The sequence below is a fragment of the Lacerta agilis genome, chromosome 14 (genome assembly GCF_009819535.1).
Source record: "Lacerta agilis isolate rLacAgi1 chromosome 14, rLacAgi1.pri, whole genome shotgun sequence".
Lineage (NCBI taxonomy): Eukaryota > Metazoa > Chordata > Lepidosauria > Squamata > Lacertidae > Lacerta > Lacerta agilis.
Window position 1 is genome coordinate 40,666,486 of NC_046325.1, and position 52,049 is coordinate 40,718,534.

Sequence of the window (52,049 nt, forward strand, 5' to 3'; positions counted from 1 at the left end):
CCTTAGCTACACATCAGGAAGAACTTTCTGACAGGAAGAGCTTTTTTGACAGTGGAATGAAAGGTGGTGGACTCTCCTTCCTGGGTGGTTTTTAAGCAGAAGTTGGATGGCCATCTGTCAGGGATGCTTTTAGTTGAGATTCCTGCATCGTAGGGGGCTGGACTAGATGACTCTTGGGGGCCCCTTCTTCCAACTCTACAATTCTATGATTCTGTGCCCTGTTATTCTCTGTACTGATGTGCCTGCTCCGATAACATCTTGTGCATCTGACAAGTAGTTTCCAGGCCGCAGCAGTTCGTGCTCGCAATAAAAGTTGCCAAAGGCTGTTGTTTCCGCTGTCGCAAAGCTACCCCTCTGCCATTTTGCGCTGGTGTTTACCACACTTGTGTGTCGCTCCGGGGAAGATAAAAGCCTTCGTTGCAAGGGGCAAAGTTGGGGTCAAGAACTGACTGTCGACTTGGCAACAAGCCCACTGAGCAGAGGAAATGCCTGGCTTTTAAGTCATCCTTCCCAACACACAACACGGCGAAACCTGGCAGCTTCCTTCTCATCAGTTTGAGCTTCCCAAGTCAGCTTTGCTCTCGCTGCAAACAGATTCTGCAAGCTTTGAGAATCTGTGGGAATTATAGTTTAGCCAGGCGCTGGCATGCCACGCCCTTCTATCAAGATAGAATAATTAATATGGCATGCCACACTAATTAATCAACCTACAGAGCCTCAATTGGCACGCCATATGGCTCTATGGGCATTGTGGGCACCAAGTTGGGAAACACATGTTTAGGCAGAGCAGGAGAACAAAGGAATAGGTGGAAAAGTACTGGGGGATCATGAGGTGTTCGGCGGGAGGGGGTGAGTAAGTGAGAGGAGAGCACGTACACAATGACGATGTCATATGGGTGTAGCCAAAGGAGCAACTTCCATATTTGGTATTAGAAGGCACACCTTTCCTTATTTGGTCTTTGGAGTTCTCTCTGTATGTTAATGTTTAACCTAGCTGTGAGTTTTCAATAAAAGGAGCCCCCGAGAATGCCTCGTGGTGGCCTTCCCTTCACATCATCCTGTTCATCGCGTCAGCTAATTTCCCACAATCAACAATATCTAATATTAGTTTTAATATCTAATATTTCATAACAACACGAATCCTAAACTGCAGTTCTTCCTCCCCCCACCCCCCTACCCCGCATACTCAGGCTGCCTACACACTCTCTTTGCAACCAGAGCCCACCACAACTTCGGCCACAATCCATATCTATCCTGCATCTTTCCTATCGCGTCTTGTGAAAGATTGCATTTTGAGGCATCCTCCCCTTCCAGATCTGGGAACTGACTTGAGAAAAAGAATGACCTACACAGAACATACGTAAGGAGTAATGTTGGTGCATAAGGAAAAAGGAAAAAATAAAAAATAAAATTCAAAATCTGAGCAATACAGTACTTGTGTTAGGCCAACCAGAATGTCACAAAACACTCTTCAGATTCTCCAAAACAATTAACCAGCACTGGGGTACCCTTTTTTGGGAATATATTTTTATTTATTTAAAAAATTCAAACATTTTCACAATAATCTTGCTATCAGATAGCAACATTGTTTCATAAATTGACTTCCCACCCCCACCCCCACTTCCGCAGTGGTTTTGCTCAAACTGCATTATGTCTTTTATCTATTACACAAAGCTTCTCTGTTACAATCATCATTGTAATTCTGTTGCTTTTATCTCAAATCCTGCCCGCTATTTCATTCAACTGTAATTTTGTTTTTAAAAAAAATTAATTGGCTTTACACCAAAGTTACACACTGTAAACGTAACATTTTCACACATTAAGAAAAGGGTTCTTTCGAACCTTGAGTCCACCTTCCCTCCCTCCATGGGTTCCAATTCTAAATTTTATTCCTGCACCTTTTACTTTAATCTATCTGTTATATAATCATAGTATCCGAAATCCATCTTACAAGTGTCATTGTATTCCTGCCAATGGTTTCAGCTGTTTACAGTGATCTCTCAGATGTGTTAGAAAGTTAGTCCAGTCTTTTAAAAATACTTGGTCTTCCTGATTTCTGATCTTTCCCGTCAGTCTTGCCGTTTCTGCATATTCCATCAGCTTGGTCTGCCACTCTTCTCTGGTACTTACTCTTCTTCCCATCTCCGTAGTATTTTGTAAAATATTTTTCGCTCCATAAGACGCACTTTTTTCCTCCTAAAAAGTAAGGGGAAATATCTGTGTGTCTTATGGAGCAAATGGTGGTCTCTGGAGCTGAATTGCCCAGGGGCCAAAAGAGGATCATGTTTTTTAATTTACAAAGAGAAAAGGGGGTGTTGAAAGGACCCCGCTCAGCAGCTGATCAGCAAGAGATCGGGAGAGAGGTAAGAGTCCCCGGCTCCCTTTCAGCCCTGCCCTCCATTGTTGAATGTGCTGCAGAGGGAGGTTGTTTGTTTCCCCAGCTAAATGTGACTGGCTGATTAGATTATCTGTCTGGAAACTGTAGAAAAGGCTCCCTTTCCTTTAGAAGCTGCAGAAATGTGAGTTGAACCCCATAAAAACAGAGCTTTTCTTCTTTGCTTTTCCCCCTTTGCAAAAGGAGCTTTTCCCTTTGCAAAAAAAGCTGCAAAACTTTTAGCTGATCCTCAAAAAAACAGGGCTTTTAGAGGAGGAAAACCAGAAAAATATTTATTATTCCAAAAAAAAAACGAAACCTTCATCTGGTTGTAAATATTCAGATTATACCAGCAAGAGTGAGTCTTTCTGTAAAAAAAGAAAAAGATTTAAATCAAGTCTTACTGACTAGTGATTTAAATTGTGATTTACATCGATTTGCTTTAAATCAAATCCACCCTGGTTGCCTGCATAATCAATGGCACATTTAGTATGTCTTTTTTTTTTCTCCCTGCCATGGAGAACAACAGCATTGCCTTTTCATTTCTCCAGCGCCGGGCGAGTTCCGGTTCTGCGCTTTTATCTGGAGGAGCGATGGAAGCAAAGTGTCTTGCTGGAAGTCAGAGGCTGCTAGAAGAAATTCCAAGATTTTGGCCGTTTGCCAGAGGAGGGCCTCAGAGCCGCTGCTTCTGCTGTTTCAGGGGCGTTTCCTCATGAGCTTAGAGGCCTGGGGATCCGTATGACTGTGAAATAAGGGGAACATACATCCAAAGGGTGGGGATGCTCTGAAAAAAAAAAAAACCCAATTTGCTGGCCCATCCAGTTCAGCGTGAAAGCCAAGAATGTGCAGTCGCAAGGAGTTTTGAAGCAGGAAGGGAGCGGTGGTATTCTGTCTGGAGAACGAGGCTGCAAGCCTAAACCGGCTTACCTAGGAGTAAGCCCCGCTGAATTCAATAGGGCTTACTTCTCTGAGTAGACATGGGGCAGGATTGCGCTGTAAGTAGACCGAGAAGTGGAACTTCCGCAAGAAAAGGTGGCAGACCGCTTGCAAACAGCGGCATCTAACCCCAAAGCCCTTCTTTCCGACCCCACACATGTGAGGAAGGATGCTTGTTACTGCTCTTAGCAGTTAAGGGGAGGTGGGGCGGTCCACAAGGCTCGCTCACCCACCCCGGGCACCCAAGCATCTTGCCTTGCTGCTGTTCTTTGGTCACAGAAATGTCCACCTGCCATTCTCACAGCTGTTCCAGGAAACGCCATACCCTCCAACATTTCTCTGATGACAATAAGGTCAAGGTAAAGGGACCCCTGACTGTTAGGTCCAGTCGCGGACGACTCTGGGGTTGCGGCGCTCATCTCGCTTTACTGGCCGACGGAGCCGGCGTACAGCTTCCGGGTCATGTGGCCAGCATGACAAAGCCGCTTCTGGCGAACCAGAGCAGCGCACGGAAACGCCGTTTACCTTCCTGCTGGAGCGGTACCTATCTATCTACTTGCACTTTGACGTGCTTTCGAACTGCTAGGTGGGCAGGAGAAGGAACTGAAGAACGGGAGCTCACTCCATCGTGGGGATTCGAACCGCCAACCTTCCGATTGGCAAGCCCTAGGCTCTGTGGTTTTTGTTTTTGTTGTTATTTGTGTATTTGTTTTTTCTTTGTTTTAAAAAATCTAATAAATATATTATATATAAAAAAGAAAATATTCCCCAACATGTGCACAGATGCTCCGTAAAGGCAGCACAGACAACAGTGCCAGCTTCTTTCCACCTCCAGATATGATGGTGCAATGTTTTCTACCCAAAATATTGAGTTCTGTGTTAATCCTTAAAAAAAGTAAAAGGCAACACTTGGGTTACAAGACTGGTGTATAACAGCAGCATCGGGCCGCAGCATTGGCTAAGGAAGTGACTAATCAACTGAGAAAATCCAGAAACTCAGTGCTTGCAGATTAATTTTATACACCGTGAAATTGTCTGATTACATATGTAAACAGCCGCTCAGATACAGACTCCTCTTAGCAACTCGTGGTTCTCTATGGGTGGACCTATTAGGAAAATCGGCGTCATGTGTATGACTAGCAAACTGATCCGTATCGCAAAGCTCAGGAGTCTTTAAGTGCAGAGATTGCCTGGCATTTAAATCTGTACTTAGGAGGTCAAACTTGGTTCTAAAGTATAGGTCAATGTGTGAACGGACTAAACTTTTTTAATTGTTGTCTTTTAAAATAAACGTGGGTTGGTTTCTTCCAAATGAAGGGCTGTGATTCAATGCAGATCAGCTACTGTGCAATTTTAAATCCGAATTAAGTATCCCATCCAAAATAAGTGTAACTTTTTTTTACAAACAGTATTTTTAAAAAAAGGAATATTAAGCCTGCAGAGAGGGAGAGAGAGAGCAGCTCCTTGTATCAACAGCTCAAGAGACACCCAGCTGGAATCTAGACACATATAAAAAAACACTGAGAAAATGCTTTTTTTAAAAAAACGTTTTGAAAAATATATTGAATTTGTTAAAGGAGTGGAATGTGAATAGACAAAGGACGATGGCAATAAATTATCTCCACGCACCAGGTCTGGGAACAGATTGCTGTAAGAGTTGCACTCGTGAAATTGATATTTATATGCTTGGGAAGCAACAATGGTGCTGGTTGCAAGGAAACAAGAAAGGCCAGCTATGAAAATGGATTAAAATTAATAGAAGGATGAGAAGGTGATTAAAGAAGAAGAATGAAGTGGTGACATATGTTTGTAACAGGAGCAAGAAACCTAATTATCTTTTTTTAAAAAATGTATTAAATTTAAATAATTTGGATTGATTTGTTAAAGTTTGGAAAAAGAATAAAAATTAATATATAAAAAAAAGAAAAATATATTGAATTTGCCATAAGCTCACCATCGCCATCTAGTGTCACATTTGTATAACGCACTTAAAACGTTATATTTGCAGCTGTGTAGCTGAGTCCCCACTGAGAGGGAAAATATCTCGCAGGAGCAGCATCCAGTAGCACAGAGCTGGGAAGCAGGAGGTACAAAAGATCATGCCCTGCTATGGGGAATGGCAAGGAACCGGCTCCCTTGCGCATGCCTGGCCAGCAATGCTCTAGAAGAAGAAGAAGAAGAAGAAGAAGAAGAAGAAGAAGAAGAAGAAGGCATGATCTGGCAATGTAGGAGCTAAGTAGCTGCTCATTCAAGCCTGATTCTGCCAAAGGTTTTCTCTCTCCTGCCCTTTGCTGACAGCCGGATCTCAAGGATCTCACTTTATAAGGGAACATTCAGCACCCTAGGAATGCAATGCCTTGCATTTTTTTGAGTATGTTAAATTACTAGCCCTTATGGCTGCAGGGTGGGTGGGGTGGGGGGAGCATCTGGGCAATGTCTTGTGAAAATGCTTCAAGGTGGGAAGGAAGCAATGGAAATGGCTTCAAGTGGTCTTTGGAGCAGGGGCAGAAAAAGAATAAATTATGGAAGAGTTTGGATTTGATATCCTGCTTTATCACTCCCCGGAGGAGTCTCAAAGCGGCTAACATTCTCCTTTCCCTTCCTCCCCGCACAACAAACACTCTTGTGAGGTGAGTGGGGCTGAGAGACTTCAGAGAACTGTGACTAGACCAAGGTCACCCAGCAGCTGCATGTGGAGGAGCAGAGACGCGAACCCGGTTCACCAGATTACGAGTCTACCGCTCTTAACCACTACACCACACTGGGTCTCAAAAGAAGCTGGATACGCACCAGATTACAGTGGTACCTTGGTTCTCAAATGCCTTGGTACTCAAACAACTTGGAACCCAAACACTGCAAACCCGAAAGTAAGTGTTCCGGTTTGCGAACTTTTTTCGGAAGCGCTCCATTTTGAGTGTTACGGTGAGGTCTGTCTGTTTTTTGCTATTTATTTTGTCTTTTTGTTTTTGCAGCTCTTTTTGTTTTGTTTTTTTGTGACTGTTTGGAACCCAGTTCAGCTACTGATGGATTGACTGGGTGACTGCAGTACATTGTTTATTGATTTCATTTTATGGATCGGTGGTCTCGTTAGATAGTAAAATTCATGTTAAATTGCTGCTTTAGGGGTTGTTTTTAAAAGTCCAGAACAGATTAATCCATTTTGCATTACTTTCTATGGGAAAGCGCGCCTTGGTTTTGGAACGCTTTGGTTTTGGAACGGACTTCCGGAATGGATTAAGTTTGAGAACCAAGGTACCACTGTATTAACATGCATATGGGTCACACAAATCTGATTCCACACCCCCCCCAAATGTTTTTGTGCACATGAGTGCTTTCAGTTGAACTCTCCCATCATGGCACATCCACACTAAACATTGAAAGAAAGCACATTTGATAAACATTTAAAGTACCCACCAAGATTCCTGGAAACTATAGTTTACCTCTCACCGAAGTATTTGTTGTTGTTTAGTCCGACTCTTCATGACACCATGGACCAGGATCCCGCAGTTTGGTCAGACTCATGTTGGTAGCTTAGAGAACACTGTCCAACCATCTCGTCCTCTGTCGTCCCCTTCTCCTTGTGCCCTCCATCTTTCCCAACATCAGGGTCTTTTCTAGGGAGTCTTCTCTTCTCATGAGGTGGCCAATGTATTGGAGCCTCAGCTTCAGGATCTGTCCTTCCAGTGAGCACTCAGGGCTTCATTTCCTTCAGAATGGATACGGTAGGTTTGATCTTCTTGCAGTCCATGGGACTCTCAAGAGTCTCCTCCAGCACCATAATTCAAAAGCATCAATTCTTTGGCAATCACCGAAGTATAATACCCAGTTAACATACTACAGTTCCCAGGATTCTTTGGTGCTGGGGAAACATGTTTTAAGGGTGCTTTATAGTGTGTACTGAGCCTACATTTGTGTCGACAATAAAGGTGTTTCCTTTGCCTTGAGGAATTCTGGGCACTCCCAGAGTTAAGAATTCCCAGCAATCCTTAAACTACTAGGGCCAGAATTCTTATTTTTTAGAATTTTATTTGCAATACACATATTACATACATACAAAAAAGAAAACAATTGTACAACGGGGGTTGGGGGTGGGGAAACAAGTTACATTGGCTTAACCTACGACAAGACTAACCGAAGAGTGAAAAATAAAAAGGAAATGAGAAGAAAGAAAAAGAACAAAAAATTAAAAAGAGGAAAGGAAAAAAGAGAAAATAGAAAAGGAAAAGGAACCCTGTCTCATGAACTCATCTTTTTTAAGAAATACAAGCCAACCTTATTCCTAATATAAACCCCTATCTGGCCCATATCTCTGGGTTTATGTTAGAGCTATGGGATATAATTCTTTGAAGGGAAAGGATGAGCTTGAAAGGGGAAGTGTGCACATAGCCACGGTCTCATCCTGGGGGCAGCTGAGGTCAGATTGAATGAGGGGGTGGGAGAGGGACCCCTACCTAGCAACATCCAGCGACAAAGGAACACCTGAGGCAAAGTTGACGCTTTGATCAAACAGCATCAGGAACAGAGCGAGTTCTGAAAGGGGAAAAGACATGTGTCGCCAGCTAGGCATCCCGGCAGGGCACCATGACCGTACAGTGGAGCAGCAGGTGTGCTGTCAAGGTAGAACATTTCCGTGTTTGTTGCGCCATTGCTTATGCATCACCGGGGACGGGGTGTGTGTGTGTGTGTGTGTGTGGAATAGGCAATGCATCGTGGAGGGGGGAAAGGACATGGTTTGCTTTTTTTTAAAATTGCATATCCTAATTTCTATGTATGGATGCCAGTTTAGAGAGAACTATTGTTTATTATTTCGGGGTTGTTCTTGTTCTTATTTTTATTAAGTATTCTGAGTTTTTATATTTTATTTTGACGTTGTGAACCACCCTGAGAGCTTGTGTAGGGCAGCATACAAATTTAATGAACAACAACAACAATAACCAATAACAAATTTAAACAACAACAACTAAGCCGTATGAAGAATGGTTGAAGGAGCTGGGTATGCTTAGCATGGAAAAGAGGACACTTAGAGGAGATATGAGGGACCCAGGTGGTGCTGTGGGTTAAGCCACAGAGCCTAGGGCTTGCTGATCAGAAGGTTGGCGGTTCGAATCCCTGCCACGGGGTGAGCTCCCGTTGCTCGGTCCCAGCTCCTGCCCACCTAGCAGTTCGAAAGCACGTCAAAGTGCAAGTAGATAAATAGGGACCGCTCCGGCGGGAAGGTAAACGGCGTTTCCGTGCGCTGCTCTGGTTCGCCAGAAGCGGCTTTGTCATGCTGGCCACATGACCTGGAAGCTTTTTGCGGACAAACGCCGGCTCCCTCAGCCTATAGAGCAAGATGAGCGCCGCAACCCCAGAGTCGGACACGACTGGACCTGATGGTCAGGGGTTCCTTTACCTTTAGAGGAGATATGATAGCCCTCTTAAATATCTAAAGGGCTGTCCCATGGAAGAGGGTGCCAGCTTGTTTTCTACTGCTCTGGAGGGCAGGACTCGAACCAAGGGCTTCAAGCTCCAAGAAAGGAGATTCCGACTAAACATCAGGAAGAACTTTCTGGCAGTAAGAGCAGTTAGACGGTGGAACGGACTCCCTCGGGAGGTGGTGGACTCTCCTTCCTTGGAGGTTTTTAAGCAGAGCTTGGCTGGCCATCTGTCATGGATGCTTTAGCTGAGATTCCTGCATTGCAGGGGGTTGGATTGGATGACCCCCAAGGGTCCCTCCCAACTCTACAGTTTTATGGTTCTGTGATTCTATTGCAAATTTAAATGGTTACCTGTGTGCCTAACTATCTGCTGTCCAGGTGCTACGTCTCGATGGGCAGATTCAAGGCCCACCTGCCCTCATCTCATAGGGTGCTTTCTCTTTAAGCCAGACAGCCCTTCAGTGAGTGGAGCATCTCTTAATTCTCTCTCCCCCCCCCCCCCAATGCATGACTGTAGGAAAAACCCCAAAAAGCTTTTTCAGAGGAATTTAATAAATTTGAACTTAAGGCTTAATGAGAAATTTGAAGCAGCAAGAGAGGAAATTGAGGGCAGCCGGGGGGGGGGTTGGGTTGTTGTTGTTTTTTAAACCACTAATAAAGGGGGGAATATACGACAATGCTCTGGGAAATAAATATTAATTAATTCCACAAGGTATACCGTAAATTAAGGTAAGGAGTTGAAAAATAAGCAGAACTAGAACGAAATGTTTTGAAATGTTTTCCTTTTTGCATTAAGGTTCCCCCCCCCCTTTTATTTTCTCAATTGTGCCATCTTATATCTCAATATCTATATATGGCACTATGTTATGAATTGCAGTTATTCCCCAACCGGTAATTAAAAACAACACACTATATAATTTGCATGGAAGAAGCAGCGGCTCTGGGCTCAAACTCGGATCTGGAGAAAAACGCAGCTTCGCCCTCTTGTGGCTGCAGCTGGGAACTGTTTTCTCCCAGCTTCTGGGATGGCCTGCCCTCTTCTGGTGAAACAGGGAACTTTTCGAAATGACTCGAAGAAAGTGATTACTGTATTAAATTCAGCCTCAACAAGGAAGTGACTAAACATTGCCAGCCTGAAAAACAAATAAATGAAAAGGACCAGCTCCTGAAACAGCCCAGTGGATTTCTTTGCTGCTGAACACAGAGAGCTACTTAGCCTACTCAATTTCAGCTAGCTCATATTCGTATATCATCCAAGGTCCAAAACCGGTTTGAAGTTCACATTGTGATAATTGTTTCATAATATTTGAGCTGGCAATGCATCGCGAATCGCAATGTGTGTTAGCAGTGCCGGATTTAGGTATAAGCTAAACAAGCTATAGCTTAGGGCCCCACTCTCTTGGGGCCCCCCAAAAAAATTAAAGGAAAAAAAAAACCTGGATGTACATTTCCAAAATATAAGATAAGTTGAATAATTACTTTGACAAAATTCTTATTTTGTTACGTGCAAATGGCTTTAGATACCTATTGGGTCCCTAAATCACCATATAGCATATATTCAACACAAAAAAACCAGCGACAATTTGTTGTTGACAAAGGACAGCTGGACATATAAAGGAGCCCATTACCTTCAGGAGCTGAGGGCCTCATCAAACCTAAATCCAGCCCTGGGTGTAAAGGCTAGGTGATATCTGGTTTTCAACATTGCGATAACTCCCCAGCTAAGCACTGCAATGTTTATCAGCAGCTAAACCTCACAATATCACCTGTTAAACCAGGGGTCAGCAAACTTTTTCAGCAGGGGGCCGGTCCACTGTCCCTCAGCCCTTGTGGTGGGCCGGACTATTTTTTTGGGGGGGGAAATAATGAACGAAATCCTATGCCCCACAATTAACCCAGAGATGCATTTTAAATAAAAGGACACATTCAACTCATGTAAAAACAAGCTGATTCCCATACCGTCCGCAGGCCGGATTTAGAAAGCGATTGGGCCGGATTCGGCCTCCGGGCTTTAGGTTGCCTACCCATGTGCTAAACACTGCAATGTTGTCACCAGCTGAACATTGCAATCTACTACAATGTCTGAAATAAGGACGGAACTACTGCATACAGAGGCGAACAGGACAATGTCCTGATGACTACTAGTATACTTAGAGGTCTAAAATGGTTACATGACAACATTATCAATCATCACACATTCAGTTTCATCAGCAGGCAAGCCAAAATGCATCCCAACATGGACTTTTGGTTTTGGGCTTGGCTACCTGATGTGGTATTCATGGCAATCCAAAGTACGGCGATGAGTCATTGTGAAAACAAATAATCTGGGATTTCCAGACTGCCAGCAGGAATAGTGGAGGCAGAAGCAGCAGTGGCAGAAACAGCTTGCCATGACCACAGTACGTGTCGGCAGTAGCGGCAACAACCGCAACAACCCGCAAGGACTTGCGGTGGCGGCTCAATCAGTGGTAGCCTGCGAATCTTTGTGGCGGTGACAGGAGGGGGGCAGCAGTAGCAGCGGCAGCCTGCTAGGCGTCGTGGCGGCGGAAAAGCCAATGGCGACTTGCGAAGCCTCGCAGTGGCAACGGGAGCTGGCGGCAGTAGCAGTGGCAGCCTGTGAGGCCTTGTGGCAGTGATAGAGAGTGATGACAGTAAAAGCAGCGACCTGCAAGGACTCACAGCAGTGGCAGGAGGTGGTGGCAGTAGCGGTGGCAGCCCGTGAGCCCTTGTGGCTGCAGTGAGAGGTGGTGGCAGTAATGGCGGCAGCCTGCAAGGTCCCGCGGCAATGAGTAACGGCAGCAGTGGCAGAGTGCATGGCTTTGCAGCAGCGACGGGAGGTGGCGGCAGTAGCAGTTGTGGCTTGTGAGGCCTCACGGCAGTAACAAAAAGTGGCGGCAGTAACGGCAGCAGCCTGCAAGGGGTGAGGGAGTGAAAGCAGTGGCGGTGGACTACGAGGCCTTGTGGCCGTGACAGGGAGTCACGGCAGTAATGGCACCCTGCAAGGCCTCACGGCGGTGACAGGAAGTGGCATCAGTATGGTGGCAGCCTGCAAGGCCTTGCCGCGACCACAAAACAGTGGTGGCCTGCGAGGCCTTGCAGCGGTGATAGAGACTGATGACAGTAGCGGCGGTCGACTGCAAGGACTCACAGCAGTGACAGGAGGTGACGGCAGTAGCGGTGGCGGCTGCTAGACCTCATGGCAGTGACAGAAAGTGGTGGCAGTAATGGCAGCGGCCTGCGAGGCCTTGTGGTAGCAATGAGAAGTGGCAGCAGTAATGGCATTGGCCTGAGAGGCCTAGCAGTGACGACAGGATTTGGCAGCAGAAGCGGTGGTGGCCTGTGAGTCCTTGCGGCAGGGGCCTGCGGGGACTCGCGGCACTGGCAGGAGGTGACGGCAGTAGAGGCGTCCTACGAGGCCTTGACTGCGAGGGTCATCTAGTCCAACCCCCTGAAATGCAGATTTTTTTTGTGCCCAACATGGGGTTCTAACCCATGACCCTGAGATTAAGAACTGCATGTTCTAATGTCCGAGTTATGCAACATGCCCACGTTTAGACACATACACTTTACGCATGGTTAGAGGCACTCTAGCCAAAGCTACAAATACATCTGTAGAATATTTCTGTGGACGGTGACTATTGTCTGTCCTTATGTGTATGTGCTACAACATGCAATTCGGATTTTCTATCTGGGGCACAGCTGTAGTTTCAGTGAGCAAATCTGCACATCCTTATCTCACTTAGCACTGGTGATAAATTTTGCAGCGGCTATTTGCATGGGGACCAGCGCCAGTAGATGGGTCTGCTTCCAGTTGGGAAAAACGCTAACATTTATTCATGAAAGATTAACCTGCTTGGAGAAATAAGAAACTAGACCCGACTGCTCCTCCATTAATAAATGTCCCAATGAGACGCTGCCAACAACATTTTAATCTCCTCTCTCTCTCTCTCTCTCTCTCTCTCTCTCTCTCTCTCTCTCTTATATTTTGACCCATTCTTGACAAATTAAAATTTCCCATTACAGTAAATCTTTGTGGAGTTCCCTTCTCTTTGGCTCCATGACTCAGGCTGCCGGATATTAGCTGAGAGTTAACCGTATTAGCTGCGTTTCAATAAATAAATAACTCGGCTAATTGAAATGGCGAGATGTCACTGATAGACATTTTTAGGACACTTGAGTGGCAAGGCTGACACAATGCATCCCATTTGGCATGGAGCGGCAGCTTCCAGAGGAGAGAGAAACTGAGAGAAACTGAGATCTGGCTTTAAGTGGAAACGTGTCTAAGGCTGACACAGGTGTCTCGATCTCCTGCCTGGAGTTCTGCGCAGGTTGTGAGGACCTCTGGCCACCAGGAGTAGAAATGCATTAAGCCTACCCTCATTGCTCTGAGTTCCCAAGGCTTTGCCATTGCATCTGAGTTACGAACCTAGCCCCTCTCATCTTGTAAATTGGCTGTTAAATGCTTGTACCACTATGGGTACAAGCATTTAACAGTGACTTAGAAAAGATTCACTCTAGTTTCTTGAGACGTATCCTTGGACTCCCAAATGTTATTAAATATGAAACAATGTGTGCAGAATTAGGCATACACACAATGGAATACTGGGCCTGGACCACCGCTATAAAATACTGGCTGCGCTGCCATTTCCGCTGTCCACCATCAAGCTTGCTCTCTGACCTCCTGAAGGACTCCTATAAATCTAGATGGTACCAACTCCTAGAAAATAAAATCAGATCGATAGGCATCGAGCTGGAGCCCTTGTACAATTCAAGTGAGCAACACATCTTTCACAATGTCCAAATTAGACTAAAGGATGTTGAGAGACAAAATATTGTGGCAGCAGTAAATAAAATTTGCTCTCCCATATTTCTATGATTTAAATATCCTAGATAACAGGGTCCAACTATGTTACTAAACTAATAATACCAGCCCAACGTAGGGCATTTATGTTGACCCGACTGAATATCTTTCCCTCGGCATTTGTCAGGGGTAGATATCAGAATATTCCCAGAAACAAGAGATACTGCAGATTTTCCCTGAATGTCCTGGACACTGTAGAGCATATTCTCTTTTATTGTCCACTACACAGTACGCTGCGTGAACGCGTGTTGTCCCACCTTTTGGACGGTTTGAAACCCAGCAGGGTGGAAGTGTTGGATTCTGTCTCTCTGACATTGACCAAGGGGTGACTGCGGGGGTAGCCGAGTTTTTGGCAGCAGTGCTTCAAGGAGCACTTTAACAGGACGAAATTCTAGATTTTACTAATACACACATACGATCAGCCTATGAGTTTAATTGTTGTTTCTTTGTGTATATATATTTTAAAGTTCCTGTATGTGATTCTTTCTCTCGTGATTTTACATGTAAATGCCTAATAAAGGTTTGATAAGTAAGTAAATTGGCTGTGCCTTCTTCAGAGCAGATATTCTGCCTTCCTAGCTGCAGAGGTGAAGGGCTGTGGGGAAGAATCTTCAGTAAATACTCAAAAACACATTTGTTATAATTGCTACCACCCAGAGGCAAAAGCTCATAGTTTAATAAATATAATAAATAATAATAAAATATATCTGTGGCCTGTTATACAGTACTGAGTTGGGCGGGTTTCAGTTTGTTATTATGACATGTATTTTGTGTTTTCATATTGTAAACCATCCTGTGATCTTTGGTTGGATATGCATACCCTCCAACCTTTCTCAGGTGAAAAGGGACGTCCTATTTAATAATAATAATAATAATAATAATAATAATAATAATAATAATAATAATAATAATAATTTATATCCTGCCCATCTGACTGGGTTGCTACAGCCACCCTGGGCAGCTTCCAACCTATATAAAAACATAATAAAACATCAAACATTTAATAACTTCCCTAAACATTTAATAACTTCTTCCAAATGTTGCATAATTACTTATCTCCTTGGGTCGCATAATATTTCCAACATTTCTCTGATGAAAACAGTGACGTTCTAAGGAAAAGCAGGACATTCCGGGATCAAATCAGAAACCGGGACGGCTTCTGTAAATCTGGGACTGTCCCTGGAATATAGGGACCCTGACCTGTTTTCCAGGCTGTGAAATGGCAATAAACAGTAGCACCCCAGCACAAGGCTGTTGGGAGGGTGAAAACAACAGCAGGCGAGAGATGGGAGCAAACCAGCAGTAAATCACACCAAGCGAGTTGGAGTTAACCCTTTATTAGCAAAAATGGGGATCTCCACAGGAGTGTCAGGCCAAATGAGCACAGCAGCAACTCATCTATGGCAGGTCTTGCCTGCATGAAGGAGTTGCAGAGGCTGAAGGTCCCTGACTCCATATCAAATCCAAACTCCTCCTCCTGCTCCTCCGCTGCTTCTTCTTCTTCTTCTTCTTCTTCTTCTTCTTCCTTCTTCTTCTTCTTCCCACAGCTGCCGAGGTTCCCTCCTCTCCAGGGTTTATCGCAAGCAATCGGAGACTGTGCCTGCATGAAGCCAACCTCTCCTCTGCCCTTTTCATGCCTCTTCTGGTCCGGGAGACCAGGGGAGACGGGAGCTTGTCGCAGTAGGAGATGGAGACCCCCATGATTCTTCACTAGCCTGACTTCTCAATGCCTCTCGGCCTCTCCTCCTTCCGCTTCTGCCTCTGATTCTCAACTGCTCTCTGCCGCAGACTCTCCCAGCTCACTCAGCCCTGTTACCCCTTCAGATTCCGACACCTCCTCCTCCCTCTCTTCTCCCTCGGACCACAACTCCCCAGGATCTCAGCCTTCTTCTTTTGGGGGTTTCCCTTGGGGGTCCCACCGTTCCCCTGCGTCCAACCAGTCTGTAGCAGCGAGGCATGCTGGGAATTAAAAAGTGTTGGAGAAACATAAACTCTATGCATGGCGACAGGAACACTCCTGCCATTCCCCCCCCCCCATCGTTCCTTCTCCATGTATCCCAGTAGGAATAGCTCTTTGGCACTTGGTGTGTTTTTTTATAAGCAGTTATTTGCGACCATAATGCATCCGGCTGCACTTAAAGTGCTTTTAAAGAGGGTGATTAGCAGCAACCTCTGCACTTCCTTAATGATCATCATTACAAAGCACTGAAAGAAGGCCAGTTCTGGCAGACATCTGGGCTTGACTCTGCTGGGACATGGCCCCTTTTTTAACTTCTATGGGGCAGGTTAAGTTGAGAAGTCAAAGCTGTTCCCAGGGTGTGGCCACCGCTGTCACATGCTGGCAGCTTCCAGGAGCCGCAGGTGAGACCTGAGTACAGGGCAGGGACCAAAGGTGGACAAACCACCCCAGAAGGAGCAGGATGTGTCCCCCACCAAGGGACTACCCCTCCCCTAGCACCCCACCCCAGGAACCTGAGTACTACCAAGATATCAGTAGCCATTTTTAAAGATCTCTCCTCCTGCTAGCTGTTTCCCCCACCTTTCTGACAGACTCCCCAACCCAACCAATGCTAGAACAGTTACTCATTCAGAGATGCACCACGCTGTTTCTTCTGAGGGCTGGCGATTCTGCACTGCGTTCTTTGACCATCCCCAGCATCATGTAAAATTCTTTGACCATCCCCAGCGATGCAGTAAAATTACCCACCTCCTCCTGGAAGGAGAGGAAGAGGCACAATCGGAGCAGCGACTCATGCAGAGACACAGCGTGCAGCCTCCTTTGAGACACAGGTGTCCTCGGCAGCCTACCATTACCATTTGAAGCAGAACGATTGGAGAGCTTCGGCATCATCATGTTTCCTTTACCTATAATGTATTGTTTTTTCTCACCGACAGCAGTCTTGAGTGCTAATGGCAGCAAAAAAGGGGTTGTGAATTTTCAGATAATGCTCTAAATTAATGCCAGTCAGAAAAAAAAAGGTAACATTTTCTGCGGGGGCCGACTCGGCCTGCCGAGCGAGCACAATATATAGGATAATTAAATATTTTTAGGCTCGCCCAGCTCTCATGATTAGTTGCGTTAATTACAACCGTTTCCTCCCCCTCCTCCTTCGCTCAATGCTTGAGGGAAAGAGCGGCGCCCCCCGGTGGCCGAAGGAGGAAACAAGCGCAGGAGAAGCGATGACGCCGCCGACCGGGAGACAAGCGCGCGTGCTGCTCTTTTCTTTCTGCAAATGTTTTGAGAATTTCTCTTTCTCTCTCTGCATCACTACGGCATCTCTGTCTTGGGAGTGGCATCTCCCCCTTCCCTTTTTTTTTATTAAAAAAAACACTCCACCTCCACCCAAATTCGGTGCTAGGGAAAAGGGGGGGGGATCTAATTTATCTCTTAATTTCTCATTTCAGGGGGGGAAAGGAAGCACGTTGAGAGAGAGCACTTATTCCGGGAGGGGGGAGCAGTAAAACAACAGGATTTTTATTTTTTTAAGTGGGGTCGTCTAGCAATAAATCCCCACAAATGCTGGGGAGGAAGTAAACTGGTCTGCGTTTGCCCGTCAAAAGCAGTTGCATTTTTTTCTTTCCCCCACGTGGTGGCCCCGAACAGGGAGCTAGTGGGGGGCAAAAAGACAGAAGGAAAGGATCCTGCAAGTTTCCCCCTTTCTTCTTTCCATGATCAAGCAAGGGGCTTTTTAAAAAGAAGGGGGCATGGCGATTTTTTTGGGGGGGGGGCGCACGGTTCTCCACCTTGGACGGAAGCCTCTGGGCTGTCGAAGAAGCCTCATATCCGAGATGCATCAAGGCGGATGGAGCGGAGTGGGGGGCGGGGGGGGCGCGCGGAGAGATAGGAGCAACTCCTAGGGGGCCACCCCCCATAAAATATTTGAGGGCTCGCCTCCCCCCATTGATGGACATTGCCATTCAAATAGTGCGTTTTGTGATCAATGACTTGGGGTCCGTCCGCCACCCCCAATATTTTATTCCAAGTTGGCATCCCGGGGGGTGGGAGAGAGCTATCCCCGCTTCCCCGGTTGCGCATCAGCAAAAAGGGACCCTCCGGACGCGCCGGCGGGGCTGGTCTGGTCTGGGGGACGCCTGCTCCAGGGCGCCGCCTGCTGGCGACGGGAGGGTAGGAGCGCCGCGAGGGGACCGCCGGCGAGACGGGGGCTCCGGAGGGCGGAGCAGGGGGTGCGGCATCGGGAGCCGGGAAGCCGCGGCAGGCGAGAGAGAGCCTGTCTGCCAGCGCAGAGAGGCGGGCGAGCGGAGACAGCGGCGGCGATGTCGCTCCTGCTCTTTTCCCAGCGCGGGGACTGAGCGGCGGCCCGCGCCGTCTTGCCTGCCTGCCTTGGAGGGCGCCATGGAGAGCCAGCTGGCGCGCTGCAAGATCGTGGTGGTGGGCGACAGCCAGTGCGGCAAGACGGCGCTGCTGCACGTCTTCGCCAAGGACACCTACCCCGAGGTACGCGGGGGGGGGGGGAGCCGCCCGCAGAGGGACCCCCATCCGACGGGGCGGGGAAGCGGGGGTGAAACCGGGAGGGGAAGAGGCCGGCTGCGCGGGCGGGCGGGGACCCCCGACGGTCGCGGTGGGTGGGTATTGTGGGTGGGGGGCTCGGGAGCTGCAGCCGGAGAGCGGCGTCCAGGCAAACCGAGCAGGGCTGCCGGTTGGCCAGCGGGGTCTCCGGTTCCTCCGAGGGGGCGGCCGGCTTCTAAGGACGTCGAAGGGCCGCAGCTCGGCGGGGTTAGCGCCCGCCTTTGCGCTTCTGGGAGGTCCCAGGTGTCGATCCCCGACGGCAGCATCGTCCCGGGAGGGCTGAGAGCCCGTGTTTTTAGACGGCGCCCACTCGGTATGATGTTCCCTCGGATGTGGCCGGAGACTGAGGAATTTGGGGGGGTCTTAGGAAGGGATACTGCTCGTGTCACCTGTTGGGAGAGCCAGGGGCCAGGTGGGAGCAGGGAGAGGCAAAACACACAGAAGACAGAACTGAAATACTCTGGAAGTGGAGGGTCAAAATGCAAGGGTTTGTGTGTGTCATGTGGGGTGTAAAATAGGTTTTTGGGGGGCTGAAGGGACCTAGAGGGGACTCTCCGCACAGGGGTGCGGTTCAAGGCGCTTCCCCGGTTCTGCCATAATCGATTCCTTCATCTTGCAAGGTGCCACAAAATCCTCTTTTTCGGTTAGACTGACTTAGCAGGTTAGGTCAGAAAGAGAGTTAGGGTGTCTGGGTGGGGGGACAATTTTGAGAGGGGTGAAGGAGATGGAGGAGGCTCAAGTGAGGAGCCTGGTTCAGGGCAGGCAAAGCTGGGAGGGAGATTTAGGGTTCTGTGGGGAAACTATGGAACTGAGAAACCGCTGGAACATCAGGCAGGAATGCGAGAAACCCAGAACAACCTGCCTTCCTGCCTATGTGGGGTAGCTGGATTTAGGGCAGAGCATCTGGTTCCCTCTAGCTGAGGGCAATAATAACAATAACAATAACAATAACAATAACAATAATAATACGGTTAGCTACTAAGAAGCTATGTAAGAAAGCAACTCTACCAAAAGGAATTATTGTGAAAATAAGAAATATTCTTTTTTGGGGGGACCAAATTTTGTCCTTGCACAAAGTCGGCCTCTGCTGGGACTGAGGGTTGCAGAATGAGTCCTGAGATACAACTTCATCTAAGCACCCAGGGAGAACCTCTCTTTTGTTTTTACTGGAACATAGCCAGGATCCCACACGAACCACAAATTAGGACGAAAGGATTTCCAGGCAGAGGCGTGCCCCATAAATGTTTGCTTTCAGAAACGGATCATTGCTTTTGGGGTTGTGGGGTCCGGCCGCGAGATCTGGTTTGGGGGGTGTGTGTGCTTGGAGTAGGGGGGCAAATGTTTCTCCCAGTCGGCAGCATGGCCCCCCCGATTCTGTGGTTTCATGCGTTCTGTTGTCTCCGCTGCCCCTCCCTTTGCAGAACTATGTCCCCACTGTGTTCGAGAACTACACGGCCAGTTTTGAGATCGAAAAGCAGCGCATCGAACTCAACATGTGGGACACATCAGGTGAGTGAGGAGCAGGAGGGAGGGATTTGAAACTTGGTCTGGGTTGAAACTTGGGTGGGGGCAGGGAGTGCTCTGGAACTGATAACGGGGGTGAATTTTGCCTGACCCAGTTGAGGGTTTTTGCGTCATATTCCTGTTTACCCAAATTAATGTGCCCTCTGAGTGATTCCAGGAGTTTTAGCACCACTGCCGTCCAAGGGACAGTTGATTTGTTTCCTTTTTCCCCCTGGACCATTCTTAACCTTGCTTGGAAGAGCTTTCTTTCCTGGCTGCAGCTCTGCATGTGTTCGGGTGGATACTTTCCTTCCTTACAGTTTTAACTTGGAGCACGATTTAAACCAGTGTTTCTCAAATTTAGGTCTCCAGCTGTTTTTGGGACTACAACTCCCATTATCCTTGCTAGCTAGGGATGATGGGAGTTGTAGTCCAAAAACAGCTGGAGTCCCAAAGTTTGGGAAGCGCCGAGTTAAACTTTAAATTTCTCGCACTGACTTCCACAAAGGATGATCAGATTCCCTTTTTCTCTTGGCTCTAGAAATTGCCGTCAACACCTGCACAGTGTTTTCCAGCATTCTCCTCGCATCCGTGCTTGGGATTATTATAATTTTACCCCAAGGCTCAAGCCTTTGCTGTTCCCTGGAAAACCCTTTCCCTTAATCTCAAATGCGGTAAGGGGAAAATCTCTCTTTCGTATGACTTCATATGTTTTGGCTAAGCACTGGTACTTGGTTCCTGGTGCTGAGCTCTAGTAAAACCTAGTTACAAATCAAGCCCCTTTGTGTGGGGGGGACGGGACGGAGCTGTTGTGATGGTGGTAAGAGAAAGACTCTTTGTATATGCTCAGAGTTTGCTTCTCCCAGAGCTGCGCATCAGCATTACAAGGAGGTTCTGCTGCTGAGACCTGCTTCAAAATCCATCTCGGATATCCCTTATATAACGCCCCCCCCCCCCACTATAACACCGCTCATAAACCTCTCTGGGTATTGTGGGGCTGGCCTGCTTTACCTATCTTTTTATAAAGGTTATGGGGGGTGGTGGAAATCATGATGTTGGAGCTTTCCAATTTCATTTCAGGACCCCTCCCTGCCTCTTCCCTCCCCCCCCCCCACCTCCAGTAATTAAACTGCTGCCTTCCCATCCACTCTGTGGCCTCTTTATTTTTCGGTGTCCTGTTTCCTGGTAGCACCTGCCTAGGAGTACCTGTGAGAAGGTACAGAATGAATTCTGAGATTCAGGGGTGAGGCCAAGAATGAATGAGGCACGAAAAGCTCCGGATCCGAGGGCAGGCCTCGCCCCTGGAAGGAATGTAAGGGGAGAAGGGCCCGTTTTTGTACTTTCTTTGCCTGCGAAGAGGGAACGTTCAGTTCTTGCCAGCATTTTAGAAGCAGCTGGATCCTGGAAGCAATTCTGGGGGTTGTCTGGCTCAGCCTGGCTGCGTTTTATTCCTTTTGCCTTTTATTTGTAAACCCCCCCCCCCCGCAAAAAACCCCTTTCTTTGTGGTTGTCCATATGCCAGAGAAAGGGGGATGCTGTGAGGAGGAGGAGGAGGAGGAGGAGATGCAATGCTATGACCATGATGTGTAGGAGAAAAGTCCCCATTTTTTATTTTTCATTTTGTTTTGATGCAGAGAAGGATCATCCAAACTACCGGGGCTTCTTCTTTCCTCTGCCTCGGTTCCAGCTCTTGCATTTATTAACTTCGCAGCCTCGCGATTGGCACGGTCAGAGCCTTCCCTTGGCACGGCACCTCTCGCCTGCTTTTGTTGAGTTGCGTAAAGGGCTCTCCTGTGTGCAGTGCAGCTGTGGCGAAATTGCCGGTGGCTCCTCGGGAGGCTGCAGAAAGGCTCTTCTGTCTGGGTAGAGAAAAGAGCGTCTCTTCCTTGGGCTGTGGGAGGAGGAAGCGAGCAAACAATCCTCCTGCTGTGGGAGGCCGGAGCGCGGCGCACAGAACGATCACAAAGCTAACGGATGCGCAGATACGCAGGCATTTGTTTGGAGCTGGCAAACGCTCCGTGGCTAACAGGCGAGCGAGCTGCAGCCGCAGACTCTGCAGTCTGGCCAAGTGAGGAGAGTCGCAGAAATGCTTCGTAATGGATCAGCTAGGCTCGTGGCAAATTGGCGGAGGGTTGGTCCTATTAAGCCATATGTGCTAATGACCAAAAACTGCACTTGGAGACGAGAGGCTGATTCTTTTGGCCAGATGTTACGGATGGTGTCCACCATCAGCTTGGAAAGGGGTGGGCAGCCTGTGGCACGCCGGACATCAATAGATTCCCAACTCCTAGCCAGTAGGCTGGGATGTTGCTCATAGCAACATGTGGCTGGCCCCAGGTTCCCCATCCAGGATCGAAAGGGCTTCTTAATGTCACAGGAGGGGGTGGCGCTGTGGTCCAAAACACTGAACCTCTTGGACTCGCTGATCAGAAGGTCAGCAGTTCGAATCCCCGCAACGGAGTGAGCTCCCGTTGCTCTGTCCCAGCTCCTGCCAACCTAGCAGTTTGAAAGCACGCCAGTGCAAGTAGATAAATAGGTATCGCTGCGGCGGGAAGGTAAACGGCGTTTCTGTGCGCTCTGGCTTCCGTCACGGCGTCCCGTTGCGCCACAAGCGGTTTAGTCCTGCTGGCCACATGACCAGGAAAGCTGTCTGTGGATAAACGCCGGCTCCCTCGGCCTGAAAGCGAGATGAGCGCAACAACCCCATAGTTGCCTTTGACTGGACTTAACCGTCCAGGGGTCCTTTACCTTATTTCTGTAGTGGGATTTTTGCCTCTGAATGCTCACGGACACCCCAGAGCCTCCCAAGTATCCCTATTTTCCAGGGACAGTCCCGGGTTTACAGAAGCCGTCTTGGTCTCTGATTAGATCCTGGAATGTCCTGCTTTTCCTTTGTTGTTGTTCAGTCGTTCAGTCGTGTCCGACTCTTCGTGACCCCATGGACCAGAGCACGCCAGGCACCCCTATCCTCCACTGCCTCCCGCAGTTTGGCCAAACTCATGCCAGTCGCTTCGAGAACACTGTCCAACCATCTCATCCTCTGTCGTCCCCTTCTCCTTGTGCCCTCCATCTTTCCCAACATCGGGGTCTTTCAAAGGGAGTCTTCTCTTCTCATGAGGTGGCCAAAGTACTGGAGCCTCAACTTCAGGATCTGTCCTTCCAGTGAGCTCTCAGGGCTGATTTCTTTAAGGATGGATAAGTTTGATCTTTTTGCAGTCCATGGGACTCTCAAGAGTCTCCTCCTCCTTTTCTTAGGACATCCCTATTTTCATCGGAGAAATGTTGGAGGGTATGTGACCCCCCACCCCACCCCGATCCAAGGAGATAAAGAACTATACAACCTTTAGAAGACATCTGATGGCAGCCGTGTATAGGGAAAATTTTTCAATGTTTAATGATGTTTTTTTATATATAGATGTTGGAAGCTGCCCAGAGTGGCTGGGACAACTCAGTCAGATGGGCAGGGTATAAATAATTAAATTATTGTTGAAATAAATAATAATAATAAAAATTGTCCAGTAGCACCTTAGAGACTGACTAAGTTTGTTCTGGGTATAAGCTTTCAGGCATGCACACAAAAGCTTATACCCAGAACAAACTTAGTCGGTGTCTAAGGTGCTACTGGGACCCAGATGGTGCTGTGGGTTAAACCACAGAGCCTAGGGCTTGCTGATCAGAAGGTTGGCGGTTCGAATCCCTGCCACGGGGTGAGCTCTCGTTGCTCGGTCCCAGCTCCTGCCCACCTAGCAGTTCGAAAGCACGTCAAAGTGCAAGTAGATAAATAGGGACCGCTCCAGCGAGAAGGTAAACGGTGTTTCCGTGTGCTGCTCTGGTTCACCAGAAGCGGCTTTGTCATGCTGGCCACATGACCCGGAAGCTGTCTGCGGACAAACGCCGGCTCCCTTGGCCTATAGAGCGAGATGAGCGCCGCAACCCCAGAGTCGGACACGACTGGACCTGATGGTCAGGGGCCCCTTTACCTTTTAAGGTGCTACTGGACAATTTTTTTTATCTATTTCGACTGCGTCAGACCAACACAGCTACCTACCTAAAATCGTTGTTGTTGTTGTTGTTGTTGTTGTGATTATTACAATCATGGAATCGGACGGCCCTATTTTCATCAGAGAAGTGTTGTGGGGTATGACGCCCGCGCTTGCCACATCCCAAATAACTTTTGAAATTAGCCCTCCTGTTTCATATGCGCTTTGCCATGCAGCAAGGAAGGGGTTATGCTGCCGGTGGGATAAATGAACCCTCTCTTTCCACCCAGGGCTCAGGCATTAGTTCTACAGCCCCTGCAATCCTGCTCCGGAATGGGTGGGTTTTCAGTCTGGTCCGGCAAAGTGGCTTTGAATGCTCTTGGAAGGACGTGCATGCCCTTGGCTGGCTTGGAGCAGAAACCCTATGAGATGTGAGTCCTTGGATGGTGGTGCTCACATGCCCAAAGTAATTGATTAGGAACATTTCTGAGCACAGAAACTGTCTGTCTGCAAGGGAGAACAGGAGTTACAGCTGCTTAATTTATTGCAGTGTAAGTGCTGCAAGTCTGGAGGGAGGGCGGCGAGAATGTAAAGCCTTCCTGCTAGGAACGGCAGTGGATGTTCTAATTCATGGGTAGGCAAACTAAGGATCCGGCCCAATCGCCTTCTAAATCCGGCCCGCCGACAGCCTGGGAATCACCGTGTTTTTACATGAGTAGAATGTGTCCTTTTATTTAAAATGCACCTCTGGGTTATTTGTGGGGCCTGCCTGGTGTTTTTACATGAGTAGAATCGGTGCTTTTATTTAAAATGCATCTCTGGGTTATTTGTGGGGCATAGGAATTCGTTCTTATTTTTTTTCAAAATATAGTCCGTCCGTCCCGTCCCCCAAGGTCTGAGGGACAGTGGACCGGCTCCCTGCTGAAAAAGTTTGCTGACCCGTGTTCTAATTCCCTGCCACTGTCACTTGTTAGCTTTTTTAAAAAGAAGGATTCTCGGTTACATGACTGCTTTTATCCTGAAACTATTTTAAAGCGAGGAGGGAACAAGTGTAACCGTTTAAATCCGGCACCTCTTGGAGGTAGCTTTTCAACTCTTCATTCCCAAATGCTTCCTTTGGGAAATGTGGTGTGTTTTTATTTCGAAGCCAGAAGCTCCGGTCTGTTTGGAAGTTGCGGCGAATTCATAATCCCCAATAATGCAGGGGTCATTTGCTGCCGCCTAGGGGCTCACTCTTTTGTTAATGCTTAGGTTATTTCTGGGTTGAGTCCTGGCAACTGCAGTCAAGTTTCGTGTCTCACCTTAAGCCTCCCTATTTGTTCCTTCTTAAAATCTTGTCCCAGAGGCAGAACTGAGGACCGCGAATAGGTTTTGGAGCCTACCTCATGTGAAGCCCTCTTCTGGACTTGGGTCTCTACAAAATCCCTCTCCCAGCCTTTATTAACAACAACAACACCACAACTCCCACTATTTCCATAAGGAAACTTTGATTGCCTCCTTCCTTCCCTGGCAATATGTAATTTGACATCCTTTATGTGTTTGTTTGTTTGTTTGTTTGTTTGTGTGTTATATCACTGCATTACAGATATGGATGAGGGCGAATTTCGTTTGGTCTGCATTTTTAAGCAAGCCCACCTAATTCATGTCTCCCGGAATAAATGCACCGATCGGAACATAATTATTCCCCCACTTCTGTGCTTCTCTGAATTTTATTTCTTTATTCGCCCTCCCCCCCCCCCCGCCGAGAAGTGTATTTTAGGATAAAATGCGTTTAGAAATGTGTGCTTTGAGATAAAAGATGAATTTAAATATAGTGGGGTTTTCTTGGCACCGATTTTAAATGATGGAACAGGCAGGCAGATGAACTCATGCAAACTAGACTGTCCGTAATTGCAGGTGGTGGAAGCCATTGGTCACTTCCTAATTAAAATCCCCCCACCTCCTGGTGGCGTGTTATCTCTCCGAAGGCTTGGTCTTCTGAGAAGTGGCTTGCAGAGGTTCCCTCCCCCCATCCCTGACCATATAAAGAACTGATGAGTAGCTTTGAATAGGTAAAGGTACCCCTGACCATTAGGTCCAGTCGTGGACGACTCTGGGGTTGCGGAGCTCATCTCGCTCTATAGGCCGAGGGAGCCGATGTTTGTCCGTAGACAGCTTCTGGGTGATGTGGCCACATGACTAAGCCACTTCTGGCGAACCAGAGCAGCGCACGGAAACGCCGTTTACCTTCCCTCCGGAGTGGTACCTATTTATCTACTTGCACTTGACGTGCTTTCAAACTGCTAGGTTGGCAGGAGCTGGGACCGAACAACGGGAGCTCACCCCGTCAAGGGGATTCGAACCACCGACCTTCTGATCGGCAAGCCCTAGGCTCTGTGGTTTAGACCACAGCGCCACCCACGTCCCTTTTTTTTTGAATAGGTACCCGTGGTTTTTCTTTCCTCACAAAGGAAGAATGCCATCTGTACTGTTGCTCTGTTCCGTTTGTTCTCTCCCTCCTGATAGTGCCTTTACAGCCATCCTTCTCTAGAGACTCTGGTGAACAGAAGTCCTTTGCGGGGTGGGGATGACAGCGCTGCTGGGACTACAAATGGTTTCAGAGTCTTAAGTGGGTTGTCTTGTACCAGTGCAGCCTCTCCTGCACCTCTTTCTGTCTAGCTAGCGTCTCGTTAGCTGCTGTGTGTGAGGCAAAGGTTGGTTCCTGGTTCCTTATTCAGCACCCCAGCCTGATTAAGTGTATCTGAAGAAGTGTGCATGCACACGAAAGCTCATACCAAGAACAAACTCAGTTGGTCTCTAAGGTGCTACTGGAAAGAATTTTCTATTTTGTTTCGACTATGGCAGACCAACATGGCTACCCACCTGTAACTGATTAAGGGACTGATGTTCGCATGCCCCTGTACCCCAAAATAAGCTCAAGACCACCCCATATCATGCACCCTCCATGACTGGGAATCAGAACCCTTTGATATGCACACACAAGGGCTGGGCAATATCTGGTTTTCAGCATCGTAATATATCACCAGCTAAAAAATGCAATATACGGCTTTATCACAGTGTCTGAAATAAGGATGGAGCAATGTAGACAGGCACCAGGTGGCTTCATGGTTTCCCCCACATTGTGATTTTTGCATAGCGCACATATTTTATACCATGATTTGCGATATATTGCCAGGTCAAAAATTATGAAACAGATTATCACCATATGAACCAGGTTTGGACAATATATCGCCCAGCCCTGACACGCATCATGATTCGTGAAATTACAAAACTGATATCACAATATGAACTTCAAACCAGTTTTGGACCATATATTGATATATCGACCAGCCCTAACGCATGTGCACACACAACACACACACACACAACACACTGTCTTAAAGGACTGCATTGAAGCATGTTTCTCAAATGTGTGGTGCCCCTAGGCCACAATGGAGAATAAGGGAATGTTTGCACTTTGAAATAAAGTCTTGGCCCGCCCAAAATTAGACATCCCTGCCTCTAGAATACTGCTTCCTGCAATTCATGTCCAGTGCTTTAGTTTTGCCCAGATTCCTGCCGGCTATGCCGCTCATGTGCTGACAATTCCCAGTATGCCTATAAACGGATAAAGGATTGGTGTCTCTCCCCGGTCCAAATAGGCTTTGGGCTATCCTGAATCAGGCAGGCTTCTCCGAGATGCCTTGGCATCATGTCTGGCCCAGAGCTTCATTTTGTGCAAGTCACTTGCGATGTCCCCTGCCATTTATTTCTTCTCCTCGCAAGCGCGCTGACAAATGCGTTCCCTCCAGGAACGAGGCTCTGCTCCAGCTGCCGTTGCCTCTAGCGGCGGCAGCCTCCGTTTAAGCAGCGAGAGGCAGCGCTTCTGATATCACAGCAGGCAGCTGTTTTAAAATCCAAAAGAGAAAGGGGGTGGAAGGAAGCCATCATGGTGAGTACTCTATTCCCCCCCCCAAAAAAAGTAGCCAAAACCAATCCATCAGCTGCGAATGGGGTGGAGATTGGGGGTGTGGGCATTTTCCTATACAGTATGTCTAGAACAGGGTTTCCCCAAACTTGGGTCTCCAACTACAGTTCCCATCATCCCTAACCACTTGTCCTGCTGGCTAGAGAACATGGGAGTTGTAGTCCAAAAACAGCGGGAGACTCAAGTTTGGGAAACCATGGCCTAGAATGTAAAAGTCCTATTTTATTTGTTCTGGTGGTGGTTTTTAACCAAAACCCAGTTCCACTATTCATAAGTGATGCACGTAAAGAGTTGAGTTGCTACAGGCTTTCTGTGTGACGAGTGTTTCTGTTCCATAGGTGAATTTCATGGGAAGGAAGGGAAAGTGTGTTTCAGTTTGTCATTTCCGTTTATTTGCCTCTGTCTCACTATGCAATAGGGACGCGGGTGGCACTGTGGTCTAAACCACAGATCCTAGGACTTGCCGATCAGAAGGTCGGCGGTTCGAATCCCCTTGACGGGGTGAGCTCCCGTTGCTCGGTCCCAGCTCCTGCCAACCTAGCAGTTTGAAAGCATGTCAAGTGCAAGTAGATAAATAGGTACCGCTCCGGAGGGAAGGTAAACGGCGTTTCTGTGTGCTGCTCTGGTTCGCCAGAAGCGGCTTAGTAATGCTGGCCACACGACCCGGAAGTTGTCTGCGGACAAACGCCGGCTCCCTCGGCCTATAGAGCGAGATGAGCGCCGAAACCCCAGAGTCGTCCGCGACTGGACCTAATGGTCAGGGGTCCCTTTACCTTTACCTTTACACTATGCAATGCTTTATGGCAGGAGTGGGGAAACCTGAGGCCCTCCAGACCAGGTCGGACTCCCTCTCCCATCAACCCCAAACATAATGACCAGGACCCCAGGCTCTCCACCCACCGCACTTCACGAACGGAATTGTTGTAGCTGCTTCACTGTTGGGTTTGGTCGGGGATTGTTTTGGGGAGCGAAGGGTTTAAGCGAAAGGCACATTGTGGTTGAGTTTCCGGAGAGATGTGGAGGATGGCAGAGGACCAAACTGGGTGAGATCTTGAAGGCAGCCATGTGGTTGCACTTCACTGTCTCCAGTGTTTTTCTAAAAAATAACAGCCACGGGGGGGGGGGCCGCTGGGAAATGTAGGGTGTGGGGAGGGGGTTCTATCCTGCCCCTCTAAGCTGCCACTTGTCTCCAGAGGGAACTTTCCGAAGGAACCTGAACCCTTGCCCGACTCCATTGCACACCAATGTACCCATCAATATCCTCCTTATTTTCTCAGCAGCTTATATTTAGAAGGGGGGGGGTGGGACTGGGCACATGAAACGCTCATACCTTTAGCTTGTCTAGTTTGGCCCTGTGTGTGTGTGTGTGTGTGTTTTATTGTCATTTGCCCCAAAGCACTGGAAATACAAAGCGGGTAAAAGATGCTTTTTACTGGAACAACATAGCTTGGTATACAGTTATGCAAGCTTTCAAGTAAAAAAAAAAAAAACTTCCTCAGGCATGAATTGATAATGCTACTTCCATGGTTCTGGTTTCTTTCCCTAGTTTGTGGAAAGTGCTGGAAGAAAAGTAGAGCTAACCAGTAAATCTTTTCCTGGGCTGCTGCTGCTTCTGTGCTCTGTGTTTTGCAGAGTCAAAGAACACCTGTTCCCTTGGACCCCAGCAGATTTGAGCCCAAATTTCTATTTTCTTTTCTTTCTTTCTTTTTTTTTTAAAAAAAGCATTGTGCGAGCTGCTGGCTCGGCGAGAGATAAAGCATTTGCTGGTCTCTGTTTTTCTTGGTGCTCTTCAGAGATTGGTGAAGAACCCGAAGCGGGGGGAAACGGCTTATCGATTTTTCTCTCCCTCTTTCCCCAGAGAATGTGCACGGCTGCTGAAATTGCTTGGGTAAGGTCTGCGCTGATGGATGGATGCAAATCTTGGTGTGTGGAAAGCAGAGGGGTGTGGGGTGTGCCTTCCGTCTTGTGCGATGCAGTGATCCTGAAAACGACTTTCACAGGGACAGGACTGGTGAGGGAAGCATCGCAAGAAGATAGCAAATTTCTAAGTGCGCCCCTGTTTTGAATCTGAGGCTGTGAATATGTGAAGTACCATGTGGGTTATCAAGTCCAACCCCCAGCAATGCAGGAATCTAAGCTAAAACATCCATGACGGATGGCCATCGAACCAAACGAGCTTGCTCCATCTTCCATCTTTAGAATTTGAAGGTAACATTTGAAGATCATAGAGGAGAACGTCTCTGAGGATGTGCAGAGTGCCAACCTCTAACTACCAGAGACCAACTGCTAGCTCCCAAGGGCAGTTAGCCTTAAGTAACATTTCATAGCTTTTCGGAAACCAGTTGCTGGCCCAGTGGGATAATGGAATAAAATTTTCTAGAGAAGAAAACCTAATGCCTTTTGGAAAGTTGTGGGTTAAAGGAAATGAGAGCTTGCATGAGCCGAGCGAGCCATAAAAGGCTTCTTGGGCTACTTAGCAGTGAACAAAAAAACCGCTTGGCACATGGTCTGATGTGCTCAATCATTACTTAGAATCATAGAGTCGGAAGGGACCCCAAGGGTCATCTAGTCCAACCCCCTGCAATGTAGGAATATTTTGCTCAGCGTGGGGCTCGAACCCACGGCCCTGTGATTAAGAGTTTCTACTGAATGAGCTATAGTGGGTTCAGTTCATTCATTATTTTATTTATTGCATTTTTTCCTCTCCCGCGGGTCCTCTGTGGAGCTCAGGCTTCTTCCCTTGGTTTCCCCTCTCGTGAGGTTGGTTGTGCACAGACAGTGTGACCGGCGCAAGGTGAGCTTCAGGGCAGAGCGGTGCCTCGAACCTGGGTCTCTCCGGCCACAGCGCGATCTGTAAGCCAGGACGCCACCCTGGCTTCTTGTGGGGCTGAGTGCTGGCATTCAAAACATGCCTGACTGAGGCTGCTAATGCCATTGCCTTTGCCCAAGAACACAAAGCAGTCAGTGGGTATATATTTCAGTTTTGGGTGCTTTCATTTGGATCTTGTTTAGTTTGAGCTGGGCTTTCCCCGGACTCTGGTGTGCTTGTGCGTGAGATGTGACACTTTGGAGTTGGAATATGGGAAGCATCGAGAAGACTGTTCTTTTCCCCCTCTCACTTATCAAACAACATCTCATTGGGTGATGGCAGGTCAGAATCCCGGTTCCCAGGCAGCCTTGAACCCCAGCACCTTTCTCAAGGAAACTGAGCGCTGCCAAGAGCATCCTTATTTAGAAAGGCATCTTGCATCCTTTAAAAAAAAAAAAAACTCCAAACATGGAGAAAAGGCTTTGGCTCTGGAATTCTCCTGTGCAGCCGGGCCCTCCCACCATCCATCCAGCAAGCATTTAGCTCAGAGAGGAGTGTGGGAACCTGCGGCTTCTGATAAAGATCCCCCGCTTTGCGAAAGGGGGGGACATAAAGAATGTGGAGGAATGTTGATGAGATTAAGGAGACAAATAGGCAGCTGGAGAGTTGGTAAGGGCGGCGGGGGGGGGGGGCGGAGAGAAGGAGGGTGTCCCTCTGTGTTGTTGCTCACTCCTCACTTCACAGCTAAGAGACTAGAGAGTGGGGTGTCAGGAGTACAGCATCACTTCAAAACAGGAGTGCTGTTAACAGAGCATCATATACCCAGTTGCTTTTTTCGGGGGGGGGGTTGTCTTTCTCTTTGTCTCTCCATTCTGCAGTACGCGGTGGGGGAATTCATCGAGAAGTTTTGTTTGTTTATTGCAGGCACAGTGCCACACACGGGCAGCGGTTAAATGTAAGATGTGATTCATAAACTCGAGCAGACGGTGATCCTAGATTAGAGATGGCCACAACTTTATTGATTACAGATCTAGGTGGAATTTTTGGGTGCCTATCCGTTCCGGCTCCCCCCAGACAAGGTTCCCCCAAGTTCCTGCTAAAAAACAACAACTAACAACCTGCATATACCTCTTCTGTTCTCAAAATAGACATTGCAGGGAGGGTTCGACTAGATGAACCTTGGGGCGCCTTCCAATTCTGTGATCATCACTTCACATATTCACAGCCTCAGATTCAAAACAGGGGCGGTTAAATTTGAACTCTGGGCTTTGGGGCTTAGAAATGGCACCAAACTACATTTGCTGTCTTATTATGATGAAGAAGAGGCATTGGATGGTATGTCGCTGGCACACCAGCGGCTGCAAAACAAAAAACGTAAAGGTGCTTGGAGAGTGGGCCATATTTCGAATTCTGGACCTTCCGTTCCTACCATTTGCAGGCTAATGGAAGGAACCAGGTGTTCGCATACATGTCCCAAAGATTCCTTGAGTTCTTGTTTACTTGCATTGCTTTTTCATTTCCCCCCCCCTCGTCCGATGAGTGGAAACTGGGGGTGTCAAACCAGCTGTGGCTTTGCACGGGTCGGCGGCGTTCCTTGCTGGTTGGCACGAGAAGGAGACACTCTTTTGTGAAGCATCTCGAGGCAATAACAACATGACAAGGGGGGGGGGGGAGACAATGCGGCCTTTTGCAGCAGGTTGCCCCCCCCCCGCTTCTCGGGGCCCGTTTCTGCGAGGATGCTGATACCATGGCGGAGGGCAAACTGCGCTCCAGAATGTCGTTGGCGTTTGCAGAGTTTGTCCGTGTCTCAGCGGGGTTGCCTGCTCTTGGTTGCCTGCTCAGAAGATAAATGGAAGTCTTCGCTTCTCCCCCCCCCCACCCCACCCCACCCCAGCAATTTGAAATTTGCATGTGGCGTTGCCATGACATCACACGGGGAATCCTGGGATGGCTGCTGGAGCACAACCAACTGAATGGTAGCTTGTGGGAAAGCGATCGACTCTGCCCACAATGCTTCCTCTGTGGAGCGTACCACCAGGGCTCTAAGTACATTCTGCTTGGCAGGAAAGGGTGGGGGGAGAGTCTGGAAGGATTCTCAACTCCCCCCCCCCCTCAGGTCGGGGCTTGAACAACTGTACGACAGGCAGAAACCCAACAGGTGAAGTTTCACCCCACCCCACCCCACCCCACCCCACCCCACTGTGCTTCCATGCACTTATTTATTTTTTAATAGTCATCTTTAGGAAGACCTTGCTGCCGAAATGCTCCCTTATCCTCCTGGCTCTTCGTTCCCCTTTTGAGGGCATGATCTGGCAATGTAGGAGCTAAGTAGCTGCTCATTCAAGCCTGATTCTGCAATAGGTTTTCTCTCTCCTGCCCTTTGCTGACAGCCGGATCTCAAGGATCTCACTTTATAAGGGAACATTCAGCACCCTAGGAATGCAATGCCTTGCATTTTTTTGAGTATGTTAAATTACTAGCCCTTATGGCTGCAGGGTGGGTGGGGTGGGGGGAGCATCTGGGCAATGTCTTGTGAAAATGCTTCAAGGTGGGAAGGAAGCAATGGAAATGGCTTCAAGTGAGTGGTCTTTGGAGCAGGGGCAGAAGAAGAATAAATTATGGAAGAGTTTGGATTTGATATCCTGCTTTTCACTACCCGAAGGAGTCTCAAAGCGGCTAACATTCTCCTTTCCCTTCCTCCCCCACAACAAACACTCTGTGAGGTGAGTGGGGCTGAGAGACTTCAGAGAAGTGTGACTAGCCCAAGGTCACCCAGCAGCTGCATGTGGAGGAGTGGAGACACGAACCCGGTTCCCCAGATTACGAGTCTACCGCTCTTAACCATTACACCACACTGGCTCTCAACACCACACTACTCTCACACTGGCTTATGGAAGAAATGTACTTGATTTGATTAACTTACTCAGGTTGTAGAATAGTGTTGTCATGGTGCAGAATTTAGATACTTTCCCACTTGTTATTACTAGTTACTAGGGTGCTGAATGTTCCCCATTTCCATGGCTAGGTGAAAAAAATATTCTAAATTCTGTACCTTAAGCGTTTGAGAGAATCTCCCTGCTAGGGTGTCCCTGAAGTGGCAGCCTATCCTTAATGTGGATTTGGGGTACCCCACATTTTATGTTGGGATGCAGGTGGCGCTGTGGGTTAAACCACAGAGCCTAGGGCTTGCCGATCAGAAGGTCGGCGGTTCGAATCCCCGTGATGGGGTGAGCTCCCGTTGCTCGGTCCCTGCTCCTGCCCACGTAGCAGTTCAAAAGCATGTCAAAGTGCAAGTAGATAAATAGGTACCAATCCGGCGGGAAGGTAAACGGTGTTTCCGTGCACTGCTCTGGTTCAGCAGAAGCGGCTTAGTCATGCTGGCCACATGACCCAGAAGCTTTACGCCGGCTCCCTCGGCCAATAAAGCGAGATGAGCGCCGCAACCCCGGAGTCGTCCGCGACTGGACCTAATGGTCAGGGGTCCTTTTACCTTTACCTTTACATTTTATGTAGTGGGGCACAGCCCTCGTTGCTTATGGGAACAGTATGACTGATAGTGACTTTTGCACACACACAAAAGAAAGAAAAGAAAATGAATAAAATGAGGGGCCAGGCACGAAAAGGTGCGTTGCAGGGAGCATGTGTGCCATTTTGGGTCGTCCAGAGCGCATTTGACTAGCACCAAGAGAAATCATTGGAAACCAATTCCAGCCTTGTGGAAGGAATTGGGAAGGAATCGTTGGGAGTTAGTGCGCTGTTCATTTCTTGGCTTTATTCTCCCAGGAGGAGGTGTTTTCGTCGGTCTGGTTTTATACTTCCCATGCATGGCAGAAACGCCGGCAGGGGTCTTGGAGAGAACAGAGGGGAGCAAGTTGGTCCAGTGGGGGAAAGCCATCTGAATGGTAACTCTGATACATCCATGGAGGTCTTTGCTTCTGCTGAAATGATGAACAATTCCAGATCATTAGGGGAACTGTTTCTGCGGCTTTTGTGGCTGCTTTCTAATGAAGCAGCTCCAAAAGTTCTTGTGAAAACAGCATCTGTCAGGAGAGAAGGGATGAGTGGTATTTTTTATTATTATTTTTAAAAGGGGGGAGAGGCCTTAGCACAAGTGCAGATTACCTCCTTTGTGTGGGAATGTTTAGAAGTGTGGATGAGTATATATTATTTATATATCTCAATCCCAGCTTGTGTGAGCAAGCTCCAAACTTAGCAGAGTTACATTCCCTTTTAAAACACAGCAGAAAACGGTTGCATAGGCTTGCTAAAGCCTCTATAAGAAATATATATTCCTGGTATATTCCCCTTCTTCCCTCTTAAAAGCAAAGACACAATACAGTACTGATTATTAGGTATAAAAGAGTTTACTTACAGACATCCATGAGTCACAGTACAGGCTCAAAGAGGCAGATAAGCGTAGATAAATATATTTACATGTGGTGAAGCTGCTTCCAAAGGGGAACAGGCTTCACCTCTGCTTCTCTCAGCTACAAGCTGAGAGAGAGCATCCTGCTTGTTCAAAGGACGAGGCAAAAAGGGGGAGATCTTTGGGATCTTGTTCCCAGGTAAGACCACACCTACTTCTGGTTCCTGTAACTCAGTCCAGGTAAACAGGAAGTTAAGCCTGGAGGACTGAGTTACCTTCATGTCCTCTCTAGCAGTGTTGGGTTTGGCTGCTCTGTGTTTACATCCCACACTTTGCATGCAAAAGTTCCCAGGTTCAGTCCCCCAGCACCTCCAGGTAGGGCTGGGAGAGAGCCCCTCACTTAAAACACATGAGAGCTGAAGAAGACATTACTGAGCTCGACTGAACCAGTGGTCCATTCTGTTTTCTTTTTTGGGTGGGTGAATGGAGCTCTGTGTGTTGAGAAGCAAAAGGAGAAAATCCCCAAATCATAGACACTTGGGATTTGCGTGAAATTCCATTTTAGTGCACGCTCCCTCCCACGACATTTGCATGCACAGCCTGGTGCCATTTGTGCACATTCCTCGCTTCTTGGTGTTCCCCGTGCACAAAGAAGAGCCTTGGAGGCATTCTGAACCTTGTGAACTAGGAAGAGTCGACTGGCACTGACTTTGTCGCAAGCTCCCAAGCAGACTCCAGTGGAGCGATCGTGCCATTTACTTATTCTGTAAGCTTTTGGCTTGGTTGCATGCTGATTCACAGCCCACTGGCAGACGTGCAGCTTTTGCAGACAAACCCGAATCCGAAACATGCTGTGCCTGGCCGCAGGGGTAATGGTTTGCTCCATTTGGTTCTATGGGATGCAACTGTGTTGTGGCTTCACTTGCAGCCGCAGTTAAAAGCCGGTTTGAATGCTGTTGTTGTTAGTGACTGAGTGGAAGTCTTGCTGACTGGATAAGGTTAGTCTGGGTAAGTGATGGCTGCAAACAAAGGGTGTGTGGAAATCTCACTCTGTGTTCCTGATCATTCCCCCCTTGCTTGCGTTTCTGCCCCAGATTTGCTCCACCCCTGAGAACTATGGTCGGACTAGGATGGTGGAACACTTGACGGATGCCTGTCTCTGTACCAGCCTCTTCCGCCGTCATGTTCTGGTGTCTGGTCATTGCTGTTTGCGCATCCGTGGTCATTTTTGTTTATGTTTTTTGAAACACTGCACTTTGGAAAAATGCACAATTGCTTCCTCCCCCCCCCCTTTCCACCCGAAGCTGGATCACAGCGGGTATGCAGGAGGGCTCAAATTAGTGCCCTAACCGCATGTTGCTTATTAGTATACAGACTGAGTAAGAGAGTGATTTGGAAGAGATTTGCTTTCATTCTGCAGTTCTCTCTCTCTCTCTCTCTCTCTCTCTCTGGCAAGGTTTTAGCTGCTGCTCCTTAGTGAACTGGCCAGACCTTCACAGCGATTTTAATTGGCTTTTGGAGGTGTTCGCACTCCAGGCCACTTCTGCTAAATCCAGGCTGACTGCATTTCTTAAATAATGGGGTGGTGGGTTGGGTTTCTCCGGCTTGAGCCTGGGGACCAGTCTAGATTCCGTTGACCCAAAGCCTGCCGGGTTCTGCTTTTCCTTTGGCAGTTCCTGGCATGGGGACAACTGATCGGCTATTTCCCGTGCAGTTTTGTTTTGTTTGGGGTGGAGGATAAGCTTGGTACATCCTTTTCCGCTGGGTGGTGGGGTTTTCAAGGCTGGGGAAGAGGATGTGGACCGAAGAAGTGTTTGGGTACCTCCTGTCAATTTTGAAACTGCGCAATGGTTCTTCGGTTGCACCGGATTTTTATAGGGACGTTGGGTTCGGTACATTGCCTTCCCTCGGCCTGATACGAAGCAGGCAGGCTCCCCTGCCCCCAATCTGGAATGGAGGGTAGTGTTCAATATTAGCCAGGTGCCAGGCGTATTTTGCCCCTGGCTATTGGCCACTCGCGACCAAGTGAAGATGCCAGGATGGTGTTTGACATCTCCACCATCTGGGGATCATTGGATCTGGACTGTTTTTGACACACCCTGTAGAATTCTATCAGTTATATTTTATCTGCACAATCAGAATGAATTTCTAGAACAACAAAAAAATATGTTTTTTTTTATGTGCAGCCTGAGCAGGAGCGGTCACCATTAAGGAAAAGAGGTCAGAATATGCCAATATATATATGTGGATTGTCCCTGGATCAAGTGACTTTTCTTGCTTAAGTCCTCAAAGTTCCTAACCTAGCTCAAGGTTGTCATTTGAACCAGCCAGGTGTTTAACTTGAGAATCAACCACAGTCAGCCCATTATTTGAAAAATAAGACTTGCCCCCAAACGACAACTACACATTCCGTTTTGGCGACTGTAACCTTGGTTTAAGGAAGAAGAAGAAGAGTTTGGATTTGATATCCCGCTTTATCACTACCCGAAGGAGTCTCAAAGCGGCTAACATTCTCCTTTCCCTTCCTCCCCCACAACAAACACTCTGTGAGGTGAGTGGGGCTGAGAGACTTCAGAGAAGTGTGACTAGCCCAAGGTCACCCAGCAGCTGCATGTGGAGGAGCGGAGACGCGAACCCGGTTCCCCAGATTACGAGTCTACCGCTCTTAACCACTACACCACACTGGCTCTCTGGCCCCTAGCTTATATATTTGAGTTACTGACGTGGGGTGGGGAGAGAACTTCAGAGGCAGAGACTGAGCTCAGTTTTGCAGCGAGTGTGGGCCACCACAGTCCCTCTTTCCCCCTAGGACATTAAGTGACGCCTGGGCTCAGATCCCAAGCCACATGCGTAGCTCATGCAGATCGGCTGCGAGCGAGTCGTTCTGCAGCAGCCTGGCGGTCTCGCGGCGGAGGCAGAATGTGGAAAAACTGTTCAGTAGCTAAAATGTGCGGTTGAAATGAGAGCGATTGCTGGTAATGGACGTAAAGGCCGGAGGAAAAGAATCCAATTCTTCAGAGGCAGCAACGTATTTTTCGGTGCCCAGGTGCTTGAGGTTTGATCAGCACGGCGTCACCTTGGTTTTGACAGATTATAGGGCTTTCATCTGGAGGAACCAATTCCTCACATTATTAGGGCAGCTTTTGAAAATGCACCTTTGGGCGTGATCCAAGCCTTCTCATTCCTCCTGGACTATTCTGTGATGGATAGAGTTGTGCTGGTGGAAGGAGGCAGGCTGCTTGGCTTTTCTCAGATTTGCAGCAGCTTCTCTTTACCAGCAATGTACTTTTGTTGGGGGGGGGATAAAACAAAATTTTTATACCATGAAATGCTTTTAAAGATACCGAGACCGTGAGCAGCGTGAAAATCGCCAGTAAATTTACATCAGTTAAAAAACCACACTTGTTGTTTAGTTGTGTCCGACTCTTCGTGACCCCACGGACCAGAGCACGCCAGGCACTCCTGTCTTCCACTGCCTCACGCAGTTTGGTCAAACTCATGTTGGTAGCTTCGAGAACACTGTCCAACCACCTCGTCCTCTGTCATCCCCTTCTCCTTGTGCCCTCCATCTTTCCCAACATCAGGGTCTTTCCCAGGGAGTCTTCTCTTCTCATGAGGTGGCCAAAGTATTGGAGCTTCAGCTTCAGGATCAGTCTTTCCAGTGAGCACTCAGGGCTGATTTCCTTCAGAATGGATAGGTTTGATCTTCTTGCAGTCCATGGGACCCTCAAGAGTCTCCTCCAGCACCATAATTCAAAAGCATCAATTCTTCAGGCGATCAGCCTTCTTTATGGTCCAGCTCTCACTTCCATACATCACTACGGGGAAAACTATAGCTTTAACTATACGGACCTTTGTCGGAAAGGTGATGTCTCTGCTTTTCAAGAATAACAACGCACAGAATAACATATACAGTGGTACCTCAGGTTACATACACTTCAGGTTACATACGCTTCAGGTTACAGACTCCGCTAACCCAGAAATAACGCTTAAGGTTAAGAACTTTGCTTCAGGATAAGAACAGAAATCATGCTCTGGCGGTGCAGCAGCAGCGGGAGGTCCCATTAGCTAAAGTGGTGCTTCAGGTTAAGAACAGTTTCAGGTTAAGAACGGACCTCCAGAACGAATTAAGTTCTTAACCCGAGGTACCACAGTAAATGAATCAAATAAACTTTACTGGATCACCCCTTGGAGTAAGGCTAGCTGAACAAACCTGTTTTAAGCAGGTGCTTAAATTCCAGTGGTGTTGATGCCTGCCTGATAATTTACTGGGAGAACATTCCAAAGGGCAGGTGCCACAACACTAAAAGCCCTGGGGGTGGGGCGTGCATTTCTTTGTAGATGCAAGGAGCATGTGACACTGCTAGCAGTGCCTATTCCAAGGTATGCAGCAACCAGGCAGGGGTATTTAAGGTTAGATGATCCTGAAGATAATCTGATCCCAAGTTGCTCAGGGCTTTGTATGCTGAAAGCTGGATCTTAAACTTGTTCTGGTAGTATATTAGCAGCCCGTGCGGTTCTTTCAGCAATGCTGTTGCATGTTGGCAAAAGGAAACCCCGTCCCAACTCTGCCGTCAGCAACTTTGCTGCAGCATTCCTTATCAGTTACAGTTTCTGGACCAGCCTTAAGGGAAAGCACTAGGTTTTCTTTGCTCCAGGAAAACCAAGACGTCAGATATACATAGGGAGAAAATACGAGGATGCTGCTCCCTTCCAGAGGGATTCGTGCCTTTGAGAGGCCTTTTGGAACCAGAGAACCACAGCCTTTCCACAGCTCTGTTGCTTGAGCTTCCATGCCAACATTTTCCGCAGCTTTCCAGTGTGGAGAGCCATTGTGGTGTAGTGGTTAAGAGCAGTGGACTTGTAATCTGGTGAACCGGGTTCGCTTCCCCGCTCCTCCACATGCAGCTGCTGGGTGACCTTGGGCTAGTCACACTTCTCTGAAGTCTCTCAGCCTCACTCACCTCACAGAGTGTTTGTTGTGGGGGAGGAAGGGAAAGGAGAATGTTAGCAGCTTTGAGACTCCTTAGGGTAGTGATAAAGCGGGATATCAAATCCAAACTCTTCTTCTTTTTCTTTCCAGTTCAGCTTTCTCCAGAAGCTGCAGTTCCACCCTGCAGTGTTAGAAATTAGCCAGGCGCCAGGCGCGTTTTGCCAATTATGATGGTGCGGAGATCTCTGCATGCCAGACTGGGGAAAGCAAAATGTCACTTAAGAGAAGGATGTGAAATGTTTCCCCTGAAGCTTGAATTTTGGGTTTTTTTCCCCCTGGATTGTTTTATTTGATGTTTTAATGTGTTGTAGACCTTGAGATTTGTTCCTTGAAATATAAAGCGGTATATAAATGAAATGAATCACTCTCATCCCCCAAAAGTGCCAAGACATTCCATTATGGTGACCGCAACCATCGCCGAAGAGTTGATGCTTTTGAATTATGGTGCTGGAGGAGACTCTTGAGAGTCCCATGGACTGCAAGAAGATCAAACCTATCCATTCTGAAGGAAATCAGCCCTGAGTGCTCACTAGAAGGACAGATCCTGAAGTTGAGGCTCCAGTACTTTGGCCACCTCATGAGAAGAGAAGACTCCCTGGAAAAGACCCTGATGTTGGGAAAGATGGTTGGCACAAGGAGAAGGGGACGACAGAGGGCGAGATGGTTGGACAGTGATCTCAAAGCTACTAACATGAGTTTCGCCAAACTGCGGGAGGCAGTGAAGGATAGGCGTGCCTGGCGTGCTCTGGTCCATGGGGTCACGAAGAGTTGGACATGACTGAACGACTGAACAACAACAACAACAACAACCTAGGCTTATGGTGCCATTTGGTGATTAGATTATATACCTGAGTTTCTGACACTGCTTGTGGGTCTGGTACCACTTGTTGGTCTCCTTAAGATGAGGGAGACATATGGTGCAGTGTGAAGAAGAAGAAGAATGCTTGTTGTTAATGCTCCTGTCATTGTGTGCTGTGCTTCAGAGGTGACTCGTTGCAAAAGCAATGAGGGCTCTCTCTTTGTGTCAGACTGGCACTGTGCATCTGGATCTCTTCTCTGCAGCGTTGCCCTGTTTGCTTGGAAGCCGCAGCAGAATCTTTCCCTTGCACCTGTTTCCCCATCCCCAGCCTTGGGCTCTTCCCGGACTTGGATTTGAACGTTAAACGTCTTTTAAAAGCAGCTACAGCGAACAGGGCTGTGCCTTTGGAAGCACGTGTGGCAGGAGCACCCAGCCCTCCTGATAGTGGCACGTTGAGCTCCGGGTAGATATGTTCGGTGCTAGTCCTGTCATGCAGCAGGGCAATCAGGAGAGATGAGCTCTTGCGTCCCACCCACCTTGGCAATGCTCGGAATTTGTCGATTTGGCTCGGCGTGCGCAGTGGCCCCGCAGTCAAACTCTCTCTCTCTCTCTCTCTCTCTGATATTCTGGCGCTTTGGCTGCCGTGATCAGGTCTTGGCACAGCGAAGAGCTGTGGGCATCCAGGTCTCGCTGCTTCTGAACCGGAGCGGGCCATTCTCCCTGTGCAACGAACGGCACTATCTCCCAGAGCAGACGATGGATTGGCTCCGTTCTGGGTGCAGAGTGCAGCTGTTCGTTGCAGTCCTTGGCCTTGCAAGAGAGTAGCAACTTGGATGAGTTGGGACTTTGCAGGCAGCTCTCCCTGGCTTTTGTAACCGGCTCCCCGGGTGAGGGTGGAACTAGGCACTACGAGATGCACTCACAGCCGCTCCCGAAAACAGCCGCTGCCTTTCGACTTCTCCCCTGTGGCATACCTGTCTCATTCGCTGCCTTTCTCATTCCTTAGTGCCAAACCATTCCACATTAACCCCACCTTAGTGCTGTGATCTAAACCACTGAGCCTAGGGCTTGCCGATCAGAAGGTCGGCGGTTCGAATCCCCGTGACGGGGTGAGCTCCTGCTGCTTGGTCCCAGCTCCTGCCCACCTAGCAGTTCGAAAGCATGTCAAGTGCAAGTAGATAAATAGGTACCTCTCCAGCGGGAAGGTAAAACGGTGTTTCCGTGCGCTGCTCTGGTTCACCAGAAGCGGCTCAGTCATGCTGGCCACATGACCCAGAAGCTGTCTGCGGCCAAATGCCGGCTCCCTCGGCCTATAGAGTGAGATGAGCACGCAACCCCAGAGTCGTCCGCGACTGGACCTAACGGTCAGGGGTACCTTTACCTTTACCCCTCTCTGTGGTCGCCAGCTGAGATGGGGATATGCAAAAACCCAGGTGATCATGGATGTTGTACTAGATGTTAGAGCAGGGGTAATCAACCTGGTCTTTACTGCCCACTAGTGGGCGTTTCAGGATTCCAGGTGGGCGGTAGGGGGTTCTACGCCACATGTTACTGCAGCACTGGTGGGCGGTAAGGAAATTTTACCATCAAGAAAAAATGCATTAGTGGGCAGTATGTATAAAAAGGTTGACAACCCCTGTGTTAGAGAATGTCAGGAGCGAGCCAGCAATAAATCACACGGAGTAAGTGGCGTTAACTCTTTATTAGCAGAAACAAGGCCAGCTCAGGAGTGCCAGGCCTAAGGAGCACAGCAACTCTTCTTGGTAGGTCTTTCCCCCATGGGGCAGTTGTGGAGACGGAAGGCCCCTGCTTTCTCATAGCTGCCTAAGACTCCTGCTCTCCTGGGTCCTTCCCAAGCGATATGAGACTCCGCCAGCACACCTGTCTCTGCTCCTCTCACTTCATACCTCTCCTGGTCCTGGGAGACTAGGGCGAAGGGGAACTTGTCACAGCAGAAGGGAGAGACACCCTGGCTTCTTCACCAGCCTGACTCATCTCTGCCTCTTGACCCCCCTCCTCTCCTGCTTCAGCCTCTACTTCTGATTCTGGACTTCTCTCTGCCACAACCTCTTCCTGCTCACTAAACCCTGTTACCTCCCCCTCCTCCCAATCTTCTCCCCCATCTCCCTCTGACCACTTAGCATCGTCCCACCACCAATCCCCAGGCTCTGAGCCTTCTTCCCGGGAGGGCCTCCCACCATTCACTTGCTTCCAGCCGGTCCATGACATTGAAGGGGAGATGAGCGCTAGGCACGTAGCTGCTGGTTTCTTGGCGGCAGCCACACGCATCTCACGACACCTTGCTTCACCCTGCACACTTTGTTCTGGTGTGGGAAGAAGGGCTCGGTGCTTCAGCATTGGAAACAGTAATAGAGTGCATCTCAGCACATGTCTCTCCCTCGCCACCGAGTCAGCACAGTCGTTCGCGATATAATTGAGATTGCAGGTCAAGAGATCACATCCAGCTAGCTTCCTCCCCGGCCTCTTCCTTTGGAAATGAAGGACTGGTCATTTCTTGCTGGTAGCAGAAGCTGCTATCCAGGAGGGGCTGTTCCTCAGCTGTGAAGTAGCAAGTGCTCCCTTCCCTAAGGACTAATCTGGAAGAGGACGTTTCTTTTTCTTTTTTTCAAATTTTAAAATAGCTTTATTTAATTTCAGACTTCTAAAATACAACCATATGAAATCAACCAATAAAAACAAACAAACAAACAAACAAACAAACCCCCTAAGAAACATATAATCTAGACATTATAATCCACAAAAAATAATATTTGAAAAAACAAAACACACAGAAAAAAGCAAAGAATTATAAATAACAATTAAAAATTGACTTCCAATTGTCTGTATATCGCTTCCCTTAATAATGAAACAAAACTTGCTATACCTTATACAATGATTGTAAAATATATAACTAAATAAATAGCTCACATTTTCATGTAAATCTCCCCACATATATCTCAATCTAAGCAAATCACCAAATCCGTTCTTATACCTTCTTTTTTTCAGATAGTCTTCCACATATTTCCACTCAGCCTTAGATCTTTGTTTGGATACATTTCGAATTGCTGCCGTCATCTTAGCCAAATTCATGAATTCCACTAATTTAATCAACCATTCTTGAATTGTCGGAATTTTCTCCCCTTTCCAATTTTGGGCTATAAGTAACCTGGCTGCGCAGCAGCCGGAAGAGGACATTTCTTGCTAACGTAAGGGCCCGTTCAGAACAGGTCCAGTCTGCGCGGTGAGGCATCGCCCGCTGGTTTGTCCCTCCCTCCGTTCATCCATTGTAAGCAAGCACCTGTTCCTTCTTCCCTCCCAAGAAGCTGAACTCTGCTCACGCAGCTGAACCAAAACCTGCGGCAATGTCGTGCCACAGCTCCATTGCTGTCTAGCGAGGCATTGGCAATTTGTGGCTTACATCAAAACGTTTGCCCCCATTTGCGTTTTGGAGGGGGCGTGTGCTGCTGTGGATTCAGCTTCGGCAGAATATGTAATTGCAGCCTGATAATTAATGGCCTGGGACGCAGCTGGCGCTGTGGTCTAAACCACAGAGCCTAGGGCTTGCCGATCAGAAGGTGGGCGGTTCAAATCCCCGCGACAGGCTGAGCTCCCATTGCTCGGTCCCTGCTCCTGCCGACCTAGCAGTTCGAAAGCACGCCGGTGCAAGTACCGGTAGATAAATAGGTACTGCTCCGGCGGGAAGGTAAATGGCGTTTCCGTGCACTGCTCTGGTTTGCCAGAAGCGGCTTAGTCATGCTGGCCACATGACCTGGAAAGCTCAGCCAGTAAAACGAGATGAGTGCCACAACTCCAGAGTTGTCCACGACTGGACTTAACAGTCAGGGGTCCCTCTACCTTTAATTTATGGCCTCTGCTGCGCAAGTATCCTGGCACTACTTCTACGTGATGAAAACAAGGTGGGGGAATCTGCTTCAGGCTGGCCACCACGTATTCTAAACAGAAGGGATGTTAGCTCCCTGGCTTCCAGTCCATGGCCACAATGAATTTCCTGCATGGCACTTTGAACGTACAAATCAATATACGGCATCTGTTTACAATTGCCATCATAGCCAGTGTTAGAAACTCAGGTATAAAAGCTAGGCGCCAAATGGCTTCTTAAAACAAGGTTACAGTCGCCAAAACAGAATGTCTAGTTGTCTTTTGGGGGCAAGTCTTATTTTTCAAATGATGGGCTGACTGTGGTTGATTCTCAGTTAAACATCTGTCTGGTTCAAATCACAACCTTGAGCTAGGTTAGGAACTTTGAAAACTTCAGGAAGAAAAGTCACTTGATCCAGGGACAGTCCACACACACATATATATAGGCCTATTCCGACCTCTTTTTCATAATGGTGACATGGACCATTCATAACGTAGGAATATTCTTCAGAACTGTGAGCACAGGAAACCAAAGACCACCACAGCCAACCACAAACGAACAACCACATCCCACACCAACTCCGACCTCTCTCACCGCCAAACGAGCACAAGCAAACAACAGAGAACCTACATAAACAATGCTGACACCAAACCCTACTCATATCAAGTAAAAAAGAAACATCGTCACCCCACCCCCACCTACCTCCCCGTCCCACCCACTTCTCCCCCCCCCCTTTTTTTCTTTTCTAATGTCTCACCAACACTGACTTATAAAAATGTTATATGGAAAAATACGAGACATTGTACTACCTTTGAAAATCTTTAATAAAAATATTTTTTAAAAATAAAATAAAAATAAAAAAGGCATTGCCTCATTTTGCAGGTTGAGAACCTTCTGGTTCTCCAAACTGGATAGAATGCTTTTTGTATCTTGTATTTTTTATGTTGGGGGACATAAAAATCTACGAATGAAAGGTGGTATACAAATTAATTAAATTAATCTAAATTAGGAGGGCATTCAGGTGTGCACGCACCCCAGGAAAGTTGAAATGAACCGGGAGGAGGAATGCTCAAGCAAACCGCATGCAAAAGAACTTAAATGCACATGTTTCCCGAATCTGATAGACACCCTTTTCAAACAGTTTCTTAATTATGAGTTGAGGAGCTGTAAAACAACCACAATCTAAAACCAGGTTGTATGGAGTTGTGCATGGGTCACTTACCATCTACTGGAAACCATTTATCATTCAGTCCCGCAAATTCGAAATTTCCAGATTTTAATTTCAAAAAAACGTGTTGGCTCTGTGTGGAATTCTGTTTCAGCTGTTTAGGGCATAAGCCCTCTGAGTTAAAAGGCCAAATGCCATGAATAATCTCAATACGAACAAGCTAATGCATATGTGTTTCTCACGCAGGCTCAACATACTATGACAATGTACGGCCCCTTGCCTATCCTGACTCGGATGCTGTTCTCATCTGCTTTGACATTAGCCGCCCGGAGACCTTGGACAGCGTCCTTAAAAAGGTGAGCCAGCTAAAATGGGCTGGGGAGTTTGGGATGGGGCAGGGGGTGATCTTTCAGCTTTTGAGAGAGCCGACATCTCGGAAGAGACAGCGGGACTCCAGAATCACAGTTGTGCTACAGGCTCTAAGCTGGCTTTGAAGACACTCGAACTCAGGACGCAAGGGAGGAACGTGCTAAGAGGAAGGCACGCTTGGCAAATCCACACTGTGATCAGCTCCCACCCGGAAGCCAATGTCCCCACTGTGGAAGGACGTGTGGATCCAGAATTGGCCTCCACAGTCACTTGCGGACTCATTGTTAAAACCGTGTTTATGGAAGACAATCTTACTCGGCTATGAGTGATCGCAGAAGAAGAAGAAGAAGAAGAAGAAGAAGAAGAAGAAGAAGAAGAAGAGGCTTTAAGCTTTGGTTTCTGACATCGTTTCCCTTCCGGAGCTTGCATTCTGGGAATCTGGGGGTGGGACTCCAGGGGAAAGACTCTAGTCCTCATGCCTAAAATATATCTGACAACTTGCCGGCAAATGCTGCTATCCAGGGAGCACTGTCCACGTGCGAAAACAGGAGACTGCAAATGGAACAGCGATGCTGTTCTTGCATGCTGTTCTTCTCACATCTATTTGCGGAATATTCTGTGCCAGCTGTGGATTATGGCCAGCATAACCCAAATGTGCCTGGCAACTTGGCATATTTAGCTTCTTCTTCCTTTAAACCAGAGCGGCTGGAGCCAAGAGCTGTTTCTGTTACGTGACACTGTGGGTGAGGCTTTAACTTTATATTATTTTAGTTTAAAGTTCCCAGAAGTCGATGCCTCAGGACTCGGAACCCACCTAGTCCCAACTGCATGCTCAGTGACCTTGAGTTCTGGACTTCTGGGGGGGTGGGTGGGAACTAAGAGGGTTTTGAAATCCTCTGTGCGATCTCTGTGCGTTCTGGCAAATTGTTCCTGTTCCCACTGCTCACCTTCGGTCTGTCTCTGCAGCAACCCTCCCAGAGGCTTTGAGGGGAACGTGTGGAGGGCTTTTTGAAGCTTAAAACAAATGGGTGTCCCCTAGGACTTCTTTTCCGAACAGCTTTCTGCTTCCCTCCAGTGAACCCTGCACAGGCTTGTGTGGCAGAAAGAGCCCCTCAGGTGCTGCGAAGCAGAAATCAGGGGGTGTAGCTTTTTGATACTGATATAAATATGGGAGGTTTTGAAAGCGGAGTGTTGTGCCCCCAGGCTGAAATGTGAATGCGTCGGGGAGGGGTGGGGAGCCCTCGTAATTGCTGCCCGTTGGGTGCAAAACTGGAGTTGGCTGCAAAATAGGAACCTGCTTTTGATTTCCCACTGAGCTTTGGCTCCACACAGCTTGTAAGGCCAGAGGGGAAGGGAAAACCATTTGATGCTCTTTGAATAAACAACTTTGTAGAGACTTGATTTCTACTGAGCCGAGGCTCGGTGGAGCCACCAAGGTGACCCAAATTCTGTGCCAGAAATCTGTATGAACAGTGCAAATAATCCTGAATTTTCCCATTTGTGCATTCTGCTTCTGTTATTTGCTGGTAGGGAGGGGAAAAAACTCCCCAAAGATTTATTCAAGGCTGTGTAGCAGTCCCCATCACTGACGGAATCCTTCTCAGCCCAACCCCATAACACTGGAGACTTTCCCACACTTTGAAGTGTTTTGAGCCTCACGGGCTAGAAACTTGATTTTATAGCTGATGTTTGAAGCAGAGACACTTGGAATACTGAAGTATGTTGGCCAATACCAATTTCTGTTCCTGGGGTGGTGCGACAATGAAGTCATGGAAAAGAAAAAGAAGCCTTGGAGTTTATGCAGAGAGCAGAGCCATCATCGCTGAGCAAAATAAGCCAGACTCTACCAATATATTATTTAGATGCCCAAGCAGCCAGGCACTGTGCAAAAACTGTTGAAAGAGAACATGTCGGAACCTGAAAGCTTTACAATAGAAATCATCCGCACGTAATCTAAATTTTGCAAAGGGGTAGCGTATCATTTTTATGTGCTGAATATCGGCAAGCAACGCCCTTTCCTTTCCTGGAACGCTGCTTTTCTGTATTGTTGCTGATTTATGGAATGTGGCATCGCATGAAAAAACATTACCAGTGGTATTTTGCTGCTCGTCTAAATAGCAACAAGTGTTGCAGCAGAGAGCGCTTTGAAAAAAATGGGAAATGGCTAAAGAAGCATAATGGAGGTGAGAGGTGTCAGGGACTGGCTGGACCGAAAAGGAGTGGTGGGAGCCCCAAGGGAAACCCCAGAGGAGGAAGGATCAGAGCCCGGGGATTGGTGGTGGGACACTGAGGAGAGGTCACAGGGAGAACTGGATGTTGAAGGGGCAACAGGGTTTAGTGAGCAGGAAGAGCCGGTGACAGGGAGCAGTTCAGACTCCGAGGATGAAGCAGAGAAGGGGGTTCAAGAGGCTGCTGAGGAATCCAGGGAGTCTCCCTCTTCGGCTGCAACAAGCTCTCCTCCCCGCTGGTCTCCAAGAATGCGCAGGATAATGATAGCAGAGCAGAGTCCAGAGGTGCGCAGGCGCAGTTTGAGACTGCTTGGGGAACATCCGGGATAGGAGGAGCCTTGGACGGGGTTGAAGGCAGGGACCTTCAGTCCTGGCAACTGCTCCATAGGGGCAAGACCTGCTGAGAAGTGTTGCCGAGTTGTATGCCATTTTCTTGAATAAAGAGTTAACCTCATTGACAACGGAGCCTTGCGTCTCTCGTGCTGACCTGCGTCTGACTTCAGCCCCGGCAGCAGGTGACTGAGCCAGTTTTTCTAACCCCACTGTTCTTTATTTCCCGATTCTTGTTCCCTTGCAGTGGCAGGGGGAGACGCAGGAGTTCTGCCCCAGCGCCAAGGTGGTTCTGGTGGGCTGCAAACTGGACATGCGCACCGACATGAACACTTTACGGGAACTTTCCAAACAGCGCCTTATCCCCGTCACACATGAGCAGGTGTGTTGTCATAGTCGTCTTTGTTGCTTTCCTTAGAGCCTGGGCTCACCTTACGTAAGCCCCAAACTCAGTGTTAAAGCCTCCATTTCAAGATACGTTAAAAAAAACGGAGACTGGCTCTGAGCAGGCGAAAGGTGCATTTCAAGTAAGTGAGAGAGGAAGTCCTTGGTGCCAGAAGATGTGGATGTGAGCCTGCCCACCCCTTGCACCTCTGCTTTTAAAAACTGATCATTGGCCTGGAGATTAATAATAATAATAACAATAATAAGCCCATCTGTCTGGGTTACCCCAGCCACTCTGGGTGGCTTCCAGTAAATTAAAACACAGTAAGACAGCAAACATTAAAAATTTAGGGTTCAGAAGTCTGAAGGATGTATAGATTCTTGCACCTCACATGTGCAGGAGGTAAACGCATGCCAACCCCCAGTTGACTAGAAGCACCCAGTGCATGTAAGCTACGTTTATCTTCTCTGGTTTATGCACTTGTGTGTACAGGTGAAACTCGAAAAATTAGAATATCGTGGAAAGGTTCATTTCTTTCAGTAATTCAACTTAAAAGGTGAAACTAATATATGAGATAGACTCATGACGACACGCAAAGCGAGATATGTCAAGCCTTTATTTGTTATAATTGTGATGATTATGGCGTGCAGCTGATGAGAACCCCAAATTAACAATTTCAACTTTGGGGTTTCCATCAGCTGTGCGCCATAATCGTCACAATTATAGCAAGCAAAGGCTTGACATATCTCGCTTTGCATGTCATGAGTCTATCTCATATATTAAACTCCAGTAGCTAATGAAAACAATTGCTTACATAAATGGACTTCTCCACGATATTCTAATTTTTTCGAGTTTCACCTGTGTGTGTGTGTGTGTGTGTGTGTGTGTGTGTGTGAACTCCCTACCCCCAGATGTATTTTCTGGCAGGAAAAGAATGGAAGGCAGAAAAAAAAAGGACCGCAGGGCAGGTAATTGCAGGTGACGCAAGCTAACGAGCCAGCCCATGTGTTCAGGGCTGCTAATTAATCTGCAAAATGGGGGGGGGCGGGGGAATGCTTTCCCAACCCATATACGGTCACGTTTTTTAAAGGATTCCTCTCTATCCTGCAGCCCGCCCTGTGGCCAATGAAATGAGCAGGACAGAAACCAAGGTGAATAAAACTCCAACCCCTTATGTTCAAAGGCAACTGCATCTGAAGTACCAGGCAGGAAGGGACAAGGCAGCGCACTTTGCGATGCTCATCTTGCACTCCCCCCACCCCCCCGGGGGGGGGAGGGCAGGGGGCAGAGGGGAGCCGAATGGCAGCTGAGAGCGTTCATCTCTGCCTTTCGTGCCAACCCAGCAAGGCAAGTGCTTAACACGTGTTTTGCACTCCGGCACCCCAGCCTTTTTCTCACCCCCTCCCTAGTTTTACGCACCAGCCCTTCCTCCCTTGCTCGATTTGTTATATATATTTTTTCTCTCCCCCCCCCCTTTTTTTTAAAAGAAGCACTTTGCTCTCTTTCTACCTTCTAGGGAAAAAATACCTAAAATTAACTGCTAGCTGTGATGTTAAAGAAACACATGGAGTTAGCAACATCTAGGGAAGGTGGTGAGTGGAGAGCCATTTGGCGGGGGGGGGGAGGCCTCCATATTAGTGCTAGGAGTACGGATCCTGTGTGTGTGTTTTTTAGAGGATGGATGGGAGCAGGTCTTGACAAAATCAGAGGGGGAGGCTTATGAAACCAAGGTGAGAGGAGGGGGGAAGCAGAAGAACAAAATACGGGGGCCAGGTTCTGGCATACAGGCCCTTGCAGAGCCAGGCAGAGGCCCGGGCCAGGTAGATAATGTGCCCCCCCTTTTTCTTTTACCCTGGGGATTTCTAGGCTTGAACCGTATCTGCCTATAAAGACAAAATGGAAAATATAGATATACAATGGTGCTTTTTTAAAAAATACATAGGGAGAAGGATTATTTTAAGTATTTACATTTAAATAATGGTGAGCGATTGTGAATATGCTGACCGAGGCCCCCTTTGGAATTGGAGGCCCGGGCCTAGTGGCCCATATGACCCCCCCCCCCGGTTTGGGCCTGCTGGCATAATGTTTTGGCGCTTTTCTCCCCCCTCCCCCCCCACAGGGCAGCATTTTGGCCAGGCAGTTGGGTGCCGTGGCGTATGTGGAATGCTCCTCCAAGGTTTCGGAGAACAGCGTACGGGACGTTTTCCACGTGACCACCCTGGCGTCCGTCAACCGCGTCCACAAGCACCTCAAGCGCAGCAACTCAAAGCGAGGGCTGAAGCGGTTGGCGCAGCCGCCCGCTCGGACGGACTTGTTGACTGACCCCGAGATCCACAAAGACCGGGCCAAGAGCTGCTCGGTGATGTGAGAGGAGGAGACCCCCCCCCCCGGAGGGGCTGAAGCACAGCACTGCCTGTCTTGTTCATATCTCTTTGTACAGTGTTTGGTCAGGGGGAGGTCTCTGCGCCGTTCCCCGGGATGTAGGCCTGAGAGGAAACAGGCAGCCTTCCCCCCCGGGGGGAAAAAAACAAAACGTTTCTGCCTGAAGCCGCGAAATGCTATGCATACAGTGACAACGTCTGGATGTGGGGCTAGTATTGCACAGGACACAGAAAATGCTCAGGTCGCAGATGACCTCCGAGGAAAAGGAGCGCATCACTGCGTGAGGCACAGATATCGGGGGCAGCGGGGGTGGGGGGTGGGGCACAAATCTTCTTATTCTCTTCAGAGCAATTATTTTCGATCTGGCGTACGATGTGTAGGTTGCCCAGGCCACTGGCCTCTTTGTACAGCCACGGCGTGGGGCAGTCGAGCCATGCCTTTAGCATGTGTACATGTGTGTGTGTGCGTGTTTGTGAATTGTATGCGCAAGGCGAAGTGCGGGGGCTAGCGCTCCTGCACGGGTCCGGTGGTCGCGGAATAAAGAGCTGCGGATGGGTTGGCAGAAAAGGGTGGTCATTTGAGAAGACAAAATGGCGGCGGGTGTGGGTAGGGTGCGCGTCATTTTTGCAAAGGCGGGAGAAAGATGGTAGCGGAGGCCGGGGTGGGCTGAAACGCTTTGTAGGGGAATGGTAAACAGAAGTGCATTTAAGGCCTTGGACCATGGGGTAGCTTCACTACTGAACAGGTGAGGCACAGCCAGGTAGGTGGCTGGAA

General features: G+C 48.2%; 1 protein-coding gene across 1 annotated transcript; it reads left to right on the forward strand.

Moving 5' to 3' along the window:
- Positions 1-17,861: 17,861 nt before the first annotated feature.
- RND2 (Rho family GTPase 2) lies at positions 17,862-51,406 on the forward strand. Its single transcript, XM_033170194.1, has 5 exons — positions 17,862-18,044; positions 19,538-19,625; positions 45,828-45,937; positions 48,756-48,890; positions 51,013-51,406. The coding sequence occupies exons 1-5, from the start codon at positions 17,943-17,945 to the stop codon at positions 51,259-51,261; spliced, it is 684 nt and encodes a 227-aa protein (XP_033026085.1). The 5' UTR covers positions 17,862-17,942; the 3' UTR covers positions 51,262-51,406.
- Positions 51,407-52,049: the final 643 nt, after the last annotated feature.

Coding starts and splice junctions, on each gene's coding strand:
- RND2 (XM_033170194.1), top strand. CDS start 17,943: ATGGAGAGCCAGCTGGCGCGCTGCAAGATCGTGGTGGTGGGCGACAGC. Junction 19,626..45,827: donor CAACATGTGGGACACATCAG/GTGAGTGAGGAG, acceptor TTTCTCACGCAG/GCTCAACATACTATGACAAT. Junction 48,891..51,012: donor TCCCCGTCACACATGAGCAG/GTGTGTTGTCAT, acceptor CCCCCCCCACAG/GGCAGCATTTTGGCCAGGCA.